A 72089-nucleotide genomic window follows, 5' to 3' on the forward strand; every position below is an offset into this window, starting at 1 on the left:
ACATGTGAAGTGTGGGATTGCAAATTCAGAGTGTGGGCCTCATCACGAGCTGGGCGGTATCCCAAATGGAATACCGCCCAACTGTATTTGTGTTACCGCCCAACCCTCTGTCTGTAATACTCCCGGATCACGGGTTGGGCGGTAACTGTAATTCCCAATTTTCCGCGCAAATAGCGCAGCGCTAAATGTGCCTGAAATAGGAATTTTTTGGGCGCATTTACCCCCAGCTTATAGCTGGGGGTAAAAGCTGCCAGACTCATGTTTGGGCGGACCCTTAAATGCAGCGGTAATAGCATTACTGCAGCATTTAAGGGCTACCCCCAACTCATGATGTTTATGCCTAGTTATTTATTTATCATTTCACCACTGGATTGGATTACAACTTTAATGCTGCTGCTGGGAGATGATTATCTCTGAAAAGAAGCAAAAAGATCAATTTCTTTTGCGTACCATAATATATGTTATGTGAAATGTGGTTTTGTTTTGAATACTTTAAATACTGTACTTGACTTTTAATTAAATCATTGTTTTTAAACTCATGCCGTACATCGCAATCGTTTTACATCCTTTTCATGAAGTTCATTCATGGCGCTTTCTGGCTTGCAGAATCAGGAGAAGCTGAGGGTGGGTGATGGGGCCGTGATATGCGCAAAGCTCAAAGCCTTTGTCATGTAGAACTTGACCAGCTACCATTCGCACCTCTCTGCCTGGTAACCATGACAATTTGAGTTTGTCTGCTGCCAAGGAGGCACACCCAGCAGATCAATCAAGGGCAGGAAGGGTCACTCTGAAGTGGCCTGCCAGTTTCAGTACTTGCAGATTTTACTAGACGTGATGCATCTTGCTTTTGTTTGAAAACGGCTGATGTTTTCATTAGGTTTTCCGAAGTTTCAGAAGAGCATTTCTGAAATCTGACCTGCTTCAAAGGAAAAGCGCTGAATCGTAATGACACGCTTTAAGTTGCAGGGAGTAATCACACACAACTCTTTAGTTGTCATTTTTGTTTGTCTATTTGAAAACATTATACAAATGTATCTGGCATAGACTCCTTTCAGCATGCGTGGGATATCAGGAAGGGGAACACTGTATGACGAGCAGCGTGCGTTGTTAGAGCTGTGTTTGTGTGTGCTCTCAGTGTCAAAATGTACAGATGCTGTAGGTAACATACAGGACAAGTAGAAAAGATATGTTTTCAGAGAATTAGATGGCAAAGCTTTTCAAGGTTGAGGTGCATTGAAAGAGATGTGTGTGGTCCAAGCAATGGAATACATGAGTGCTGCCTGTCAGAACAGAGCTACATTGTTACATTGGTGTGTGCATTTGTTGACTGCTTTGGTTACTTTGCCTTGTGACCATTGGACACATAGGGGGCCTCATTACGACCCAGGCGGTAAGTTACCGCCTGGGCCGTGACTTTACCACCATGGCGTAAACTACGTTTACGCCATGGTGGTTGGCGGACTTACCACCCCATTCCGACCTTGGCGGGGCGGTAAATCCCCAATCCCCATTTACCCTTCCCCATTCCCATTTTTGCCCCATAGGGCATAATGGGAGTGGGGAAGGCGTTAATTACGCCACCGTAAATTACGGTGGCGTAATTAACTCCATGGTCCCTTAGCGCCATGGATTTTAACACCTGCTAAAAGCAGGTGTTAAGTCCGCCATGGCGCTAAGGGACCTCGTACTCAGGCGGTAAGGGGCGGCGCTGTTTACGCCGCCGTAAAACCCTTACCGCCTGAGTCGTAATGAGGCCCAGGGCCTCATTACGACCCCGGCGCTAAACCATGGTGCTATTAGCACCATGGTCCATGCCGGGGTCCGCCATGATGAATGGCGGAATTACCGCCTCATTCCAAGGTTGGCGGGGCGGTAATTCCCCATTCACCATGGGCCCTTCCCCATTCCCATTTTTGCCCCATAGGGCTCAATGGGAATGGGGAAGGCGCTAAGTACGGTGCCGCAAATTGCGGCACCATACTTAGCACCAAGGTCCCTTTGCGGCACCCTACTTTAACGGCTGGTAAAACCAGCCGTTAAGGTCGGGTCCCGCAAAGGGACCTCGTAATTAGGCGCTAAGTGTTTAACGGCGCTGCAGCCTTTTACGGCGCCGTTAAACACTTAGCGTCTGGGTCATAATGAGGCCCATAGTGCAAGGGTAAGGCTCATGCCGGGTGCTGAGCGGCACCACAACGAGGCTGAACCTCGTTTTGATCCGAAAACATCCGCCGGCAGGCGGAGTCGCAGGCGGCCAGCCCGAAGGCCATACAAAGGCCCTGTTTGCGCCGCAGGTCCCCCACTTCAGCCATCCTCATAGAGGGTTGAGGGCAGGAGCCCCCCCAGCCCAGAAGAGGATCCGTGCACCGAGCGTGCTGCAAGGCAAGTTGCTGCCTCGACGAGTAGGGCCTGCCTGACGCTGTCCCCATACTGTGCCTGACTTGCTCATGCCGGGCGCTGAGCGGCACCACAACGAGGCTGAACCTCGTTTTTATCCGAAAACATCCGCCGGCAGGTGCAGTCGCCGGCGGCCAGCCCGAAGGCCATACAAAGGCCCTGTTTAGCGCCCTGTTCGGCGCATGGGAGGCGCAGCGTGGCCTGCTCCCTTGATCCTGCTCCCTGAAGTTTGCTGCAAGGTCCCTGCCCGCTGCCATGATGGACTCACATAACCATGCTCCGGCCCGTCGACCAATATCACTGGCAAAAAATCTGTGAGTACACTACCGTGTTCCGAACCCTTCCTCCTGAAGCTACGATTACGCATTTAGGGCTGTACGCGCACCCTCATACTGCACCGGCCCTCACCCGCTGCAAAAAAAATATAACACTCACTAATCTTCTCCCCCTGTTCCAACCCATCACTAATCACTCTAGCCAGTCCTCTTACCCTAACGATCTAGTCGACCTGTACAACAACACCATCAACTCGGCGATCGACGCCATTGCGCCGCTGAAACCCACTAAATCAAAACCTATTGCCCATCTGAACACCTGGTTCACCCCAGCCCTAAAAGCCTTACGCAAAGAGAAACGACATGCAGAAGCCTGTTGGAGAAAAAAACCCTCTCCCCATAACAAAGACCTTCTCACTGGGCTCACTAACAGCTACAAAAAACAAATCATTCAGGCTAAAAAAGAGACCTTTAATGACAGAATCAAAAAAAGCGAATTTGAATACCAGAGAAATCTTCTCCAATCTGAGAGTAGTTGGGATCAAGGTCAGGTTTCTTAAGGATGTGGATGACAGTTGCAGACTTGTACGAGTCTGGAAAGCTGGCATGGTTTAGAGAGGTGTTGTAGTGGGTAGGAAATAGTGGAGTAACATTTGGTGCTATGATTTTGACCAGATGGAGATGCAGGATGGATTAGACCTGAAGAGGAGGGTAGGAATTTCTTCTGCATTTGTGGGGGTGAAGAACAACATGATGGCGGGAGAGGAGGGTAGGGGAGTAGAAGAGAAGTACATGTGGGGGAGGAGGCCAGATACGTAGTTAGGTAGTTTGAATGGTGGAAATTGTCTAGGCAAAGTAGGTCGCAAGATCCGTAGCAAATAGAGTAGATAGGATGAAGCAGGGCTTGGGAGGAGAGAGAATAGATGTTAGCGATCTCTGGGGCAGCTTAGGTTGAGCAGATTGGGATGAAATCAAGTTTGACCGTGATGAGAGTAGAGGTGAAGCTTTGGAGAGAGATGAGATAGAGTTGGAGATCAAATGGCATGCTAGTCTTTTGCCAAGTGTAAGGGTTTTTTTCTCATTGTTGTTTTCAAGATGCAAATGAAAGGTGTAATGCAAGGACGAGGAAGGGAGGCTTTAGGAGTAATTGTTGATAGAGGGAAGTGAGAGGAGAAGGGAGCATGGAGGGCCACGTTAAAATGATTGAAGGCTTTGTCAGTGGTCGGTGTCCTTAAAAGAGGAGAGAGAGTGTTGTAGGCCGGATAGGTATGATGAGAGTTTGGAGGAGGGAAACCTGTGCTTGGTAATCATAACAGTGGGTTGGGAGAGAGAGGAGAAGGTGGTAGTGAAGACAGAGGCAAAGACGATAGTGGTCAGAGATATTGGAGGCAGAGAGTTGGGAGGAGATGAGAATAAGGTTGAGGGAGTTGCCACTAGTGCAGGAAAGCTGTGGGGAGACACTAGTGCATGGCTGGAGAGGCCAAGGCTGAATTTCATGGACAGAGTAGTGGAGAGAGAGGATAGGTTGAAGTCAATAATGTTTGAGGTGGTGGTTAGGCAGAGGGAATCAATTAGCTAGGAGATGTGATCAAAGAATAGACCAGGTGGGCCAGGTGGCCAAAAAAGGGAGATAACATGAATTCCATAGGGGTAGTGGATAATGTGAATTCAAGAGAGGGAGAGACAGCAGACAATGGAGGAGTGGTGGAGATGGGTAGTTTGTAGGAAGAGAAAAGTCCTATGCCACCACCCTACCAGTAAGGCGAGGAGAATTGGTGACGGTGTATGCAGCGTCATGAAGGGCAGAAAGTGTAGCAGAGTCAGAGGGAGAGATCCAGGTTTCAATGATGGGTAATAAGGTCAAGAGAGTGGGATTGAGAACGAAGGAAATCAGCGCTAAAGGAGGTTTTGTTGCAGACACATTGAGCATATCAGAGAGGAATAGAAAGAGAGTGAGACATAGAACCATAGAGATGTTGAGATTGGGAGGTGAAGAGATGATGCCGATAGATGGGGAAGGGGAGGGTACTTGGGATTAGGGAGGAGATGAGTGGTGGATAGGGAGAGCAGAGGAGAGAGAGGAGGGGGTGATGTCGAGCAAATGTGGCGATGGGAATCCGGAGGGAGGTAAACTGGTAATGGGCAGAGGAGAGAAGTAGGAAGCAGAGGAATGGGTAGGAAGAGCAGAACATGGTGATGGTAGGGTTAGGGGAGAGGTGCAGGTATAACCTATAGAACAGTTGGAGGGTACAGTATAGCAATAGCTCGTAAGCAAAGAGGCTGCAGGAAGACTGGAATAATGTCCCTTAGATGTTGGACCTTTGCTGGAACACCCCAGGGCTAGGGTTGCCCCAAAGGTAGGAGGTAAAATGGTAGGAGTGATGGGGAGCCGCCAATGGGGATCTGGGTTTCCAGCAATAATGCGACCCTGGCGGTGCTGGAAGGCAGAAGCATCAGTCTGGAGTGACAGTGCAGGTGAGACTGGGAGATGGGGTCCTATGGAGTCCTATGGCGGCTCCCCTGCTCAAACTAATTGTGTTGCAGTCGGTGGTGGGAGTGGGTTGCTCTATGTGCAGTGCCAGCGGGGGATGGAGGTTGAGCGAGGTCACAGAGGGGTAGAATGGGGAGAGCCTCACCACAGGGCTGGTTGTAGTTGGGGGGGGGTCAGAGCAACAATGCAGCCAACAGGGAGCTGGGTTTGCCGGTGACAATGTAGCAGTCTGGTGTGATAGAGCAGGGGAGGCAGGGAGATGGATTGTTGTGGTGGCCGCCCTGCTCAAAGCTCACAAGGTTGCTGTCGGTGGTGGTTGCGGGCTACTGGATGGAAGATGCAGTACCCATGTGCTGGCAGGTGCCAGTGGGGGATGGAGGTCGAGTGAGGCCACTGAGGGGCAGAAAGGGGAGAGCCTCATGTCGGGGCTGGGGTAGTTGGTGGGGTCACAGCAACAATGTGGCCACTGGGAAGCTGGTTTTACGTCGATGATGCGGCCAACGGCAATACTGGGAGGCAGAAGCAGCTTTCTGGAACATTCCAGCAGGGGAGGCTTGGCGATGCAGTCCTGTGGCGGCCACCCTGATCAAAACTTAGTGTTGTGGTCGGTGGTGGGAGCGGGTTGCTGGATGGTAGATGCAGCGCTCGAATGCTGGTAGGTGCCAGTGGGGGATGGAGGTCGAGTGAGGCCACGGAGGGGCATAATGTGGAGAGACACCTATTTAAATAGTGCACACAACATGATTTGTATCTTGATTCGACTTTGTCAAAGTGAAAGATCTACTTCACACGTTCCCATCGTCTTTTCCTTGCCCGCTCTAATTTCCATTCCTCCAGGAGAATAAGGTCTGGATACCCCTGGTGAGGGCTCATTATGCCACTGCACGGTCAAGCCTATAGGCCTCATTACGAGGAAGGCGGTAGGGGGTTAACGGTGCCAGTAGAGCTGCCAGCGCTGTGAAAGATTTACCCATGGCACCTGGAGATGTGGAAAACTACCTGTTTATCAGGTAAAAACTACAGACCTTTTTATAAAGATTTTTGTGTCCTGATCGCCAGGCATCTTATGTCCTCCTATTTACTAGTAATTTCACACATAAAATCTATAGATGCATGACAAACGTATTGCTTCATAATATCTTTTCTATTCTCCAATTGCCTCTCCCTGTTTTGTTCTCCCAGAATCTCTTGTGCACTTTCGCTATTATTGCCACACTTTACTTGTCTTTGGTCCCAGGATTTTGTACCCTTCCCCCCAATCTACTTAGATACTTGGAATGTACAAATGACTGCAAATTGTTACATAGGACTTAATTACAATATTAGCAGTAATTATGGTGTTAATTCTTCCAAATGTAATTATTGTTACCACCCACCTAAGTGTCCAATGGAATTACCATTGTTTTACAGGCCCATGGGCATGCAACAATCGGCCTGGCAGTAACTTTAATTACTTCTTGAGGAATAAGTATCAATTGGAAGATTTACCGTTACCACTAGCTGTACATGGAGGAATTACTGAGTGGTAATTCCTCCAAGAACTTTCAACATTAACCCTTGGTATTCCTCCATTGGAAACGGGAAGCTGAGCAGCAAACATCTTTAAAAATAGAATCCATTGAATAACCACCCATTTTCTGATGCCATCTATGGGAGAAATCCACAGCAAACATGTCAGGGGACAAGACCAAATCCAAAATCTCAGAAATTGGGCTGAGGAAGCCAAAGTTTACTGAATGAGAGCTCACTGTAATGACTTAGGAAGATGTGGCTCATGTGCTAGAGGTATTTGTGGCACAAGGTGGAAAAGCACACACCAGAGGAAGTCTGCCATCTGAATATGGCTGCATGAAAAGGTGGTGGCAGTTGGGACGGTGCCAAGGGGTGCAGAGTGTTAGGCAGAATCATATGCAGTACCCTTTGGGAACACCACACACAATTAAGACTACAAGTGACAGTACAAATTCACCTTTGGTACAAGCCTGTACTACACAGTAAAGTGGTAGCGATGGCTGAGCAGCCAGACTTATCTCAAGAGGAAAGTGAGCAGTATCAGAAGTTACACAAAGGACAGCAGTTACTATGGTTCAAGCAAATACTGACTCAAGGTTTCTGAGTAAAAGAATATACATTTATGTACACCTCATTTGTAAAACAGCTCACTAAAGTAAAGAAGTAGAAAATCACAATCTTAATACACTACACCACACTCAATGAATGCTGGACAAGTTAAGCTCAAAACGAAGTGTGAGCAAAATGGCACTCCAGTAATTTAAAAAGGGAGGGAAAGACAAGGTTATTCACAATTAAGCAGCACCAACAAGTGAGTAGGCAGGGCAATCTAGAAAAGGCTTACTACAATGAGGATTCAAATCAATAGGCCTGGGCCAATGTCTGTGGTTCAGGGTCTTTGCAGAGGATCACACAGTTCAGAGTAGTTTGCGGTTAAGTCTTTGCCAAAAGTTCGAAACGAAGTTGGTCAGAAGAAAAGTTACTTGAAAGAGTAGAGAAGGACAAGCCCTCGAATTGGCAAAAGATTTTAGACACTTTCACCGCGGTCGGATGAAACGTTGTAGCTGAGGCAGAAGTTCCTGGCAGATCCTGCAGGCTCACGGTTCCTGAAGCGACTGTCGGACTGACACGAAGAAGGAAGAATGGAGGGTCCTGCACTGCCCAGGGAAGAAACCAGTAGCAGGGCAAAGCAACAAATAAAAGGTTCGCTCTTTAAAACCCAAGCAGGGTCCGGTCCTCCTGGCTATCCGGTTCACTGTAGCTGTGCACAGAAAATTCGACCTGAGGAAGGAGGCCTGGCTTGGAGTTTGGTGGACTGGTTGGTCCCACCAGCTCAAGGGAAGAAGACAAGAGAAGAAGATTCATTGCAGATCTTCTCTGTCGTCGAAGTTTGACGATTCGGAACCGCAGCAGGGCTTCACCTGGAGGTTCAGTCATGGTAGTGGTCCTCTTCCTTCAGCTTCTCTTCGGTTCTCTCGATCCAGTGGCGACTCTGCCTTTCAGTCCCAGAGACCTGGTTTTTATGCAGTTTTCCCCCATTCACACAGCCTGGCTGTCAATCACACAGCACGGTTGGTTTCCTGGTGGGACAGTCACCACAGCCAATCATACAGAGTGCGACATGGGTTTCCAAGGAGACCCTGTGCAGGGAGTCGCAAACCCCTCCCTCACATCCTGTCCCCCTCAGACATTCAGAAGCCTAAGGAGGGCTTCTGTGCTGAAGCCCACCAAAGGACTGCGAACAAAGGAACCAAACCTGGTTTGGCGCGCAGAGTAAATGACCTTTACAAAAAGAAATGGTGAATAAACCCAGCTGGAACCAAAATAAAATAAAAGGGGTCCAGCGGATTTAAGTTTGAGGCTACTAACTTAGCCTAAAACAGTACCAAGGCTATTTACATAGAAAAATAGGGTAGATTCCACTGCCACCAGCCAAATCTTAAAGAAAGGGGAACGAAATAACGTTCCCTGAGAAACAGACAAAAAGGGATAACTATTAACCCTTTCCAGTACTCTATGTAAGATAGTTTGTACTGGGTCTGTGAATATAAAAAGACTAATAAGGTCAATGGCAACTTTACATGTTCTGGGAGACAGTAGTCAGTCCCATAAAATGGAGTTTAGAGTGGGAAGTCTGAAAAAGACAACCCTGTGTCACTGCACTAAAGGTGCTGTGTGACACACAGTAAAAAGATGATGCCTTTGGAGTAGGGGAGACTCCAGAGTCTATGAACACAAAAAACAAAAATGTAAAACACACAGCAAAACAAATGTATGAGTGGGAAAAAGGCTCACACTCTGACCAGGTGAAAAAATGTATCCTAGAAATCCAGCAAAGCTGCTGAGGCAGTCAACAGGTAAAGGAAATTAGCCGTTCTGGAGAATTCTCCCTAACACAGAGGAGATCAAGAAACAGTGAATTTATCTTAAGGCCATGGTCTGTGATCTCTTGGCACTCCACCACAAGGAGACCACTAAAGTGACTTACTGGGAGGAGACGTTCAACAGTATCCTTAATACGGCTTACATGCGGGGTGAAGAATCTGACTACTGTAGGTTGGCAGCAACGTTCATGCTTATGAGTACATGATTGTTCATTTGCAGGTTGGACATCCCACAATGAATGTTACACTGCCTGTTTTCCTGTAGAATATGGCTGGCAATCACAAACACAATGGAAAAATCCAACTATCAAGGCCCACAGACCACGGTAGGTCATATTCAGGAAAGGAGTCAAGTGTAAAAAACACATCTACAAAGAACCTAATCTGTCACATTAAGGGTGTGTCATGTATCCCGCATTGCTCACATTAAATCAGCTCCTTCATCTCTGCTTCAGACATCAGCTACAAATTCCAGGCCCTAGTGCTCACCAACCTGGATGGTTGCCATGCCCCACCCCCACCCATGTCCCAACCGCTATTCTGGCTTCAGAAAGCCGTCCAGCATGCTGCTGCTTGACTCATTGCAGGACTGAAGAAATTCAGCCACATTTACCCCACTCTAAAGGAACTACACTGGTCTACCCTGAAGCCTGCATCATCTGCAAGACAGCCTACATCACTTACAAAGCTATAACCTCCAAAACAACATTATACTTCGCTACAAAGATCCCCCTCTCAGGGTGTCAATGTTAAACCAGAAGCCAAGATATCAGCAGACTGGAATACAAGAGGTGTAGGAATGAGAAGGCCAGATAAGAAGAATTCTCGTGCAATGCTACCACAGTCTGGAACAACTTTCTTGCTAACATAAGTCTGGCTCCCTCTCTCCTGCATTCCTGGATAAATCTAAAAATCCTATTCTTCAAGGAACACTTAACCAACCAATGAGTGCCATAGACTGACAAGATGATCCTACTCCACTATGCTCCACTCCCTAAAATAGGTACACACTATATTAATGACCTACATACATACATACAGGTCCAGATAAGGAAAGAATGACAGTTTATCATTTTTCTAAGGCTAATAAAAAAAAGTACCCTTGACTTGGTATAACCTTCTAAAAAAACAGTTTAGTTCCTACTGACTGTGCGAGCTACAGACCTATCTTCAACTATTAATTTCTTGTGGAAATGATGAACAAGATTGCCTCCCTTCAGTTAAGAAAGCATTTAGCGCAGTTAAACTAGCCTGGAGATTGCCAGACAGGTTTACGTCCAGGACGAAGCACAGAAACAGCTCTCATCGATGTCACCTACAGCCTTACTAAATTGATAGCTACTTCGTATAAGCAAGACTCTTCTATCTTTTGGAAGGAACTCAATATACTCAGCTCACAAAATGACATTCATCCTCTTTCAGTGTAGACCTCTAACTATGATAAGAGCTCTCATTATTTACTTTTCATCTTCCCCTCTTTGATTCTTTCTGAGGTATTTGGTACTTAGTGCTTTATAAACATCAATAATGCATATATTCAATGACTCTTAATGATAAATAGAGTAGCAGGTAAGTCTGAAGCAATAGCCAAAAGGACTGAATTAGGAAGCAAGCATTTAAATGTACTAAATTAAGCGGTCAAAATAAGACAATTGTCAGTTTATTACAAAGGACATCTTTTTTTCCAGAAAGGTCCATTTGGGAATGGACACATGTGAAAAAAATGGGTTTATGAGAAACCTCCTAAAACCACTTCACAAAGAACATTGGGGTAATAGATATACGTGAGCAACTGTATTCAAAGAACAAAGGTCATTGATATGTATATCCAAATCCTAGTCTCATTCTGCTGCTAAAAACACTTCTTAGAAGCCTCCATATTATATTCACAAACTTTGATTTATTATGTAAACTGGGAATAAAGCTCAGTCAATTAAGCACTCGTCTTTGAAATCTGTTTAAAATGTGCAGTCACTGGCTTGAATCCCACCAGGACAGATTTAACCTTTCATATTACTGCTGTTGATAAATTGAGCCCAATGGGATTGGGGTAAAATAATATCATCTGTTGGGCAGCACTCAGATGCTGGATTAACATGGTTGGAGGTGCTATTTCAAAATTAAATTATTGAAACATAGGGACAGAAAATGTGATCACTTTCTTTGGATCAAACCTCCCATGCTCTGATATTATCATCTTTCAGAATATGTTAAATAAGTACCTGGCACAAGAATAGTTACTATTTCTATGTTGTGAGAGATGTTTTAAATTTGGACTTAAGTATCTGCCAATATCTGTGGATAAATGTGAGAAACCAATCCCATTGATTGATTCTAATATCTAGATATAGAGATTTGAATCAGCATGCCAATCAGTACCGTCACAAACCATCTTTGGAGATACTTTTGTAATACATTTTACCCCATGTGATGCTAGCTGCACAAGGAACAAGGAGGCAGTGTGTTGCACAGTCCACAAGAGGTTATTTCTGTCACTCACAACCCTGAATATTACCAACAAACAATGTTTGATCTTATTCCAGCATTAGTACCTTCTCTTGTGTTTCAGGGTGGACACGGGACACGCAGGAAATATCACGGTATGCACACAATTCTCCCATCATTATACATATGTATATAAATAATTATGGACATCTTCGAGAAAGAAGTCATACAAAAGTATGTGAGTAATGGTATATTTAATTTAAATGCTTTTTAAAAAATTCTCTCTCTCTCTGGAACTACAAGTGCACAAATACTATAGGAGTTAAAAGTTATTAGCAATATTATTTTTGCAAAGTGGATGGATCTTAGGGTTCACCATAACTGTATATAATTTTTACAGCAATGTTTATCACCCTAAGATAAGGGTGAACCCTAAGATCCATCGGCTTAGATTGCTAATAACGCTTGTCTCTTTTGATGTATCTGTGTGAAATTTTCCAAATATGTTTCCTACCACCATCCCCCTAAAGTTGTTTACAAATTCATCTAACGGTTTAAAAGATGTAAAGCATTGAAGAAAGGGGTGCTTTTCCTCTTTTGCATTAAACAGTCTCAGAACCCAAAGAGCTCCATGGATTTGCTTAAAATACAAAACAGGTTGGGCAGGAAGCAATGCAGTTGTACCTCGTGGTAGTTTGGTACAAATCCATCCAGTATTTTGTTTAAATATGGATATTGGGGTGCTCCTGTATCTGTACATATCTGTATAGAGCGCCTGAGTGTACAGAGCGCCTGAGTGTACAGAGCGGATGGGTGTACAGAGCGGATGGATGTACAGAGCGCATGGGTGTACAGAGCGGATGAGTGTACAGAGCGGATGGCTGTACAGAGCAGATGAGTATAAAAAACAAATGAAGGTATAGAGCGGATGAGTGTAGAGGGCAGACAAATAGATAGAACAGGATTACTGCCTACTAGCGAATGACTTTATAAGGCCGATGAGTGCATGTTGCTATTGAATGCGCGGGGAGCGGATGAGCGCCGGGGAGCGGATGAGCGCCGGGGAGCAGATGAGCGACGGGGAGCGGATGAGTGCTGGGGGGGGTGAGTGCCGGGGAGTGGATGAGTGCCGGGGAGTGGATGAGTGCGGGGAGCGGATAGCGGATGAGTGTTACAGAGCGGATGAGTGTGCAGAGTGGATGAGTGTACAGAGCTAATGAATGTACAGAGCGGATGAGTGCACAGAGCGGATGAAGTATAGAGCAGATGAGTGTAGAGGGCAAACGAATAGATAGAACAGGATTACTGCGTACTAGCGAATGACTGTATAAGGCAGATGGGTGCATATTGCTATTGAATGCGTGGAGACCGGATGAGTGCGGGGAGCGGATGAGTGCAGGGAGCGGATGACCGCGGGGAGCGGATGACCGCGGGGAGCGGATGAGTGCGGGGAGCGGATGAGTGTCGAGGGCGGACGCGCGTGGAGCGCAAATGTGCGTGGAGAGCTGGTGAGTTCCGGGAGCGAGCGAGTGCGAGGAGAACGTGATTGCGTCGGGTGGATGAATGCATAGAGCAGATGAAGGTATGGTGCATACGAGGGGATAAAGCGAACAAATGCCTAGAGCGGAGGAGTTACATAGCCATGTGAGTGCGCAGAACGGATAAGCATGTAGAACCGATGAGTGCGGAATGCATGCATAGTAGATGAGTATATAGAACAGATGAGTGCCGGGAACTGATGGATGAGCGTAGTGGGATGGATGAGCTGAGCGGAAGAACGTATAGAGTGGAGGACTCCATAGAACAGACTAGTATGTAGGGCTGACAAGTATATAGAACAGACGAGTGCATATGATCGAAAGAGTGCATATGAAAAAGGGGTGCGTAGAAGGAGATGAGTGCGTAGAGCAGATGAATGCGCAGAGGGGCGGAGTGCGCAGAGGGGCAGAGTGCACAGAGGGGCAGAGTGCACAGAGTGCGCAGAGGGGCAGAGTGCGCAGAGGGGCAGAGTGCGCAGAGGGGCAGAGTGCGCAGAGGGGCAGAGTGCACAGAGGGGCAGAGTGCGTAGAGAGGGCTGAGAGCGTAGAGAGGGCTGAGAGCATAGAGAGGGCTGAGAGCGTAGAGAGGGCTGAGAGTGTAGAGGGGGCTGAGTGCGTAGAGGGGGCGAGTGCGTAGAAGGGACAAGTACGTAGAGAGGACGAGTGCGTAGAGCGGGTGAGTGAGCAAAACAGATGAAAGCATAGTGCGTGTGACGGCATAAAGAGGACCAGTGCCTGGAGCGAACGGATGCCTAGAGCGAACGAGTGACTAGAGTGGAACGGACGTGTCGGATAGTGCGGAAGAGTTGCATTGAGCGGATGAGTACATAGAGCAGCCGAATGCGTGTGAGGGCATAAAGAGGACGAGTGCCTGGAGCGTACGGATGCCTAGAGGGAACGAGTGACTAGAGTGGAACGGACGTGTCGGATAGTGCGGAAGAGTTGCGTTGAGCGGATGAGTACATAGAGCAGCCGAATGCATAGAGCGGATGGAACGAGTGAAGTGGAGTGCATGTGGCAGACAAGAATGCATGCGTGGGGCAGACAGGAGTGCATGCGTGGAGCAGACAAGAGTGAATGCATGGGGCGGACTGGAGTGCGCGGGGCGGACTGGAGCGCGCGGGCGGACTGGAGTGCATGAGTGCGTCGAGCAAACCAGAGTTCCTGGAGCAGATTAGGATGCATGGAGTGGATAGGAGTGCATGGAACAGACTGGAGCGCATAGAATTGCGTGACGTATATAGTATGGTTTGGAATGCAGAGATCGTTTTGAAAAAGCATATAACCCATCATATCTCACCACCATGCTTACTCTCTTCTTTACACCACCACTCAACTAGAACACAGAGATACTATGACACCATTTGGTATAACTGTTCTCATACCAACATCCGCCGCTTACTACACATCATTCTAAGCAAACACTGCTGGTTACGCACCCCCCAGCCAGGCGTTCTCCTCAGGCCTAACGCAGCCACACTCGGTCTGGATAAATCCTGCCAGAACTATCACATATTCCTGATCTCTCAACCACCGCACCTACCGCTAAGAAGCAGCTACTACACGAATACCGCACCAGCTGCACACATACCCGGTGCTCACACGCACCGTTGACTCTCTCTCTCTCTACTGATCTGAACTTCGGTTCCCAAGGGCGTTCAACCTACCAGTGCCTTCAGCCCATATCAATGGTATATAAGGCGCTATATAAATGCAAAATAACATAACATAACAGAATATCTCCCGTGGTGCGTTGAAGCAAGAAAGACTTTTCAGAAATGAAAAGTCACACATTTGTTCCTTCAGTGTGAGAAATTTTCGCAAGAATTCCTGCAAAGACAGAAAAAGAAATGTGCTTACAATGTTACTAGGAATGAAGTAAAGGAATGTATTCTTTCAGGGTGGATGAGGAGAGGGTGAAACCGGTCTAATTGGTGAGTTAGGAAATTAAGGAGGATTATGAAATATGTTTAGTTCCTAACTTTTTTGTTGCTTTGTATGTACTGTTTCCACTGCCACTTCACAAAAACTGCAGGGTTCTCACAGGAATTGGATGTGCATCACAAGATTAAACATTCTTAAAATGATATTGGCAGATAGCCTGGTGGCACTTTGCCTTCAGGATGGATCTGGGTAGACAATAAAAGAGGATGTGTGCACATGTAAAGTTTGAGGAGTCTTGTAAAAAAGTATAATTAAGCCAGGTTGTGGCAATTCTCATAGCAATCGGAAAACACAATTATAATCTTGAGATATTTACTTGTGGTTAAATTCCATGAGTAAATCTTGTCAGAATAAAAAAGCGGGACACAAGGAACTCTTTTCTAAATGTCTGCTAGAACACAGCCAGAGGAGCATACACATTAGTCCCAATCACTAATTGCTGCAAAGTGGCCACATTCCATGGCCAATGGACCATGGTGTCTTAATACCACAGGCCGAGTGAGATGTAGCATAACAACACCATTGGAATATAGACGAACAACTTAACTGTCTCATAACTATAACATTTTAAACAGCAAGATCTGATTGAGGATGAAGCAAACACTTGCTCTTGGTCTGAAGTATGTTGTAATGAATCATGCCCCACACCCATCATGGCAAAATAAAAGGGGTGATGGCTGGAAGGTTTAGAACTAACCTTCACCTCTGGCATTGCTCTGAGCAACCCCCCAGACCATCTTTCTTCGCCTGCCAAGCCATTACAGAAGGGGAAAGACCATATGCAAAATCGGGGTTGGTGCCACCCCAAAGGGGGCAGTCCAGCCTTAACGGCTTGGTCACATCCCTTCTGCACGAGACCACGAGCATCTGCAAACATGTTTCAGCCGTGTTGGGTCTCATCAGCGAGGAGTTGTTTGGGTCTCTAGGCCCAACAGGCACGAGACCCATGTCTGGGCGTACCTGTCCCACTCACGGTAACTATAGCAGAACAAAAGGGGTGATGGAAGGTTTAGAGTTAATCTTAACATCTGGCATTTCTCTGGGCAACCCTCCAGAACATCGTTCTTCGCCTGCCAAGCCATTACAAAAAGGGAAAGCCAAATGCAAAATCAGGCTTGGCCCCACACCAAAAGGGTCAGTCCAGCCTGAACTGCTTGGTCACAACCCTTCTGCATGAGACAAGCATCCTTCTATTCAAGGAAACGACCTCATGCCATTAATAACGGACAATGGCATCCCTTTTCCAGAGAGGAACTTCTTTCATGTTCATGTGTGGTGATATCCAGATCGGAAAGGGCTCTTAGATGTTTGCCTCAAGCGCCAGAGTACTTTGTAGGCTCTGACATAGTGGGACAGGAAATAACACATGAAGGACCACAAGGTCTTGACACTATGCACTCAGTTCACAGACCAATAATGTAAACATTACAATATTGCAGTTCTCATTGACATCTGTCCAGAAAGCTTGTTCACTCAAGAGGCTCCACACATGGTTTCCTGCAACACAAAGTTGCCACAAGCTGACAGGAAACCAGTGCCATGCTCCAATGTTTTTTTTAGTCATTGTTTGCCATTGATATGCCTGTTCACTGCTCATAAACCTGGTCTCTGGAGAACAGCCACATCCAGGATGTCTGCAGTGTGGCACACAAAGTGAAAGGGTTTTGAAGATGGGTATTGTGTAATATTCAAACTTTACCCAATCTCCCAGGTCCCCATTTGACTCAGGTCAATCATTTAACACCCAATCACAGGACTTCAGCCAATTACCCATTGGATAGTGTTTGGAAAAATTGGAGGAGGGAGTGCCACTAGAGGAGGAGAAATAACAGCATGTGTGGTTTGAGGTGAACAGCAGGAGTTGGCTGGAGGTGTACGGCATGAGATGGCTGGAGATGAACAAAAGAAAGCGGTTGAAGATGAAGAGCAAGAAGTGGTTGGAGGTGTACAACAGGAGATGGAGGAAGAAGTTGGTGATCAGGAGGAGGCAGAAGTGAAACATTGGAGGAGGTAACAAAGGGCATAGTTATACAGCCTATGAAGGACAGAGTGGGAGATCTTGGCCCAAGGCAGGAGGTAGGGGCAAATCCCAGTCTGAAGGGGTTAAACCCATGGTGAAAGGGGGAATGAGACCATTGCACAGTAATCAGGAGGTAATGGTTAAGCAGAGGAGTAACGATGAGGGGCAGGAGAATAAGGCTTGCCATCCGAGAGGTGCTCCAACCCCGTGTTTCTTGACCACATCTGATCTGAGACACTCCACATGTACCTGTTTACTTGGGCAACAATTACAGACAGAAGATCAGAGAACAAAATTGCCTACTGGCAGAATGTGGGAACCCCATTAAAGCCAGATGAATAAACCTTGGCATTGACCCTGTGGTAGGTGAAGAAGTGTGCTTGGAAACTCTTAAGCCCGAGACTGTGATTCAAGAGACTTAACTTATATGTTGTTATTTTCCTTATATTTTGGCTGTGTAAATAAACTTAGTTTAACTCAAGGTGTTGGTGCTTTCTCTTTGTGCATAATCCTTTCACATCACTAATATGACATAGTATATCTATTTTGAAATGTAACTAACATCAAACAAGTGCTACAAATATGTGGTCTACTTTCTGTAGTAGATATGGTTTATTTGCTCATTTGATGATAGTGGATCACTGAATCTTGACTTATACTACATTGTTCTCTTCTTTCCTGTTATTACGCTCCATACCTCTTGTGACACAGAACTCCTCAACTCGCTCAAAATCTCTGTTGAAAGTTTAACATTAAGATAATCACAAGCTATCAATGCAGAGAAATCAAAACTTAAAACACCATGTTTGCAATGATTTTGACATTACCATTATCACACACTATTCATTTGAGGACCTGATCACCATTACTATCACACACCATCTCAGAGGGAATTTTAACAATATTATTATCACATTCAAGGTATCTGGGGGGATATCAACATTGCCATTTTCAATCACACTGGCTCTGTGAGGGCTGATACACCCTCTCTGTGGGTTCCTTCACATCATCATAACCACATACCATCCCAACGTGGACTGTAACACCATTTTCATCACAAAGAATTACTGTGGGGATTTCAACATCCTTATTAACAAACACATTCTCGGTTGGGACTGCAACATAACCAAGAGAAAACATTTTTTGTCTAGGCTGTAACATCATCAATGTCATCATCACCCCTTTTCCAAACCCACACAATTCTATGGAGACTTGTATGTCCTATTTTTAACACACTACCTTTAAGGGAGACTTTAGAATCACCATTATCACACACCATCTCTGTGGGGACCTGAATATCAGTATAAGGACACAGAATCTCTATTGGGACTTTAACATCCCCAACTTCACACAATGTCTATGGGAACCTTAACATCATGAAAATAACACACCGTCTATGTGAGGAAACTAACATCATTATCACACACACCTTTGTGGGAACTTTAACATAAACCTCACACACCATCTATGTGAGGACCTGGACATCAGTATCATGACATACAATATATATTGGTACTTCAACATCACCAACATCAAACACCACATCTATGGAGACTTTAACATCAAGAAAATCAGACATCATTTGAGTGGGGACTTTAATATCATTATTACTACATACCATCACTGTGGGGACTTTAAAGTTATTATAAACACACACCTGCTCTGTGGGGACTTTAACGTAAATAACACACCATCTCTGTGAGCACCTGGAGATCAGAATCATGGCATACAATATATATTGATACTTTAACATCACCAACATCAAACACAACATATCTGGAGACTTTAACATCAAGATAATCACACACCATCTCTGTGGGGACTTTAATATCATTATTATCACATTCCATCTCTGTGGGGACTTTAGCATCAAGATAATCACACACCATCTCTGTGGGGACGTTAATGTAAATATCACACACCATCTCTGTGAGCACCTGGAGATCAGTATCATGACATACAATATATATTGGTTCTTCAACATCACCAACATCAAACACAACATATCTGGAGACTTTAACATCAAGATAATCACACACCATCTCTGTGGGGACTTAGCATCAAGATAATCACACACCATCTCTGTGGGGACTTTAATATCATTATTATCACATACCATCACTGTGGGGACTTTAAAGTTATTATAAACACACACCAGTTCTGTGGGGACTTTAACATAAATATCACAAACTGTCTTTGTGAGGACCTGGTTATCAGTATCATGACATACAATATATATTGGGACTTCAACATCACCAACATCAAATACCACATCCATAGAGACTTTAACATCAAGATAATCAGACACCATCCTTGTGGGGACTTTAACATCAAGATAATCACACACCATCTCTGTGGGGACTTTAGCATCAAGCTCATCACACACCATCTCTGTGGGGACTTTAATATCATTATTATCACATACCATCACTGTGGGGCCTTTAAAGTTATTATAAACACACACCAGTTCTGTGGGGACTTTAACATAAATATCACATACCATCTTTGTGAGGACCTGGATATCAGTATCACAAAATACAATCTCTGCTGGGACTTCACCATCACCAACATCACCATGCGTATTAGTACTTTATCATCATGTTAATCACACACCAACTCTGTGTGGTCTTTAACAACAGTATTATAAAACAACATAGGAATGCTGTCTTAAACACGATTATTCGTACAAACCATCTCTGTGAGGATCTGAAATCAGTATCATGACAGACAATCTGTATTCAGACTTCAACATCACCAACATCAAACACCATTTTAATGGGGACTGTAACATATTCGTCATCAGACAATCATAGAGAGATGTTTCAGTGGACAAGATGGTGACTGTGAAACAATGAAACCTGTATTCAAATCTCTGCTTCTCCACCTGACCACATTGTGTGATGCTGAGCCATTCACCTAATATTTCAGTTCCCCAGTTCTCCTTTCTGACACACTGAGTTTTTTGTAATATGGTCGCATGCCAGATTTAGGAAACGTTTAGTGAGGTTCTTATGGAAAATACACCACCATTACAATCCATCTATTGTGTATACCTACGGTGTGGGTAGGTACACATATGTAGAAATAGAATTGTGCAATTTGCAAAGATGCCTATGAAACAAACATTTAGCTTTTGCATAGGGATACATTCAATTCCAAATAAGAATAATTAAGTCCTCACAAGGATGGTAACACGCGTTCAGGTCCCCACAGAGATGGTACCGGACACGCGATTAAAAATTAGCATTTTTGCACATTTGAAGCTGGATCCTATATTAGCATTTTTTTCTGAATATATTTCTGCTGTTAGCATATTTTTAAAACATTGGGAAAGGTTAGTCCCCACAAGGCTGGTTTCCACACATAGTCCCCACAAGGTAGGTAAAATATGTGTGTGTGTGTGTGTGTGTGTGTGTGTGTGTGTGTGTGTGTGTGTGTGTGTGTGTGTGTGTGTGTGTGTGTGTGTGTGTGTGTGTGTGTGTGTGTGTGTGTGTGTGTGTGTGTGTGTGTGTGTGTGTGTGTGTGTGTGTGTGTGTGTGTGTGTGTGTGTGTGTGTGTGTGTGTGTGTGTGTGTGTGTGTGTGTGTGTGTGTGTGTGTGTGTGTGTGTGTGTGTGTGTGTGTGTGTGTGTGTGTGTGTGTGTGTGTGTGTGTGTGTGTGTGTGTGTGTGTGTGTGTGTGTGTGTGTGTGTGTGTCCCCCCCCCCCCCCCCGCAGGACTTTTTATAAAAGTACCACACAAACTGTAGACATAATGTACAAAATAGGAGACAATGAAGATTCCAAATGGTTCCAATTAGCTCTCTACCTTATAGCAGAACACAAATACGAAATTACTGACCCCTTAATACTTTTCAATTACTGCACTGCAAAACTTGACAACAACCAAACACCTTCATGTGCTATCACAAATACATTATTCCCACTACCAAAACCCCTGCAACAACTAAATTTATATGAGAGCATCATATTTCAAACAGTGCACCCATTCCAAATAATAATACACCTTCAACCAAAAACAGCTAAATGACCGTCTTCTGAATTAGTGAAAGGCATTTGTGGCAAAGTAGTTTATTAGATCTCAAATAAAATGTATACACTCTGGGAGTGCAACATCCAATAGATCAATCTTTAATTGTTTTAGTAAATGACGTACCTACAAAAGAATATGGCAACACGTGGCCTTACATAAAGTGAGACAAGCCCTACAATATCTAAAAGACAACAATGAATACTACAAAGAAATTAATATTGAAGAAAACCTGAGAGAAACCATTGAAATAATTCAAGAGTCACCAGAAACTGGTCAATTTCAATTTCTAGATCCTGCTACAGAATCCAATATTTTAGACCATTATACAATTCATCCATTACACTCTATAGACACCATAGATGATGCACTGAAACGTACCAAATGTGACAAGCCAAAGGATCTCCAATCAGCATATGGGAAAAAAGTATAGAAGCATGTGCCTTTCCTCTACTCTTTCCTACTGGGAAAGGAGGAAGGTATGATGATAGACCCACACAAATAACAGCATCAGAATATTGTTCTTTACAAATGTATTCTGACGACCCCAGATTTAGACAAAATATGGCATACGTATTCCACCCTCTCTTTGAAAGTGAACTAGCAACTCTATGCTACGTAGTTGCACACACATTAAAATCATGTAGCCATTTTCAAAATACATCAGCTATTGAATTACTACAAAAAGTGAAAGAAAAATATGAGGTTTTACAGTCAAGTATTACAAATCTTTTTGCAAACATGCGTGGGACAAAATAATACTGGTTCCGACGTCACGGAGATGTACGCTGTATGATAAGAAACCTTGGCCCACACACTTGGTTTGTTACATTAAGTTGTGCAGAATATGCATGGGAAGATTTACACGATTTCCTATGCATAGCAAACAAAGACAAAACAAACATAGATATAAAAACACGAGGAGAAATGTCAAGATATTTCCATCATCGCTTATTTGCTATGCTACACTTTATTTGTAATAAAACTGTTCCTCCCCTCAGAGAAGTACAACACTTCTTTTGGCGAAAAGAATACCAAGCCAGAGGAGCACCACACATCCACATGCTTTTATGGATTAAAGATGCTCCTAAATTTGGTCAGGACAGTGATACCATTGTTTTGCAGTTTATCCAAAAATATGTCACTTGTGAAAATCCTACACAAACAACACTTAGTGACCTTCATGCACACATTTTACAATTTCAAAGACACAAATGTGGGAAATATTGTCATTGCAAATATATAAACAAAGGAAAGTACTATACCAAATTCTGCTTTGGTTTCCCTAGACCAGTTACAACAGGTCAAGTAAACCAACTTCATGTCTTCAGTTAGACATAGTGTCGAAGATAAATGACTTAAGAACACATATTACATAAAAAGAACAGAAGAATCAACATATATCAATGATTACAATGCAATCATTGCCCCCCTATGCAATGCAAACATACATGTGCAGTACATCGCAGACAATTCCATTGCAGTTGCACGATATGTCAGAGCCTAATTAACCAAAGCAGAAAAAACAGAGCTTCAAGACCTCTGGGATGACATATCATCTGACAAAACACTTTCACAGAAATTGTACAGTTTAGGCATAAAAATGCTCTCTCATAGAGAATGTGGCTGCTATGAATCTGCAGAACGTTTAACCAGTACTGCCTTGTATGGAAAATATGAAAACATAGGGCCTCATTATAAGGCTGGTGCTCCCGTAATGAAGGGGGCCGGTACAGGACCGGCCCCCTTCATTCCGGGAGTGCCGATTATGAGCTTCCCATCGCGGGACCCAGATCGCACGCCTAGTAAAACCAGGCGTGCTTTCCAGGTCCCACGAGGGGAAGAGGGAGTCAATAGCGGGCCAGATGTAATCTGCCAGTTATTACCTCCCTCCCCATTCCCATTGAGCCCTATGGGGGCTCAAATGGGAATGGTGATGGGTTCCTGCAAGGAGGAATTACCGGGTCCTCCTATGTCGGAGTAACCCGGTAAGTCCACATTGCAGGAACCCGGAAATGGCGCTCGGAGCGGAGGCAGCCATGGAGCTAACAGCTCCATGGCTACCTCCATTACCGTAATGACGCCCATAGTATGGCTAAGTCTTGGTCCTGCTAAATGTAGAAAAAGAGTTCTCAAATCATATGAGGACCTAGAAACAATAGCCAAAAATGATCCCTACAGCCAAGACATTTTCAAAAACAATTTACTAGATACATACTACCCAAACAGGAGTACCACTTTGGAAACCATGTGTCTCTACCACATAAACCAAATCTAAACAAACAAAAATAATATAAAACCAGATGAAAAAAAAGGTAGATACAGAGTGGAAAATTGTGAAGGCAGCTTAGCGAAACTTGCCAAATAAAGCTTAATAAATCATATCAAATTGTCATTAAAAACTCCTCAACATAAAGAACTGTAAAGAACTGTATTGCATGTCTATGCTACGACTTTTTAAACCATGGAGAAAAGAAGAAGAGTAAAACAAATGAAAGTGCCATAACAGATGTAAACTTTACACACTACAAAACAATGTTGCACAATGAACAGCAACACAAGAACTCCAGGCCCAACTAGATGTGTACACTCCCAACAATAGTCAACCTTCTCTAACAGGAAGCTAAGAACCACTTGGACAGCCACTAATAGCAAATGAGGCAGAATTAGCCATGACAGAAGTAGAAAACACCATGTATCACAGTATGAACAATCTACAGAAGACTTCGCTGTACTAAAATCGCAACTCAACAATGAGCAGCATAGTATTTTCCAAGAAATAACAAAACAAATTGAACATGGTCTGCAACATGAAAATAAAAACTGTACCTGCCAAGACTACAAACCCATACTGCTATACGTCAGTGGTCAAGCTCGTTCAGGCAAAACATTCTTAATCAAAATCATCAGCAAGTTCCTCCAACAATTGACAAACAACAAACTGTCAACTGTTGTAACTGCCCCCACAGGTTTAGCTGCCTACAACATAGGCGGTGTCACTTTACACAGATCACTACTCCTTCCAGTAGAACACCAAAACAAATTAGACTATTACAAACTTTCTACAGAAGCTGCAATGGAACTACGCAGAGTTTTCAAACAAATGAAAATGCTACTAATAGATGAGGTGAGCATGGTGTACAACCTAAAGTTGGCTTTGATTCATCTCAGATTACAAGAGGTCCTCAAAACTGACTACGAAGAGTTCTTTAGAGGAAAACACATTATTGTTTTCGGTGATCTTCTTCAATTAACACCAGTGAAAGCTGAACCTATTTTTAAAAAACCTTGGGGTACAAACTGTGCCAGAAAACTCTTGGGCAGCATAGGAAATGTCAACCTTTGGCAACATTTCCAATGCAGAGAACTGAAAACACGCGCCAGTCTGCAGACCTCACATATGCCAACATTTTAAAAAGTATTAGCGTTGGTGTACTATCTAAAGAAGCATAATAATTATTAAAAACTAGGCACATCAATGCACTCTATGGCCACAACTCATATGCCACTGATGTCATGGAGCAATTAGCACACAAAAATGTCAATTGTATGTCCTTGATGCCAACTCTTGCAAGCTGTTCAAAATTCAATTAAACAATGTTGAAAAAAGAAATGCAACCAATAATTGAAATTTGCTCCACAGACAAACTGGACATACATGGTATGACACTATCCATGTGCCAACAAGCCACAGCAAGACTAAATACGTTAGAAAACTCTATATCTCCAACACAGCTGGTTTGGAGAAAATATTAATATCTTTAAACTGTAGAGTAAGGACTAGTTAATGGAGCACGTGGTACAGTTGTTGGCTTTCAAACATAACCACGTGACAACAACATTCAGTTTTTCAATATTCTCTTTGACAAACTATCAGAAGTTAAAAAGATAGGACGCTCAACAGCCTGCTTCCTTCTTTTCAAAGACATGTATGTACGCAGAGAACAATTTTCACTAACTGTAGCATACACCGTCACCATTCACAAATTACATGGTCTTACCCTTGATAAAGTATCGATAGATATTGGTAGCACAGTCTTTAAAGAAGGCATGAGCTATGTAGCACTATCACGCTTATGTGCACTTGACGGACTATTTCTAATCAACTTTGATGCAAGTAAAGTAAATGCTGATATTCCTTGAATTCTAGAATACAATAGACTGCGTTCACTCTACACCCCATCTAAAAACCTATCCTCTTCTGCAAAAAGCAAAACGTTGTAAAAGAAAACTACTTCAGAATGAAATTATACAAGATCTCACTGCAATTCCTCCGAAGAAAGTAAAAGAAGCTAATACTTCATCAAGTACCACAACCAAAGAAGAATCTACTGCTCAAAGTAACTCAACTACTTCTTCAAAGAAGCAACACACACTCCGAACAAATGACTTCAACATAGAACTGTCAGGTCCATTCAAATTTTCAAATACAACTGGTGTAAATTGCTACGCAAATATAGCAATAAATATTCTATTCCAATTGCCACCAATTATTGACAACATTTACTTACACAGTACAGACCAATTGTGTTTGAAAATGTTAGTCTTTCATAGAAATGCAACCAACAATCCTGACAACAGTTACAGTGTTTCTGGAATAAGGCAGGAATTGGAATACTGTGCTGGAATGGTCAAATTCATTATAAAATCACAAGAAGATCCACAAGAATTTCTAATGTATTTACTACAAGTATTGGAAAACAAAAACATACATATAAATGAAATCTTCCAGATTTCATACATGTGGAAACATACATGGACTCTCGGTGGCACAGGAACAAGTCCCTAATGAACACTTTGTGTATGTATCCCAACCTAACTGTGAATCCATTCCATTTCAGCAACTTGTACAAAATGCAAACCATAGCAGATTATGCACTACCTGAAATTCAGATAATAGCTCCACCTTACAAATACAGACACATAGTAAATACGTAATAGTAATGCTTTTAATTTACAATGCAGATGGTACCAAAAACAACTGGAAGATGACTGGATTCACACATGGTCAAGTATCACTTGGTAAGAAAACCTTCAAAACAATAGGAATAATCTACCATGCAGGAGCCATAACCAATGCAGGTCACTACACTGCATATGTACAAAAGAAATGTTGATGGTTTAAATGTAATGATACTACCATTACTGTAAAACAAAGATTACCAGCCAATCTTGTTAACACCTATTTAATATTCTTAAAACCAACATTTAATAGCTAATCTGTGTATAAACATTAACAAAACTTCAATTTCAAAACTATAAACAGTTAGAATACGCCAACAGGTATCTAACTGCCCCATAATTCAGCAACAAGCAAAATGATAAATAAATACCACTAAAATCAACCAAGAAATATACAATTAGAATACACCAACAGGTATCTAACTGCCCCAAAAATCTGCAACAACCCAACAGATAGATGAATAGCATGAAACTAGAACTAAACAATTAGAATATGCCAACAGGTATCTAACTGCCCCAAATATCTGCAACAAGCCAACATGAAAGAAATATATTTTACCACAACATAGAAAGGTTTTTTTAATCCAGCATGGATTTTTTTTCTCATAGACCCAGTGATTTAATAAACAAACACAGGAACTGAGCAAATTGCACAGTACACTGGTTTGGACTACAGTACTTCTAAAGTACTAACTATGAGAGTCGGAAAAATACAGAAAGGTCTATTATGCAATGCAATAACTCATTATGAACTACCTACACTAACATATGATGTTTTCTTTTATCACAGAGATTCAAAAAGATTATCTGCTCCAATTACCCATGACATGAAAAAACTGCATACAACCACAAAAAGTCAAAGTAAGTATACAATAAATGGACTCACAAACACTGCTGCATAATACACCCATTCAAGCAAACATCTAACCGTAGACCACAATCCAAAATGTGTACTTCCAAGGGTATCTTATGCTGCAGTGCTTGTTACCAAACTCTACAATCTTAATTACATGGCCTAGCCAAAACTTTACATACAGACTCTACAAATGGAACAGTACACAAACGTTTGAAAACATATATCCCATATAAGCAGCCCACATACCACAGTCAAAATGTTTGATAGCATGGGTGTGTTATGCTGCGGTGGTTGTGGCCAGGGCCTAGAGTCTTGGGTGCAGGGCCATGCACCCAAACTCTAGGCCATGGCCACAACCACCACAGCATAACACTCCCATGCTAACAAACATTTTGACTGTGGTATTTGGGCTGCTTATAGGGGATATATGTTCTATTGGACTATACAGTATATTAAGAGATAAGATGCTCTGCCGGTTTCCCTGGGTTCCTGAGGGGGTACTTAGCCTCACTCCTTCAATCTAGATTAATAAAGTCACTTTAGAGGGATATTTCAGTTTGAATAAGACCGCATTGAAAGAGCTTTCGATGAATTTCACATGCGTGGTGCTGCTGAAAGCATCTCCAAACTGACTGCTTTACAAATCAAATACATCGTCTTCAGAGGCCAATTTACTCCACCAAGATGATAATTCAACTCAGCCACACACTAATATGCAAAGAAAGCTAGCTCTGGGAACTTTCGTGTGAATCCACTCTCCTATCTCTGAAAGGCAAAGCATGGGCCCTGCTGCGGGCATCATTTAACAGTCAAGTACGGTTTGCAGTCCAGTGCTGTTAGTGTACTGAATTTGTACTTCTGATTAGATGGAAGGTCACATTTACAAATTTGTGTCCTGGCCACAACCACCACAGCATAACACACCCATGCTCCAAAAAGTTTGACTGTGGTATGTGGGCCGCTTATATGTGATATTAATTACAATCAATGCTCTACTAACAACCCAAAACCAACATTATACTAAAGGAAAATAGCTAGTAGAGCGCCCAGTAATTAGTATGTCCACTGACACCGCAAACACATCCAGGGCTCCTACCACCTAAACAAATACAGCATTTCACCCATCTCTTACCCCCCCACCCTCCCCAAGCAATCCTACACACCAACACACTCTCCAAAATTGCATTTTTGCTCAGTTCAACGCTGCACTGTCCGCGGACATCCGCGGATACAATATGGCAGATGCATCGAAACAATGTGACACACCTCACGCACCTCACTCCAGTAAATCAAAGAACACGTCGCATGTCCTCGGACATGACGCACATCGATCAGCCAATCAGTGTCCTGTCCACGGAGCAAACAGGGAAGTGTGCATCACTCATTTTTTTAGACCTACTTTTTGGTTGTTTTAAAAAGAACTACTAGACGGATTTCCACCAAAATTACAAAAGCACGCTTTCGGGATCAAGCCGTCGCTCCTGCCGCAAATTTGGTGGAAATCCATCCAGCAGTTTGAGCTGTAGACGTGAGCAAAGTTTTTTTCTCGATTCAGTCTATGGGGAAAAAAAGACATTTTGGGACCCCCCTATAACTTTGCACCTCCCCAGACCAAACCTCACCAAATTTTGCAAAAAAATTAAGAGTGTGCCATATACTTTTTTTGCAAAGTTTGGTGAGGATTTGTCCAGGGGCCGAGCAAAGTTATAAGCCGCCCAAAATGAGCAACTTAACCATAACTACCGCAGGCCATGTATATATAGATTCAGTGTAAAAACTTTGTGAAAGAGATGTTATGGTTAAGTTGCGCTACTAAAGATCTATCAAATTTAGTGCAAAAACTTTTTTAAAGGGACGTTATAGATACTTTGCACTAATAACCTATACATAGCCTATACATATTATGGATATTACAAGTAAAACCGAAACCCCAGATATTTGCCAGTTATGATAAGCTAAGCAACCATAACTCGCGCCACATCAGTGATGTCATCAATGATATTTGTGATGTCATCTTTGATGTCATGGTTATTAGTCTTAGCCGTGAACGGTGGTGGCGCAAATTAAGGTTGCTTAGCTTACCATAACTGGCGAATTTCTGGGGGTTTTCGGTTTTACTTGTAATAACCATAATATGGATACGTTGTTATTAGTGCAAAGTAACTATAAAGTCACTTTAACAAACCTTTTTCACTGAATTTTATAGGTTTTTATTAGCGCAACTTAACCATAACTTCGCTTTAACAGAATTTTTTCACTGAATTTCATAGATTTTTACCAGGATACCCTTAATTTGTATAGAAGTACCATACAACATATGGAACCCCTGACCCATGCGGATAGCCCCTGGGTCCGTGGACATGCAACTGTTTGCGGGCCCCGGGTAGCATCCAAACAGCAACACATAAGTGAATTAGAAGGAAAAATGAAATAGATGTACAAACTCTGTACTTATAAAAGCAACATAGCAATTGCATAGGGTATGCAACATAATGGAATGCACCAACAAGAAAAATAACCTGTGCTTCCAACAATATTACCTCAGTGCTGCTTTACATACAAACTAAGAAGTAACTCTTAGCGGTAGAATTGCAAAGTACTGAGAGCAGAACTGCACTACTACGTGGTAAGTAAACTAAATCTTTTCCTATAACTGCACAATTTGTTCACAATACAATAGTAGAAAAAATGACTTGTTTTTTTACTGCATCAACCCCCAAACCCCCGCCCCCAGTGTCCTGCAAACATCCGGCCTGTCTGGCACATCCGCAAAACAGTGAAATGCTTTGATTGGTTCAGGGACCCCACCCAGGTCCGGTGGACACCTGGGCACATGCACATCTCATTCCCCATGTCCTACAGACAATGGGCCTGTCTGGCATGTCCGCAAAGTTGTGACATACTTTTAATTATTTGGGGATCCCGACCCTGTCGGGCGGACATCTGGACGCATGCACATCTCATCCCCTGGGTCCTGCAAACACTGCACGTGTTTGAAACTGTCTGCTGCAAGTGTGTCGCACTTTTAATTAGTTTGGGGAGCCCAACACTGTCTGTAGGACACCAATGCGCATGCGCACAATGGATCCCGCGAAATAGGATCCCACGAAATAGGTGTCCTGCGGACAGCCGTCCCATTCGCAGATGTTCGGGACGTCACCATGTGATCGCACCCATGCTGAGCATAGGCCCTTATTCGCAGACAGGCCCCGGTCCCCCGAACAGCATAAAAATGAATATTTTAGCAATACAAGGTGTTTCACTATGAAACTTCACCCTTGCAGAGGGTAATCTGGACAATCTGGAAATTTTCTGGAACTTTTTGAGCCCAGCTTGGGGTTTGAAGTGTCCCCTATGATCCCTATAAAAGGCCACACCCCAGTGCTGCTCCTCATTCTGTTTTGGCTGACCAGGACAGAACACTGCTCCAGATTTGTGCTTTTGGCTCTTTGCTGAATTGCTTTTGGCTCCTTCCTGGAATTGCTTTTGCTCCTGGCTTAATTGCTTTTGGCTCCTAGCAGGAATTGCTTTTGGCACCTTTCTGATTACCGGACTACTGAACACTGTTGCAGGTTACTGCTTGTCTGCTTGGCAGATTCCTTCTACTTGGATAATGACATCCATATCTGCCTCTCCTGCAGCATCCCCACCGCCACACACCACCACCTCCCCAAGAGCCTGGGGAGCGGAACGGGCATAATGATGCAGAGGAGGAAGAAGAGGATGAGTAAGTGGAAGTCCTCACTACCAGCTCGCAGCGTGAGTCTTGGGTGTGGAAGCTTTTTACCACCATTGGAAAAAAGCCCAAGGCTAGTGCAGCCAAAGTTCGCTGCACTGAGTGTGGCTTCATTCTCAGTCACAGCAAACCTGGGCTGTACAGCTTTGGGACTACTTCCATGCAGAGACACCTAAGAACCAATCAAAAAGAAGCAGTTTACAGGGTCGTCCCCTTCTAACTGGGTAGTAGGTTGAGTTCCAGTGCAGCATCCTCGACATCCGCTCCTGTCACCACAAGGGACACTCCTGTGGGACAGAGGATTCCTCAATCAGCCTAACAGGCCATATGCACTGCAGTGGATCCTTACCTTTCAAAGGTCACTGTATTGTGTATCTACTGTGATGCAGTACTCTGCAGGGGTGAGCAGTCCCGGAGTTGTTTCGAGGCTGCGGTCCGGGACCATGAAGGAAAGTGCCCCCTACCTCCATGAGGTGCACCCAACATCTTCCTCTCTCCATCTGCCCTTTCTTATCCCTGTGGTTGGTGCCCCTTCCCTACCCTTCCTACCCTTCCCTCTCTTGTGTGTCATGTTTAAAGAATAAAAATAAATGCGCAAAACTAAAGATATCAAAAATAAAATGCTCTTTTCAGAGCCACCTTTCCCAGTTTAAAAAAAGAAGTGCCAATGAAATGGTGCAGGGCCCTGGGCATTCCGAAAAGTCAGCGGACAAAGCTGTAGTCCACAGACTTATCAGAAATGTAGGGGGTTATGCCATTAAAAACATTGCATTCTTTTCTGGGAGAAATTGGTGGCTCTAAAAAGAGCCTTTTTGGGGGTTTCTTTATTCTTTGTGAAAGGTTTCAAGTGGACAACACCAACTGCAAAAACGCTAGCTACAGTTACAAAAAGGGCTGAAATGCATTTTGGATATTTTTGCAAAAAAAGCTGATTTCCAGCATCAGTAAAAGGGACTCCATCTCTGTAAAAAACGTTGTTGCTACAAAATGTAATATTTTGATTGTGGAAGGAGGGCATGCCAACATCTCTCAAAAAGGCACAAACAGCTTGTTCACATTGCGCCTCACTTTCTCCATTTGCAAATCAAATGAAGAAGAGTGCAGCCACATCTTTCTCTGGACAATGCTAGAGAAAATTACTTGGGAGTTTTGAAATGTGTCCATGTTTTTCTCAAGTGCCTCCTTCATCACAAACTGCAATGAGATTCCAGTAACATGTCCTAAACTGTTCCCTCCACAATTAACAATAATACCGTCTGGATGATGCTGTGCCACCAAAGTGGCACAAAGAGGAAGCAAATGCAGCCACCTCATTCCACGCAATCCATACCCGTGCACATCCACATGAGAGAATCCAAGATGTGCAGCCACTTCACAGTGCTCTGCATGCACCTCCAACCAATGTATCCACGAATCCCCCAAAATCCATACACTCTGCCTCCTGAAAGACACAGCCATAGACATAGCCATCTTCACTCCTCTCAGCAAACAGACCTTCTGCCACACTCTCCCCGGCACACCACACACAGGAAACCTTATTGACCAATCCACTGGCCTCCACAGTCCCATTTCCATGCCTGCCATCCTCAAAAGCCCCAGATGTGGCACGTGCGATCCGCGAACTACTGCAGTGTCCGGGGACATATCATGCAAAGCACAGGGGTGGGGGAAGACTTTTCAATCCGAGGCGGGGTTTCCCCCTTTAGTGGTGGCTTTCAAAAGACCCTTTTAAAATTATTTTTAAAGGTGCTTTAAAAAAAGACAATTTTTTCTAAAAAAATGTTTATCTTCCTTTCCTCCTTATATCAGCCTCTTGACAGCATCCCTCAGATTCCGGAAAAAACTAGCATTCCCCAGAATGGACAAGGAAACTCCATCAACATTAAAAAACTGCACATTAAGGGAGTCAATTTTTGTCATTGGGAAAAACCAACATATTTGTATGCTGCATAACTACACCCATGCCTTTATTCACATAGCACCTTCAAACATTTTGCTGGGGATTGAGCACATTTGGTTCATTCCATTGTGCTCTTGGTAGCATTTTAGAGAACACCACCTTTGCACATGGGAACATTTGCATTACTCTGTCCACAAAGGACTTCAACACAGTAATCAAACTTGGGGCAAACATATACCTGTTTCTACAAAGAGAAACCAGTTCCTCCAAATTGCATCCACACTCACTCAACCACAAAACCTCCATGCCTGGAAACACAAAATCTGTATCAACACCTCTAGATTTTGCATATCTCTCCAGAACAGCAACAACCCTATCTCCAAATACCCAAACACAAATTCCTGCCATCTTCACCAAACAACCAACCCAGCACTGACAAAATGTATAACCCTCCCTTCCTGTAAAGCACACCCTTAACACCGGATTGGATAATCCCCATAGTACACTCCCATTGCCATGCCAAGCATGCTGACAACCCCCCGGATGTGGCACGTGCGATCCGCGAACTACTGCGGTGTCCGCGGACCCGGGGCAGCCCTTCTTCCCTTTCCACTTCACTCTTTGCAGTACTCCCTCATTGGCTACTGTTAACCAGTCACACACTCATCAACATCCAAGAACTCTACATCTAACTTGGTCATCTCAGTTCAACAATGCAGATGTACTGTTGAACACTCTGAGTACGGGTCTCCTGTGATTCCCAAGCATCTGCATCCAAAACTGTCCAAGATTTCTGATTCCAGATTCATCCACATCTACATCCATCAACACAAATTACAGGTATGCATATATTTTGTAATGCACACAGAAAACGAAAACTGCATGTATGTTAACAAAGCATAGCAAGTATGCAGATGGTATTCATATTAACAGGGTGTTTGCCACTTACCATGCATAACCTAATCAATAATCATACTATTATGTGTCCCATCTCCTGACATCAAGTACCAGTTACTTACAATGCTGTGTGCTTTCAAAGTTTTCTTTTAATGCCCACTTGCATAACAGCTGCAAACCACATATATTTAGTAGCAAAAAACCACATTGGGAACGTTTGCACAGCAAGTTCAAGTGCCACATCCTATGTAAAACTTCAGTATATCACCACAACATACATGCTTCCCATATCACCCATTGTAATGTGCAAACTGTTTTTTCTTCTTTTCTTCGGTCACTTTTACAATCACTTCTCCCATTAACACACCTGCTGTAAAATAGCCAGACTGCACATAGAAAATGAAAACTGCAAGTATGTTACCAAAGCATAGCAAGTGCATATAATGCATGCATTTAAACATGATGCCTGTCACTTGCCCTGCATAACCTACCAAATAGTCATACTATCTTTTTTAGTGTATATAGTTGTTAAGCTTTTACACAAATTCACAAATATCTAATTGCAGTTAAGCACAATTCACATTCACAATTCCCAGTTCTACAACAGATTACATAACAAATTCAAATTTATATATATATAAGGTTAAATATAATTCCTTTAAGTGATAGAATATATGAATCATATATATAATATATCCCAAATCTAAATTAGATATACAAAAGCAATCTAAACATAATAATATATATATATATACACACATCGTAAACATAATCATCCTACAGATATTATTGTTATTAGCAACCATTGTGTGCAGGAAACAGGGATATATTGGCCATAATAGACAGATAGATGGATGACTGTTGACATTAAACCATATAGGTAGCACTATGGCCGGGTCACAATAATAGAGGAGAAAAGAAAATCATATTAGCATTAGCTAGAGGTTACTTGTCAAGATCAGTCAACAGTTTAACCTTATCCTCAAATGCACGTAAATAATCATCAACCTTCTTCCAAATCTGTGTTATAGCAATGATTAGACTTTTATTGAATCCCATTAAGCATCTGAGCCAGAAAGTTTCACTCTTGATATATTCTTGCTCAAACCCAAATTTGGAGAAGTACTTGTCATATGTCAGACCCATCTTCGGGCAACAGGTGAGTACGTGTCTCGCAGATTCAGGGATATTATCCTCAAGACATAATCTACATGTCCTCTTATCAACAAAAATACCCGTCCAAGCACCTCTGATGGATAGTACATTGAGTCGGTTGAATCTTATATCCATGAATATTCTACATGTGGATTGGGATGGCAGTAATTTTAGGTAATTTTGAGGTTGTTTAAATCCACAGGGCATTTTAGCATATGTGCATAATGATTTCATGCTTGCCACTTTCTCATTACTAATAACCCAATCCCACTTCCCAATGGATTTTTGAAGAGATTTCTTAACTACGCCTTCACCGTATACCCATTTAGCTGACCAACCAATTTTATCAAACAGTTGGCAAGTTCTTTCATGGAAGGTATTCAGGGCTTTACTTTTACCCCCTTCTAAACTCTCTCGAAGAATAGATTGCAGATTATCAGGACGTGCATATTTAATCCTGATATTGAGCATCGCTCTATTTAGTTCTATACGGGAGAGTTTCGAAATATGGATTGCCTTACTGCCACAGGTTCTACAGGCTAAATATAATGGAACAACAAAAATGAGGTTTGGACTAATAATAACAAAACTAACCTTATGGTAAAACAACTAAAGTTCTATCTACTTTAACGGCAGTCATGACCTTTTCAAAGAAAACGGCAGGTTATAGCCTTGTGGGTATTATGAATGTATATAAGCAGAAGCCTGCTGCAATATTCTAATACTCGTTGGAAGCTTCATATTATGATTGGTCAGACTGGGCTGATATAACTGAAGGGCTGATTTGGAGGAGACTATTGGGGCTTACATCATATACCCCAGTCCAGACACTACGACTTGAACTGGGACTTATCTCAATGATGGAATGAATGGTGGTGTTTAAATGTGGAGAACAATACATATTTGTGTAAATTGCTTATAAATAAATGTATATTTTTTTTTGACAAGACTTGGTATTGTTTAAATGTGTACAGATGTTCTGATCTCATTTCACCCAGGTTCATTTTTGTTGTTCCATTCTATACGGGAGGACATTGAGATAAGTCCCAGTTCAAGTCGTAGTGTCTGGACTGGGGTATATGATGTAAGCCCCAATATTATCAATTTATCCTTCTAAGTTTAATAAGGAGTTGTTATTATCAAATTCTGCTGATGTACATGCCACCTCATTCGGGGAGCATCAATTATTTCCGGTTCCACGTGTATCATAGTCATCACTCTTTGTACCCCAAAAAAGTCAGTCATCTTTTTTTCTTTAGATGTAGTTGTTTGAGTGCTTATTTCCACCGTATCCACCTCACTCAGACCACTTTTGGCTCTTTTACCCCCTTTGAGTTTACTCCTTAGTTTCATACTCAGGTAGAGCTTATTTGTTAGATGAGAGGTCCACTGAGCAAGTTCTTCCTAGATATAGGGCCTCATTACACGGATGGCGGTGGACCAAGGTGCTATTAGCACCTTGGTCCATGCCGGTAAAATACCGGCACCGCCTTGGTGGAAAGGGGAATTACCGCCCTATTCCAAGGTTGGTGGGGCGGTAATTCCCCCTTCCCCCATTGCCCTTCCCCATTCCCATTTTTGCCCCATAGGGCTCTATGGGAATGGGGAAGGCGCTAATTACGGTACGGCAAATTGCGGTACCGTAATTAGCTCCCTGGTCCCTTTGCGAGTTGGTTTTTAACGCCTGCAAAAAGCAGGTGTTAAATTCCCCAACCCGCAAAGGGACCTCGTAGTAAGGCGTAAGGGTTTACCGGTACCGGTTAACCCTTACCGCCTACCGTGTAATGAGGCCCATAGTCATATACGGCCAAGTCAGCTGGTACAAAGATAGTTAAATCCACAGTCTCCTGCTGAACTTATATAGCAGCACTCAGTTATAGAATACAGGTTGGTTCAAAGACAGTATGATCCGCAGTCACCAACTTGTAGACACAGCACCTTAGACGATATGAAAAGCCCAGGCTGGCTCAAAGATAATATCCGCAGGCACCAGCTCAGGCAAATCAACACCATTCTAATTAATTAGTGTGCACCAGAACACGTCTTACGGTCCTTCTACGGTAAAGTCATAGTTGTTATTACTTCCTCGAGCATATGACTGATTTCCAGAACATAGAGGCAATATGTCTAGAGGGAGCAAAAGAGTGAATCAAAATACTTTATTTTCATGGGAAGACCCATCACTCCGTACTTCTTACCTCAGCTCTATAAAATGGCAATGAGATTCGCATAAACATATACAGTGTTCTGTGACCGGCGCCCTGCACCCGAACACCGAACACACACACTGTCAGCACACTGCACAGTGCTCTGCGCATTCGTGGTGTGTATATGCAAAATGTCACCGCAATGGAAAGCGGACTTAGAAGCTGCTTGGCAATGAATAGAAAAGAAAGAGCTTCTCCACGAATGTTCGTCTCCCTCAGTAACCGAACACACACCGTCAGCACACCGCGCTATAATAATGCTATCATTTATACCATCTCCTCACATCAACTGACAGTTACTTACAATGCTGTTTGCTTTCAGAGCTTTCTTGTACTGCCCACTAGCATAACAGCTGCAAACCACATATTTCAATTTCACCACCACTGCCTGTGATGTTTTTATAAAACATCACATTGAGAACTGTTCCACACCACATGCAAGAGCCAGATCCTATGTCAAATGCCAAGAATGCACACAAAAAAGAAAAACTGTATGTACATTAGAAAGTATGCCAAGCACATGCATTGCACAATTTACAAAATGTACCATTGGAAACAAAGCAATTCCACACACAGTAACATTCTCCTTTCCAATCTCTACATCGTTCTGCCCTTTTTCTCACTCTACTGTGACTTCCACTAATGCATTTCCAAAACAAATCGTCAAAAACATCTCACACACTTCAAAAATGCAGCCCCATTGGCCACAGTTATCACTGCAGCACTGGCCCCCATACCAACAATGCTAATGCTCCCAAGTCGCCACTCATATGCAGTGCTGTACAATTGCACACACACACTAACTGTTCCTGCCAACAAATCCTTCTACAATCTAAAACAATGTGTTCTACTACAGCTATTAGTGTACCATTAACACACATACCCACTAACTTCCTTCTTTTGCAATTGCAGTTAAGAACCACCTGCTGAAAGCCAGTGACGTCTCTGTTGGAAGACAAAACCCAGATGAAACCTACTCTTCACATCCAAAAAAGTGAGTGCAGTATGGTTGTAGTGTTCTGCCTGTTACGCAAAGAGTGCAGTTTTGTTATATTGTAGCCTAGACAATGTTACATAAGCCCACAGCAGTTGTTTAACCCTTACTCATTGCACCTTGCCAGGTGCACGGTTTCTATTGTCATCAGAATACCATGCACACTGAAGCAAACCTTTCCTACAAGAAAACACACACATAGCACTACAACCTTCCCAACCAAAGCTAACAACCCTATGCACAATTATACTCTTCTATATAGGGCTATCCTCATATTCAAACACTCATCAATAGTACACACAAATACATGGCACAGCTTCCAAACCCTCACTTTCCTTTTTTCTCCAACAGACACAAGACAATGCCTACCAAAAAGCAACTACATAGAAAACAACACAGAACAGAGTAGATAAAACTCAAGCCATGCAAAATGCCCATCCACCTTGAGCAGACGTTGTACAAAAAGTTCATACAAAACCGCTAATTCAGTCACTAAGCAAAATGGAACCAGGTAGCAGGAAAGAAACTGACTTCTCTTTCAAAATGTAAAACTAAAACTAAACGTATTAACAAGAATGTAACTACCAGTAGTGCAAACACTACATCTACCAACAGTAACTTAGTCACAAGTAAGCCTTCCAAAAAATTAATTTTACAAAAACATTTCCACCATAAAATCCTTCAGAACCTTATAAAAACGGGCGAAATCAGAGACTTTTTTATGGGAGGGCAAAGGGGGCACTTGTCCCGGGCCCCCAAATTGGAGGTGCCCCACAAGGCTGCCTGATCTAAATAAGTAAGATTTCCATTTGTCACCAAACTTAAACAGCACACATCAGGATATTTGATGGCGTGCTGTTGAGGCTCTAAACCTATTGCCTGTCGGTTGCTCTGCCTTTATCAATTCAACATGCAATGCTGTTTGTGTTCACTGTGGAAACATAGTCATTGTGCTCACCACTGCACAACTCCTGTAGAATTCCTTCCTTGCTGTGGGAATTATGTTGATCATGTGCAATAGCCAAAGGTTCAATACATATATTGATAGTTCAGAAGTTAGCTCAGTGTGTTGAACACTCATTGCAGAGATATGTGTTTATTAGCAAGATTAGAAGAGCACATTCTAGCAGAACTAGATGAGCCTTTCCTATGACTGAGGTTTATAAAATGTCTGCATATGTACTTGGTTTTGCAGCACAAAAGGTGCTATTATCAGTAATGTACCTGAACCAGCTAGGTGTTGCTATACAAACTAACATGTCATCGTATGATGATGTTCTAGAAATCGGCTTGTTCAAATGGGGTGTTGTAAAACCTAGGCAATCCCCTCCAATGATGAGCATAAACTGTTAGTCCAAATGGTGAATAAGAATCCAAATTCAAGACTGGGGGGGAAGGGTGCGACCAGTTATTCTTGATCACTTAATTCCTTTGGTTTGGTGAAGGGGTGCCCCAAAGATGTCCGTGCCCAGGGCCCCAAAAGTACTTAAACTGACCCTGGGAGAAATCACGTTCCACCCTTAAAACTTACTGCAGAAAACTGATCCTGGAAGCTCTCATAGACAGTGCAATGCTCCTCAAAAGGAAATTATTTATATTTGTTTTAAACAGAATGAAACCACTAATAAAATTAATTAGTAAGCTACAAGAAGTACTTTGCAACAGATGCAATTTCACCATAGATACCTTTGCAAACGTCTGTGCAGGTGAGTGGATTCACACCACCAGCACAGAGCCATATTTCAATGAAGAGGCATACAAACAAGAGCAAACAAACCCAATTACCATACATAGCAGTGGCCGAGGGTTGAAAAGGTAGACAATACCATAATGGGAGAAGAAACATTGATTGCAAGAATATCCCCAACAAACTTACAATCAACTCTCCATTCTACCGAACCAATCCGTACCGTCTACAAATTGCAGTGCACCTCAGTGTGTAACGTGCGAAAACCATCTTTCAAATCTTTGCAGCAGTTCCTCAATCAGTATGTGAAAGCCAAAGACGAATTAAAAATTTAAATATTACAAACTATGGACTCCTGTCCAGTGCACAAATACACAGGACTACAAGGACAATCATTAGCCTGCATGTCCAGACCTGCTTGCAAAAGCACCTTCCACCACATCAAAATGTTAGCAACACATTCTGCGAAATCTCGTTCAGAGACTGTATTATGCAAAAGGTCCTGCTTTAGCACTGGAGCATTTAAATTACATTCTCTTATATGGTACAGCCAAAGAACTGCTCGAAGAAATAGACCACATCCAAAACAAATATTTTGGAACTGAAGAGCACTTACAAAATCAAGTAACTGTAGAAAAGAGTACCGACAAACTTGCAGATGTCAAACTTTTATTACACACGTACAAAAAAGAAATAGAAAAGTTTAAAAGCACATCTGCTGAAGTACCAAACCAAGTATATGTTTGTTGCCGCAGGACTGTTTATACAAAGAGCATAAAAACTGTAGATATAACATGCAAAATAGAAGACAATGAGCAATCCCAATGGTTCCAATTAGCTCTCTATCTTATAGCAGAAAACAAATACGAAATTACTTACCCCTCAATACTTTGCACATACTGCACTACACCTCTTGACAATAACCAAATGTCTTCACAGGCTATCACTTATAACTTGGACATATTCCCACTGCCAAAACCACTCCAACAAGTTAACTTGTATGAGAGCATTATAATCCAAACAGTGCACCCATTTCGAGCAATAATACGCCTTTAACAAAAAACTGCAAAACTGCATCCCTCTGAATTACTGAAAGGCATTTGTTTTTATTTGGCATAAAATCTCAAAGAAAATGTAGACACTATAGGAGTGCAACAGCCAATAGCTCAATCTTTAATTATCCTAGTGGATGGTGTACCTACAAAAGACGAAAAAAAGAGGCAGCAACTAGTAGACTTAAACATAGTTATAGAAGCCCTGCAATATCTTAAAGACAACAATGAATACTACAGAGAAATAAACATTGAAGAAAACCTGAGAGAAACCACCAAAATTATTCAAGATGCCTCATCAACTGGACAATTTGAACTTCTAGATCCTACAACAGCTTCCAATATTTTAGACCAGTATACAATTCAGCCACTACACATTAAAGACACCATAGACGATGCACTAGAAACATATCAAATGCAGCAAGCCAAAGGATCTCCAATCAGCATGTGGGAAAAGAGTGTAGAAGCATGCGCCTTTCCTCTACTGTTTCCTACTGGAAAAGGTGGAAGATATGATGAAAGATGCACATAAATAACAGCATCAGAATACTGCTCTTTATGAATGTATTCTGAAGACCCCAGATTCAGACAAAACATGGAATACATATTTTACCTCCTCTTTGAAAGTGAACTACCAACTATATGTTACGGAGTTGCACACACATTAAAAACAGGTTCCAATTTTCTAAACATGTCTGCTACACAGCTACTTCAAAAGGTGCAAGAGAAAAACGAAGTTTTACAGTCAAGTATTACAAATCACTTGGCAAGCATGCATGGTACGAAAGAATATTGGTTCCGTTGTCATGCAGACGTACAGTGTATGAGACGCAACCTTGGCCCACCCACATGGTTTGTCACTTTAAGTTGTGCATAGTATGCATGGGAAGACTTGCACGATTTCCTACGCATAGCAAACAAAAACAAAGCAGGGATAGACATGAAAACACCAGGAGAACTCTGCTCTCTTGACCCGGTAAATGTGTCAAAGTACTTCCATCATCGCTTTATTGCCATGCTGCACTTCATTTGTAACAAAAACAATTCCTCCCCTCGGAGAAGTGAAACACTTCTTTTGGAGAAAAAAATATCAAGCCAGAGGATCACCACTCATCCACATGCTTTTGTGGATTAAAAATGCTCCTAAATTTGGCCAGGACAGTGATGCAACTGTTTTGCAGTTCATTCATAAATATGTCACTTGCGAAATCCCTTCAGAAAGTACACATAGTGAGCTACATGCAAACATTTTGCAGTTTCAAAGACACAAGTGTGGCAAGTATTGTCGGCGCAAATATAAAAAGCAAGGCAAATACTACACCAAATGCCGCTTTGGTTTCCCTAGACCTGTTTCATAAAAAGGACAAGTAAACAATTTCATGTCTTCTGTTACACACAGTGTGAAAGGCAAATCGCCTAAGAACACATACTACATAAAAAAGCCAAAGCATCAAAGTACATCAGTGGTGTTACTTTACACAGATTGCTACTCCTTCCAGTAGAACACCAAAACAAATTAGACTACTACAAACTTTCAGCAGAAGCTGCTATGGAGCTATGCAGAGTTTTGAAACAAATGAAAATGCTCCTTATCGATGAGGTGTGCATGGTCTCCAACCTAATGTTGGCTTTAATTCACCTCAGATTGCAAGAGGTCCTTAAAACAGACTAAGAACTCTTTGCAGGAAAACACATTATTGTTTTCAGAGATCTTCAATTAACACCAGTAAAAGATGTACCTATACTTAAAACCATAGGACATAAACTGTGCCGTAAGACACTTGGCAGCATAGGAAATGTAAATCTCTGGCAACATTTCCAATACAGAGAATTAACTGAAAACATGCATCAGTCTGCAGACCTGACCTATGACAACATTTTGAAAAGCATTTGCATTGTTGTGCTTTCTAAGGAAGCACAGTCTATCTTCAATAGCAGATGCATCCATGAGCTATATGGGCACAACACATGTGATACTGATGTCATGGAACAATTAGCACACAAAAATGTAAACTGTATGTCATTAATCCCCAACCCTAGTAAGCTGTGCACAATTCAATGAAACAATGTTGAAAAAAGAAATGCAACCACTAGTGCAAATTTACTCCAGAGACAAACTGGAAGTGCACAGTATGACAGTACCTATGTGTCAACAAGCCACAGCACAACTAAATACCTTAGAGAACTCTATCTCTAATATAGCTGGTTTAGAGAAAATGTTAACATTGTGTTCAAACTGTAGAGTAATGCTAAAGCGTAACCTTGACTTCGAACAAGGTTTAGTTAATGGAGCACTTGGTACAGTTGTTGGCTTCCCGACATACCCACGCGACAACAGCATTCAGTTTGTCAATATTCAGTTTGACAAATTTTCAGAAGTTAAAAGGATAGGATGCTCAACAGCCCAATTCCTTCTGTTCAAAGACATGTATGAACACAGAGAATAGTTTTCTCTGTCTCTAGCATACACAGTCACTATTCATAAATCACAAGGTCTAACCCTAGATCAAGCACTGATTTGACATTGGCAGCACAGTCTTTAAAGAAGGCATGAGTTATCTAGTCACGCCTACATATACTAAAAGGGCTATTTATAGTCAATTTAGATGCAAGTAAAGTCAAAGCTGACATTTCTTGCATCGTGGAGTACAACAGACTACGTGCACTCTACACACCTACACACCCCATCTCAAAATGTACCATTTTCCTCAAAAAGGCAAACTTTGTAAAAGAAAACTAGAGCAAACGCAATTTATAGATGGTCTCCCAACAGTACCACCTAAGAAATTGAAAACAGCTGGTACTCCATCAATTACCAAAACCACAGAAGATGTACTGAAAAGTCAAATGCATACACAACTGTGCAATGTGCTCAGTGTGTTTGTTCTCATTGGGTCTGTGGGGTAAAATACATGAAGGATTAAAAAAAAAGCTTCTACATTAATTTGATGTTATGTGGAACACTCTGTTTCACTGACGTGTGCACTGCTTACAGTTAAGTTTAAGATGCATATCTATGTGGTATTGTGGTTATAGGCACTGTTGCAGTAGGAGGAATTGAAATGGTGTATGATTTTTCTTTTGGAAGTGGTGGTACTATGGTTGCCCTAAACCGCCTGCAGCCCTCTACACTTCTCTACACATACTATTACAGTACTTCAACCAATGGGCAAACTATTGGGTCCATGGCCGGCCATGCATCCAAGTGTCTAGTAGCTAGCCACAAACACCACAACATATTATAGCCTATACAAACATCCTCATATTATCTATGTTCCACTCACCTACCCTAATGAAGCCTGCCTGTAGTCACTACATAAGCTGCTTACCTGAAAACCTATGCTACCCTAATGAAGCCTACCTGCAGTCACCACATAAGCTGCTCACCTGAGGATCTATCCGCAAACTGAACAGTCTTCTTCCACCTAAACAAACATCATATGAACCATCTTTCACTCCCCCACCCTTTCAGCCCCTCTTCCCAACACTAGATGCCCCAAAACATGTTTTCCAGCCCTGTTCGACACCACACTATCTGCGAATATCCGTGGATACAATATGGCAGGCATTTCAGAAAAAAATGATGCTCATCACGCTTCCATCCCAGCCAATCAGTGGGCACGTTGTATGTCTGCGAACATCACGCATCTCTCCGGGCCAATTGGAGTCCTGTCCGAGGAGCGAACAGGGAAATGGGTCAGCGGAGCGGAGCCAGATAGACATTTTTTGCCACCTACATTTTGCCTGTTTTTTAAAAAAACTACTGGATGTATGTTCACCAAATTTACAAAAGCACGCTTTCGGGACCAAGCCACCGCTCCTGCCGCAAATTTTGTAAAAATCCGTCCAGCGGTTTGGGCTGTAGGCGTGAGGAAAGTTTTTTTCCATTCAGTCAATGGAGAAAAATAAATGTGGTCCCCCCTGTAACTTTGCCCCCCCTTCACGAAACCTCACTTTCCAAAAGGATTCAGAGCGGGCCATGTACTGTTTTTGCACAGTTTGGTGAGGATTCGTCCAGGGGGAGCGAAGTTATAAGCCGCCCAAAAAGTGGTCTTCCTATGGATTTAGCAACTTAACCATATCTACACGGACGCTACCGCAGGCCTAGTAATTTGGACTCCAGCTCTTACCAATGTATTTAAAACTGTTAGAAATTCCTCTCCATTATAGCCTGCACGATGTTAGTTCCGATATACAAAAAAAGGAGACCCTTTGGTATTTAGGATTTACCATACATTCCCCCTTCTGGACTCTGCATTCAAGTTATTTGGAAACATCATCATCCAAAAACTAGAGGACTGGTTCTTAATGAATGGCATATTAAATATAACATCAGACTCTTGCATTCATTTCTGCCTCTATCATCAGTGCATTCTTAGTGGTATAGGACCCAGCACAATGTGTTGTAATATGATATTCCAAGCTTTTAGTAAATATAGATACAGTAGAGGTTTTACAATTACATTTGGATCATTTGGCAGTTGAACACGCAACAGAGTTAAGAGACAATTTTCCCAACAGCACTCAGTGCCGAAACAACCCAGCAACGTGGGGACATATACCCTAAATAAAAAGGATGGAACAGATGGAATAAATAAAACGGATGGAACAGATGAAATGAATAAAAAGGATGGAACACACTAAACGGATGGGAAGGATGGAATACATAAAAAGGATAGAACAGATGGAACACACTAAATGGATGAGAAGGATGAAATGGATCAACAGATTGGATGGAGTAGTTTATGTAGATGAAGGATCGAATGATGGAATGACTGGAACGACTAGTGAACTAATTGAACCAGACAAAATGTATCAACTGACGAAGCCGAATGAAGGGACAGAGTGAAAAAAACAAATAGAATAGATGGTACAGATGAGCGCTCGACCTCAAGCGCCTTACTGAAACCACCATATCACACCACCATGCTTACTCTCTCCTATACACCGCCCCTCAACTAGAACACAGTGATACTATGACACATTCGGTATAGCTGTTCTCATACTAACACTGCCACATACTCATCATCCCAATTAAACACAGCTAGCTGAGCACACACCGCTAGCCTAGTGTCTCCTCAGGCCTAACGCAGCCAGAAGTCAGTCTGGGTATCAACCCACCAGAATAAACACATATTCCTGACCTCCCAACCACCACACCTACCGCTAAGAAGCAGCTATCATACAAGTGCCACACCAGCTGCACACATATCCGGTGCACCCACGCACCTTATGACTCTCTCCCTCTCTCTACTGACTTGAACTGCGGTTCCCGAGGGCGTTCAACCTACCAGCGCTTTGAGATCATACTAATGGTTACTTAAGGCGCTATATAAATGCAAAGTAACATAACATATCTTTCCTAATTTGAAGGACATGTATTCAAACATTGTTGTACTTCACCACATTTAAATTGAGCAGTATCAATATTCCACCACCATAGCTCCAACAATTTTAACACTGCAAAATATTAAGAGAAGCATAACAAAAATGTCATACTGGCATTCCCCAATGTTTGAAACTGTTTTCTAAATTACTTTATTTCTAACACTTATTTGTTAAAGGGTTTCTACAAGAAATAGCTTATATTAGTGCAAAGGAGGTGTCAGAGGAAGGCCTAAGAAGGGCTCCTGCATGTTAGTACAATGATGCTAAGAAATAGTGATCCTACTTATGGAGGTGTGAGCTGAATGTGACATAGGCTAGTGATTAAAACCGGTGACTATCAGTGGGAACTCAAATTGTGAGGCCCAATGGCAGAAGCATACAAGGTAAACTGTACAGATATACTAATATACATGAATGTGCAGCTTTTTGAGGGAGAGGCGAGGGGTAGGGTTAGGGTTGTTCCCTCTAAGACTAGTAGTTGAAGCATAAGCCAAGCTTCGAACCATGCCACAAACTGGATATGATATTGATAGGACGCAGGTTCCCAAGGTGAGAAGCGAGTAGGGAGAAGCAAGAGTAGGCACACGGTGGAAGAACAGTAAGTGTAAGCACAGAGTAGGAGCAAAGATAGAGACAGTGAAAATACCATGATGCAGTCCACTAGGAGCAAGGACATTGATAGCTTTGTAAATTAGGAGAAGGTATTTCAAGAGGAAGTGATTGTGTATGGACAGGTGTCTTGCATGTGAGTACATTGAAGTGGGGAGGACCTGGGTAAGTTATGGAGAATGTATGCAGCAAAGTTGGGAAGTTTGTCAGCAGGAAGGAAGGTATAGAGAGCAAGACCAAGAAGACAAATCAAGTAGTAGTACAGTTTGCTGAGCATGATGGGAGTTTTTGCACACTGGTAATTAAGGGGCGGGCACATTTTGTGGATATTTAGTAGGTTAATGCAGGAAGCACAGGCAGTGATGGTCATGAAGTGGCACAGTCATCTCCAGCCTTGGGTGAGGAAGCAAGACGGTCAGGTGGAAAGGAGATGGCTGAAGGTAGAGTAGGGATGACTTTGGATGCTAGTAGAAAGATGCCTCATCTTTGATGATTTCAGCATTAGGCAGTTGTCCCTCAGCAGCTTTGCTGGATTTCTTTTTTTCACCTGGTAAGAGTGTGAGCCTTTTCTTCCCATTCTAACATGTGTTTTGCTGTGTGTGTTTAACATTTTCTTATGTTCATAGACTGTGGAACCTCACCTACTCCGTATGCATCATCTTTTTACTGTGTTACACAGCACCTTCAGTGCAGTGACACAGGGTTGCCTTTTTAGACTTCCCAACTCAACTCAATTTTGTGGGACTGACTAATGTCGCCCAGAACATGTAAAGTTGCCATTGACTTTATTAGTCTTTTTAAACTCACAGACCCAGTACAAACTATCTTACATAGAGTTCTGGAAAGGGTTAGTATTTATCCCTTTTTTGTCTGTTTCTCATGGAACATTGTTTCATTCCCTTTTCATTAGGATTTGGCTGGTGGCAGTGGCAACTACCCTATTTTTCCTACCACGGTTATTCTAAATAACCTTGATATTGTTTTAGGATATCTTGGTAGCCTCAAACTTAAACCCGCTGGACCATATACATTTTTATACGGTTCCGTGCTGGATTTATTCGCCATTTCTTTTTGTAAAAGTCTTTCTCGTGTTTTACTCTGCGCGCCAAACCAGGTTTGGTTCCTTTGTTCACCGGCTTTTCGCATCCTTCTGCACAGAAGCCCTCCTTAGGCGCCTGAATGTCTGAGGGGGACAGGATGTGAGGGAGGGGTTTGAGACTCCCTGCACAGTGTCTCCTTGGAGACCCATGTCGCACTCTGATATGATTGGCTGTGGTGACTGTCCTGGCGGGACAGCCACCCTGCTTTGTGATTGACAGCCAGGCTGGGTGAAAGAGGGAAAACTGCTTAAAAGGCAGGTCTCTGGGACTGAGAAGGCAGAGTCACCACTGGATCGAGAGAACCGGAGAGAAGCTAACAGAAGAGGACCTCTACCATGACTGAACTTCCTGGTGAAGCCCTGCTCCGGGTCCGAATCTCCAAACTTCGATGACAGGAAATATCTCAAGGAATCTTCTCCCCTTGAGCTGGTGGGAACAACCATTTTGCCAAACTGCAAGCCATGCCTCCCTCCTCTGGTCGAATTTGCTGTTCACAGCTACAGTGAACCGAATAGCCAGGAAGGGCAGACTCTGCTGGGTTTTAAGGAGCGTACCTTTCATTTGTCGCTTTGCTCCGCTGCTGGTTTCTTCCCTTGACAGTGCAGGACCCTCCAGTCTTCCTCCTTCTTGTCAGTCCGACAGTCACTTCAGGAACCGTGAGCCTGCAGGACTTGCCAGGAACGTCTGTCTCAGCTACAGCATTCTTCTGCTCTAAAGGTACTGTGCTAACCCGATTGTTTCTTCCAGCCACAGTGAAAGTCTGTGAAATCTTTCGCCAATCCGAGGGCTTGTCCTTCTCTATTCTTTAAAGTAACTTTTCATCTGGTCAACGTCGTTCTGAACTCTTGGCAAAGACTTAACTGCAAACTACCCTGAACTGTGTGATCCTCTGCAAAGACTTTGGTCCATTGACTTTGGCCCTGGCTTCTTGATTTGATTTCCTCACTGTAGTTCCTTTTTCTAGATTGCCCTGCTTACTTACTTGTTGGTACTGCTCAACTTCTGTCTAACTTTGTCTTCCCCTCCCTTTTGAATTACTGGAGTGCCATTTTGCTCACACTTCATTTTGAGCCTAACTTGCCCAGAATGTATTGGGTGCGGTGTAGTGTATTAGAATCGTGATTTTTCAACTGCTTGATAATAGTGAAATGCTTAATGACTGATGTGTAGATAAATGTATATTCTTTTACTCATAAACCTTGAGTCAGTGTGTGTTTGAATCATAGTAATTGCTGTCCTTTGTGTAACTATTGATACTGCTCACTTTTCTCTTGAGATAAGTCTGGCTGCTCAGCCATCAGTACCACTTTAGTGTGTAGTACAGGCTTATACCAAAGGTGAATTTGTACTGTCACTTGTAGTCCTAATTGTGTGTGGTGTTCCCAAAGGGTTCTGCATATCATTCTGCCTAACAGCAGTATAGTGTCATCGGAGATGGCAGGGGTAAACGATGGAAAGTAGAAAAAGATGCGACTGTCATTGGCAAAGAAGTGATAGTGAAGGTTACAGTATGAGATAAAGTTAACTAGGTCAGAGGTATACAGAGTACATAGCAAAGGATCAAGTACAGAACCTTGTGGGACACTGTCTGGGAGATTGTTGTGGTCAGAGTCTTGAAAGTACCAAGAGATATTAAATGAGTGACATTCCAAATAAGAGGCAATCTAGGCTAAGGCAGATCTATGAAATTCAAGGTTGTGGAGAAGGAGAGAGGAGTGGTCCTTCATGAGTGCAGTCTCTTTTGAGTGGTTACTCTAAAGGTCAGAATGAAAAATATTACCAAAAACATTTTCCTCAAGGTACTTAGTGATCAGATTGAAAGCCACTTGCTGAAGGCCCTTAGAGTAGTGTCAAAGCGGTGAAACTGGGGGATTGATAGCTGGGGTGTTATGGTCAACAGAAGGTTTCTTAGGAATAGGTGCCACGGTTGCAGATTTGAAGGAAACCAGGAATAGTACAGTAGACAAAGGTTAAAAAGCTATGCAAGATGAGAAGGCGAGTGGCAATGCAGACGGTGGGTGCTGGTCCATAGGGGGGTGGCAGGTGAGTAGTGTTTCAGAATAGAGATGGCAGACAGGAGGAGAGCGGAGGAGGCAGAGAAAGGACTACTGGCAGACTTATGAATTTTAGACATTTTCAAAGAGAGGTGTTGTGCAAAGTAACTGGCAGTGAGGGAGTAGAAAATGGATATGGGCTTAGGGAGGTGTGCATGTTTGCTTAGAGTGTCTGGATCCTGGGGATATCCAGGCCTGAGGACAGAGGCAGGAATAGTGAATGTTCAGGAAAATGAGTGTTGGTCCAAATGCATCAGAAGTACTTTGTGAAAATCAGAAAAAGCATGAAAAATAGTGGAGCGATGAACAGAGGAAATGGATTGTAGAATTAAGTGGCATGGCAATCCCTCTTGAATTTCCCTTCAGTCAATGAGTAAGGGGAGTGAGAGTGGAGGAATCTGGATTTTAAAGTGAACAATGAAGTGATCAGATAAGAAGGGGGTTGATGGACAGATCTGATGAGAATGAGGTTGAAAAAAAGAAAAGGTGAAGTTCAACAAGGCTGAGTAGACTGTTCATGGAAGGAGTGATCAGACAGAAGAGAGTTTAGTTCAAGGCGAGTGGCTTCAAAGGCCTTGGAGGGTTGCCCGTTAATACAATAGAGATGTCAGTGGGGTGTGACTCAAGAAGGAAGGTCCACGTTGAGGAAGTAGTAGTTTAGAGTGGGAGGGGCCTGTGGAGAGGTAGAACTTTGTCAGATGGAGCAGTTAGATCAGGGGTCTGCAACCTTTGGCTCTTCAGATGTGTTGCACTACAACACCCATCAGCCCTAACCAGCATAGACAATGGTGAGTGCATCATGGGAGTCATACTGCAAATCATCTGGAGAGTTGCAGACTCCCATGTTAGATAGTGACATGTTCTAATGAGGGTGTAGTGTGAAACCAGATGAGGGCAGGTGGCAGTGGCAAGAACCTTATTCATAAGGAACCCTACAACATTGCCATTCCCAACTGATCGGGGAGGAATGGAGTGGGAGATGGTCTCAGAGTCAGTATGGAGAGCCGCTAATGTGGCAGAATCGTAGTAGAAAATCCAGGAGGTGATGGGAACAAGTGAAAGTAGCAAAACCTGTTGCAGAAACTGTTCAATCCACAAGCCAAGTGAAAGAGAGATACTAGATGAGTAAGGGAAGCAAGTATGGTACAGTTGGCAAGGATGATGGAAAAGGTTGATCCTTGAAGAGCATCAGATTTGAAAGGTGCAAATGCAGGGGGAAAGGAGAGGATAGGCATTAGGGAGAGCAAGGTAAATGACAGGCCAAGCTGTAACTGAAGATTACAGGTACTGAAGCTGTGAGCTTTCCTGTAACCACTGCGCCCCGATACCCTCGAGTCTGGCACACAATATAAATAAACAAACATGAGAGGAGAAGAGTAAGTAGGAGGAGGAGGAGGGGAGTAAAGTTAATGTTCATGATGGCAGGAGAATCAGTAGGCAGAATACAGTAAAGTAAGAGGGAGTGCAAAAGGACAAGGGGTAGGTGGGATAGCAGGAGAAGGAGGTTGAGATGTCTTTATCAGAGGGCAAAAGGGGCACTTGACCCGGACTCCAGGCTTGGAGAGGGGCCTCACAAGGCTGCCTACTCTAAAGAATTCAGTTTCGATTGTTGACCAAACATGCATAGCACACATCAGGATATTTTATGGCATGCTGCTGAGACTAAATATATTGCCTGTCTGTTGTTGACAAGATGATTTTACTATGATAAATTAATTCTATATTAATCATGTGCAATAACCAAAGTTTAAATGCATATTCACAAATTTGAGTGCCGCAATGTTTCAAAAGATATTTCTGTGTGTTAAGCACTCATTGCAGAGATTTGTATTTATATGCAAGATTAAAAAAATCAAATTCCAGCAAGTCCCACTAAGCCTTTCCTAGGTCCAAAGTTGATGAACTTGTATGTATATGTACTTTATTTTGAGGTACAACAGGTGCTATTATTAGCAATGTACCGCACCAGATAGCGGTTGCTATAAAAACAAACATAGCATCAGTAAGGTGAAGGTCTATAAATCAGTTTCTTCAATTGGGTGGTTGTAAAACCTAGGCAGCCACCTCTAATGAAGAGTATAAAGTGTTAATCTTGAGAGGCGATTAAGTCGCCAAATTCAAGACTGCGGAATCAAAGCATTTATCGTCGTGTCCATGCAGTGATTCTGGAAAAAATCATATTTGATTGCTGACAGAACTGTGCTTTGTTCTGTGAAAAGGTTTGCATTCTCACATGCTGGTGGCATTGTCTAGCCGTGTCTTTCTTTTTAAATAGGCCATTTGAGTCGAAGGGGTTCTAGACAGAAGAAAGCGGACTAGATATTGTAGGCCTCTGGCAAGCCTATATTTAAAGGGGTAGTTCACTCAGAAATGTTAAAGTGCCAATTGATCGGGCATGTGCATTTGATCATACATTGATCCACCTTAAAATAAATCCTATGCACCTTACCTTAGTATTCCTCACCTTTATACTGGCGAAAATGCCTGCCTGGGCACTACAATCTTGTGGAAATCTTATCCGTTGATCCATGTTCCTAAGTTTAAAGTGCCCTCGCAGCCCCAAGCTGACGTCACTATATGCTTATGCCCCTGTTCACAACGTCAATGCACGTCTCATGTTAACATCCTCTGCGCCATCTATTGACTTGTCTCCATGGAAATGCAAAGAAGCCTCTTTCCTCACAAGTGTAAACAAAACACTTCTGGGTTTGGCATATTTTCATTTCTACTCCTTTTCCTTTGTCACCAAGTGGACCCTTGAATATGATGAGACCATACTCTACTATTCCCCTGGCCCCTGGTGGATACTGAGATGACTCTGTAGGACAGGGGGTAGAGGGGGCAGAGCGATATCATTGTCCCCTGTTGTATTTGAATCTGTACCTGGCACGCTGGTGACTTATTACCTACCAGGTCATCCCTCTGTTGGGAAGCCACCGTTTTCATGATCGGCTTCTGTGTTTGTCCCCATTGATGGCATGTTCTTGTATGTTAAGTTTTTATTTTTATTAAAACAATAAAAATGTTCTATCAAAAACAAATGTAAACAAAGCCTTTTTGATCCCACATCGTTGGAGTTTCTTTCGTGCCTGTGCACTTCTTTTCGAATCTCCCTGATTTTTTGGAGCTCTGTTCAGCAATCTGCCAAGTACTCCACACATTTACAGCAGATACTTATGCTGCCATAAAATAATTAACTCATTAGTCACTTTTTATTTAGTCACCTTATATTATGTACAAATGTCTTTACCAAACCATATTTTAATTACACTTTAACATGGCATGAACTTTACATGTGTCCTTGCAACTTTTGAAATGTTTTCCTGATTAATCTTGTCTTTGCACAATAGATTTTTCTAACATGGCTGTTTTTTCACTTGTTTTTCGTTAACATTGAATTTTCATGTGAAACCTCAGTATGTTAATGAATATAAACCAAAACTATTTATCTCACTGTTTATTCTGTACTTTTTCAATATTCAGGAACTATGGCCAATACTCAGCCCTTGTAGTGAAAAAAATGCAACCTGCTTGCAATCTTATACACAAGCTCCTAATTTGAAGCTTTCAATTTATACTGGGTGCTCTCTGTGGCTGCAAGGTAATAGGTTCATTGAGGTTGCCCAATGATTGGAAAATTGAGAGTACATATAAATTACATTTGGGTTGCACCTTCAGATTCTAAGTAGTCTATATATCAAACAGATAGACAAGGTATCATTAATCATCTTTTAATGTTTACATCACATTATTGACATGCATAGCGGATTCAAATGGTCTTCACAATATTAAGTTCAATATGGATTATTCAATTGCTGATCCTTAATATTACTCCATATTACGAGAATTGCATAAATGATTGTCCAAAAAGTTGATTTTTGAGTTCTTAATGTTGCTTCACATTAAGAGGGTATTTCATAGAAATCGGTGCACAAGTGGAGCATGCGGCTGGCACACAGAGTGCGCGTGCGGCAGTCTGCGCCAGCCGCGTGCACCAAAACCCATTTCAGCGCACAGTGTATTCATGGATTTTAACATCCAGAACCAGGAGAGTGGAGCAGCGACCCTGCAGCAGTGCCAGTTACGCCCCCAAACCCGCCCTGTGCGCCATGAACAGCGCACAAATCCAGCACATGACACAAAGGCCAGTGGACCACCATACAGCCCCCAACCATGAAACCGCATGTAAATCTCCCCGTGCACCCCTCAGAATACACGTACCCCTCTCGCGCTTGCGAAATAGTGTGTTAAACTCCCCGCGCACCCCTCAGAATACTCGTACCCCTCTCGCACTAGCGAAATCGCATGTAAAACTCCCCATGCACCCCTGAGAATACACGTAGCCCTCTTGCGCTAGCAAAATCGCATGTAAAACTCCACGCGCACCCCTCAGAATACACGCACCTCGCTCGCACCATTAAATTGCGTGGAAAAAGTCCCCCCCTGTGGTGTGGCTGCCTGTGGGGCATGGCCAGGGTCGATGGGCTGCCTGTGGGGTATGGGGAGAGTGGATGGGCAGCCTGCGTGAATTTTGTGGGTGCGTGGGAAGTTTCACACGCAATAGGGCCTGTGCGAGCGTGGTACGTGTATTTGTGGGGTACGCAGGGATTTTTACACGCGATAGGCCCTGTGTGAGTGGGGCATGTGTATTTCGGGGGTGCGCAGGGAGTTTCACACGCGATAGGCCCTGTGTGAGTGGGGTACGTGTATTTGTGGGCTACGCTGGGATTTTCACACACGATAGGCCCTGTGCGATCGGGGTACATGTATTTCGGGGGTGCACAGGAAGTTTCACACGCAATAGGCTCTGTGCGAGTGGAGTACATGTATTTCGGAGTGCTTGGGGAGTTTCACACACGATAGGCCCTGTGCGAGTGGGGTACGTGTATTTGTGGGCTATGCAGGGATTTTCAAACGCGATAGGCCCTGTGCGAGCGGGGCATGTGTATTTGTGGGCTACGCTGGGATTTTCGCACGCGATAGGCCCTCTGCGAGCGGGGTACGTGTATTTCAGGGGTGCGGGGGAAATTTCACACGCGATACCCCATGCGAGAGCGTGGTACGTGTATTTGTGGGCTACGCAGGGATTTTCACATGCGATAGGCCCTGTGCGAGTGGGGTACATGTATTTCGGTGGTGCACAGGGAGTTTCACACGTGATAGGCCCTGTGCGAGTGGGGTACGTGTATTTGTGGGCTACACAGGGATTTTCACACGCAATGCGCTGTGCGAGTGGGGTACGTGTATTTCGGGGGTGCACGGGGAGTTTCACACACGATTTGGCATTGTGGGACCTCCCGGGTGTGTGGTTACCCCCTCCCCATGCCCTGCAGGCAGCCCACACCACAGGGGAATACCCTACAACCCTCAACATGCCCTGCAGGCAGCCCACATGGCACCATGCACTTGTGAGCACACGTGTGAGCCCCGACTCATGTCCCCCACCCATCCACCCACCCCCAGTGACGGGCACCTGCCAGCAGGCCCCGACTCATGTCCCCTCACCCACTCACCCACCCACCCAGCCAGCAGTGACGGGCACCTGCCAGCAGGCCCCGACTCATGTCCCCCCCACCCACCCACCCACCCAGCAGTGACGGACACCTGCCAGCAGGCCCCGACTCATGTCCCTCCCAACACGTCATCACGATCCACACTCATGGCCCTTATGGCCACCCAAATCCCACCCCACGCAACCCCAAACACCCCAACCAAGTATTCCATCCACCCCACATTGAAATCCCCATGTCATGATAGATCCCAAATGACAAGTATGCTCATCAATATATGTCCGTCACACACACAATGGGTGCAAGTGACTGAGAAAACCCACATCGTGACATGCATGAAACCAATGAGAGAATACCACACAAATGAAGTATGAAACAAATGTATTAAATACAAAAGCAAGGGAATTAAAGAAAATCACACAATAAAAGAATAAACAAAAGGCTGCATGTCCAAAATGAATGAAAAATATATGAATGCAGAATCCAAATAAATCCAAATGAAAAAGGCTCCAAAGCGTTCGTCCATCAAACCAAACAAACATAAACAAAAAAGAAATACATTGCTCCATGGGGAAAAAAAAAATTAATCAAGTCAAATCAAGTCCAGAACTATATACAATGTAAAAATACATGGTCCAGCCGCACTGCATCTATTTGCTGGCCCAATCGCTGCCACATGGAAGACATTCCCAAACCAGGGTCCTCCTGCCCTCTGGCCGATGCCTGCCCCTCTGATGTTGATGGCCCCGAGCCATCATCGCTCCCACCTTGTGCCTGCTGCTGCCATGCGTCTGCCCTGCCTGTTGATGCCTGCACATCCTCCTCCTGCTGGGGTCCAGTTGTTGGGGTGGACTCCCCGGCTGGACCTCCGACTCCCGACTGTGGCAGGGATGTGTCCTCCACCAGCCTGGCTGCTGGGTCAGAGGCAGCTCCACAGGGTGCCCAGGTGATACTTGGGCCAGAAGATGGCACGGAGGACGACTGGTGCATAGGGGGTTCAGTTGACGAGGGGTCGGTACAAGGTCCAGCAGACGGAGGAACCCAGCACTGGTGACCCATCCTAATAGGTCGACGCTGTCAATGAGGCATTCCATAATAAAGTGCAGAGTCCTCACGAAAACCCTGCACGTCATCCCATATGCCCCGTTGACGCAACGCCACCCCAGCCCAGCCAGGACAGGCTCAACACAGTCCCGGATTGCCACGTCCACAGGGAGAGGAAGGCCAGTTGTTTGTGCATCCCCTCCCTGAGAAAAGGTCTGGACGAAGGCATCCCTGCTGGTGCGGGATGATGCAGTCACAGGATTGGGGACGGGATTACACACAGGCACCTCTGCGGCCGCCTGTGCTGCCTCCTGTCCCTGCCCCTGGACTGCACCACTAGCATCAGTGGAATCCCCCCTCCAGACCCCGTGTGTGGCCCTTCCATGGCCTTCTCCTCAACCAAACCCCCCCCCACCAACCTGGATGACTCCATGCCATCTTCCTCCATAAGTCCCTGTGGGGTCTCAGCTGCCCCTTCTGCTGCCGAGGAGTCCACCTCTGACCTCTGCCTCTTGGACCTACCCTCGGCAGCTGCAGCCACGGACGTGGCACCAGACTCCTCACTCCCCGACGAGATGACAACCTGGGAGGGGAGCTGGGCCTTGCGTCTCCAGCTAGCGGTGCGATCCCTACCGCTGTGCTCCACAGCACCGTCTCCACCCTCTTCATCAGTTGATGCTGCAGACAGGGAGAGACAGAACACAGGCATAAGTGCACCGTACAATGGTCTGATACACACATGAAAGATGCACATGAGTGGCAGTGTCAAACTTCACACATGGCATCACACTCCCCAACACACATATCATTTGAACCCACACACATGCGCAAATTAACAGGAATGTTGCAGCAGGCAGCACCATCCATACACATACAACAGTATGAGCATCCGAAGGTTAGCCTGACGTCACATGCAACACAGGGAGTACAGAACACATGCACACACGCCACCAGACATACATGCACCTGTACATCTCCACCACCTGCGGATTCATCGCCATCCATGTCTTAATTCTTTATTTTAATTTCAGTAATTAGAACAGGACTGAACAATAAATCACAAATTATCATAACACAGCATAAAGGATATAAACATGTAGGAATAGAAAAAGAAAGAATTTAACGATGAACTAGTACCTACTCAAAAAAGCTCCCCAGACCTTCGTATATAAACTCAATTTTCCCATTTTTCTGTATATAAATTTCTCAATATTCGCTAAGCAGTTCATTTCTGTAATCCAATCCTCCAATATTGGTGAGACACACAATTTCCAGCTCCTCAAAATCATTTTTTTGCAAATAGAAGCACCTCTGAACAAAAATGTATTTTCCGATAGTGAAAGGTTGTCAAGTAAATCATTGCAGCCTAGCACCATAGTCTTAAAATCCAAGTCAACATTTTGGTTCAGAACCCCGAGACAAATGATACAAACCTCATGCCAAAAACCACAAACCCTCAGACAGTCACACAGCAAATGTTCCATACTGCCTTTCGCACTCCAGCAACACCAACAAACATCAGAATCAGACAAACCTCTATTTTTAAGCCTTTCCGGGCTCCAAAAAACTCTATTGAGAATTTTAATTTGTCTCGAACGTTCAGTCAAACTTATCGAACAAAGCTTCACATTCGCACACATCACAAGCCACAGGTCAGAAGTGATTTCACAACCCACTCTTCTGCTCCATTCATTAAGTAATTCAGTATTCTCCTTATAATTCGATACAATTCGATGATAAACCCTACTCGCAAGTGACTGAACGCCAGTAGTGAAAAGTTCAACATTCGCATCCCCGTCACAATGCACTTCACCAATACATCTCTTCAATTTCCTAAAGTCCGAGATAGAAAAATTCTCAACAGTAAAAGTAGCACTTAACTCAGCAAAGTCAATCCATTTTCCATCTTTAAAAACATCACTAATCCATTGAATTCTGCCAAGAAAACACTCCGGCCAAAACAACAACTTGCCATTGTCCGTTATAGCTTTATTCAACCACAGAGATGCATCAGGCGATTTCAGAGCAACCGAGCCACACATATCATAGATATTCTTCCAAACGTCTCTTAGAAACTCTGTCAAGGGGCATCTACTACCATGTTTGCTAACAGTCGTGAATATCGCTCTTGGGGCGAGTGGGCCCATCACATTTGCCTCTGCCATCGCCCACACACTAGGAGAATCCTTCAAAAAAGGAAGAAAAAATTGGTACGAGAAGGCCAAATGATATGCCTTAAAATTTGGGACACCTAGTCCCCCATCACCATCCATGTCACATCTGCCAATCAGCCTCCTACATGTCAGTGTCACATGCATCCATGGTGTATTACCTTGGCACACATGTCAAATACACACACATGCACATGTACATTGTGCACATACATGAAGGTGGAACCAGCATCCATGTGTCACACCACAACCATACCACAGTACATACACATAATTATACACATGTGTGCACCGACACATGCATTTGGGCACCATTCATTTGAACACATGCACCATTGATGTGCCTCACACATGACTGGACTCACATGCGGCAGGCACATGTCCCTGTACATACACATCCATACATGGGCCTTCCAAGACATATGTGCAACCTGCACACTCCTGCCACACCTCAACATGCACAGCGTCCAATCAGTATGCATGGACACTTACCGCTCGACTACAGATGGGTCTGCCTCTGAAGGATCTAGAGGTGGAACGCTGGGTGTATGCGTTCCAGGACCCTCATCTGGATGTTCGTAAGGCAGACCCGGCACCCCTCTACATGCTTTGCCTTCAAGGGGCACCGGGACTTGCCGAGGGTCCTGGACCTGAAGTCCTCCCAGCGCTTCCGGACGTGTTGCATGTTGCGGGATGCCACCCCCTCCACGTTGATGGCAGCCACGATGTACTTCCCGATCCTCTTTCGTCCTTCATTGTCGGCGCGTGAACTTCCAAAGAGGGCATCATAATGCCCCAGGACTTGCTCCACCAGGATGCCAACTTCATTGCCACTGAAGCTGGCAGCCCTCTGCCTCTCTGCTGGGGGTTGCCACTGGTGCCAAATGGTGTTGTGTCGGACATGGCAACCCCCGAGGCAGGTGTGGGTGGCCAACTGGGTCCTGGGGCTGGGCTGTAGAGCGATGGAATGCCAGTCGGGAGTCTTCTGCTCCAGCAGGGGTGGTCACAGCAACTGGACCCCTGCAGATGGCTGATGTGCAGGCACCAAACAGCAGGGCACGTGGCCAGCAGGCAGGCAGCAGATGGCAGGTGGGAGCGTGCTCGGGACTCTGGGGGGCAGGACAATGGCCATCAGGGCAGGAGCATTGTCTTCCGTGTGTTGTCGCGTGGCCAGCTTGATACGGAGGGATTTGGCACATGAAAAAACTGCACGTCAGCGTATAATCCGAGGAAAGGGCCTATCGTGTAAGAGAAGTGACACGCACAGGCCTTTCTCTCAGCACGGGTCAAAGGTGAGCAGGGCCAGCAGTTTGCTGTACGTGCCTTTCGTGGAGACCGACGTGTGTGTTGCTACTTCGTGTTGTTTCATGCGCCATCACAACTTCACAGCGGATCAAGGACGTATCTCTTCTTTTGTTGGGGGTATTGGTTACACGTGTTTTTCATTATCATGCTAGTCTGACGGTGAGTCGCGCATGCTATTTCTCCCACTGCGGGTGCCCCTGTGTATCGCATACCCATTTTCGAGGTCATAGTAGCCTGTGTGTCCCACGCGTACATGTTTTTCGTGTCCCTGGGTGCCACCGCATACTGCGGGAGGTTAATTCCACACACGTGGGTTACCGGGGGTTGCGTGCACGGTTGTACTGCAGTTTTGGGGTGCCCGAGCATTGCGTGACACTTCACTTTATCACCGGGGTCACATACAGTCTTGCAGGTGCAGGGGTGCTGTTAACATTTTGTATCCCACCCCCTTCACCCCAATTGCCCAGGACAATTGTCGTGTACACCCCCCATTGGCATTACTACATCTGTGCCGGCACTACTCCATCTGTGCCATGGCTGGGAGGCCACGAAAGGTGAGAGGTGCCTCAGCTGGGTGTACTACACGTGGCGGGCATGGTCAGGGACGTGGCCGGGGTGACCCGGGAGTAGGGGACTCCAGTGTGTCCAGGGTGGCTGCAGAGGGGGAAGAGGCAGCGGTGCACCACTTCGGCACGATGTTGTGCCACGTGTTAGTGCAGTCCTGCCACCACCCCCTGCGGCTCCGGTAGATGCAGTTCTTGCATCTGGCACTGGCGCCCCTGTGACCCGGCAGTCCGTTTCATCGACTGCCATGGGCCCAAGGGTAGTGGTAGCTGCAGGGGCAGCTGTTGACACCACCACCCAGGCTCCGGCTCTGCCAGCGCAGGCTCCGTTGGCACTTGAAGAGTCCCTGGAAGATTTCCAGGCGGTCAGGAGACACACCGTAGGTACACGCAGGGCTGCCCTGACCGAGGCACCTGTCCCTGGGGCAGTAATGTCATCTGCTGCCCCGATCAGCCGGGTGTTGGCAAGTGCATGGGCAGATGCAGCCGACACCACGACGGTTGTGAGCCTAACATCCGGGACAGTCCCGGTCAATGACCCTGGCACAGCGGATGTTGCTGCGCAGGGTCCATTCCAGGGCACCCAGCAGCCACTGACGCAAGTCAGGGCTTCCGTCCTTGTTCCACCTTCCACTCCCTCGGTTCATTCCACCAGCGCCATTGCCCATACTGATCAGGGCGGCATTTGCCAGCCAGGGTCCGGACCAGTGTCCAAGAGGAGGAAGGTTGCACCTGCAGTAGAGGCTGGGACCCCAGACACAGCTCCGGCCTCCAGCACGTCGAGGAAGAAGCCTTTCTGCATGCAGGAACTGGACTTCCTTGTGGACTATGTGCGGGTCCACAACCGTGATATGCTAGTGGGGCCGAATGGTCAAACTATGGCTGCCCATCATATGTCCCACTGGAAGCAAGTTGCGGATTGTGTGAGTGCATTCGGCCATGAGGTGCGCACAGCCCAAGAGTGCAAAAAGCATTGGGATGACCTCAAATGCAGTACTAAGGCGAAGCGTGCCTCTAAATACAACATGACTCTGGTGACTGGCAGTGGCCCACCACCTGAGGAGGAAGACCTCACTCCGCACGAGTCAGTCATAGCGGGGTTCTTACTGATAGGATTTGTCAAAGGAGTGGGAAAGATGCTGGACTTTGATGCCACGTCCAGTGAGTGCTGTTGCGTGTTTGTCGAGGCCATGTGTGGTTTGCTTGTGTGATGTGTGGTGCTTGACTGGATGATCATCGTAGTATATGTCCAGGATGATCTGCATTTCATGGCATTTGACCATCCATTCCATGCCCACTCTGGCTCAGTCCTGCATCACACACATGTTTAAGGTGTCACATTCTGTGTGGGGCACAGACCTCCCCCTGTTTCAGGCCCACTGACTATGTTCAACTGGTGTTGTGGCTGCTGCACACATGAGGTTACTACTGAGGGTTCATCATGTCTCCTGCTTACTGTCCCATTATCATATGCTGTGTTGTCAGTTGACTCAGTGTTGACTAGCGTCAATTGCATCATCTGTCTGCCAATACACAGGTCACCCTTTCGCTGCTATGCAATGTCTCCCTGCATTTCCACTTAGGGGACAGGGTGTTGCATGTAGCCCTGCAACCCATTGCATGCACATTGAACATGATGCCAGAATTTGCCCTTGCACTGCCTTCACGTTTATTGATGGACATCATTATGTACTTGTTCATGTAGATAGTGGGTAACGTACACATGGTCTGCACTGCATCAACCCACTTCTGAGCAGTGTCACACCGTTCTACATGCCTACTCACTGATGCAATGTCAAAGTGACCTTGCATGTATGGTCAGTTTTTCATCCCTTCTTTGTCATAAATGCGACGGGCACAGGTGCATCTTGTGACACATGTACTCCCTAGTGGTTGTTTTGATGATTTCATTGTAAAGCATGAAAAAGAAAGAGAGTGTCGCTATGCCAAAAAAAAAAGAGAGCTAAAATGGGGGTCAGTTAAATCCTGGATCTCCCCTGAATAGCTCTATATACGAGCAATAAATGCTAGGTTCAATTATTGGAAAGAAGAAAAATATATATAAATACTTTTAATGCAATGTACAATCGTGAGACATTTTTCACATAACAGACATTTTTTTAAAAATATATAGTATAATGTGTATCAAGCATTTAGACAAGTGAACAATCAACAATGAACTAGCAAAAAAGCAACAACACAATACTTTTTCGTAATTTTTTGAACATAAAAAGCAAATTTGTGCGGGTTGACATACACCGAACTTCCATCTGTTATCTAATCACAGAACGAAATGCACTAGGGTCAAGAACCGGTGGAGTCAAAAAGAGTAACAATTATGTAAACCAATGAGAATTTGAAAGGCTGAAAAGATATAACCGGAAACCCGGATGAGTTGGGCAGCAAAGTGGTAGGGCTTGGATATGTCTGTCTGTCCTACCAGGGTCTCGGGAAAAATTCTATCCGAGATACACACCCTTTAGTTATGCTGCTCTAATCAAGGAGTCTATCCTTAATATTCCCAGTGTGCGAACCTGAAAAAATAAGATCTGGACAAAAATGGCCTGGGGTTATTGTACAGATATGTAGTCTGTTTTCAAGATTTAGCCAACGCAGTGGGGGAAACTGTTCCAATGAGGCGAAAGGATGTGTTGGTAGAAAGGAAAAAAGTCCCAACACTCCCCTCACGTTCTAGCGTTTCGGCGGAGGCTGGTCCCAAAAGGATAAAGGATCAGTTTTAATGTTCCGCCTTCTTCAGGGCTGATGAGTTCTGTAGGAAGAATGAAGAAAAAGAAAGAATTTTGAGTTTAAAACTAAAAAGGACAGACTATAGACAGGTGAGGTGAGAATTCCTTATCATGAGTGTCCTAATGACTAAGTATGAAGATTATTTAAAAAGATATTTAAAGTGCAGTCATGAAGGTTGCACTTGGCATAAAATCTCCACAGTCAAAGAAATAAAATGATAATACAACTATTAGAAAATCACCAAACACTTCCACCTGTGTCTGCCTAAGACAGGGAAGTTGTGGAAAAGAAGTAATGTGATTCTAATCCAGCATGCTCCCAAATAATGGTGCCCCACAAACCAGGAATTCCCTGCTAGTGCCAAACATGTAATAAAATAAACTGAATACCTGGACGGTAGAAAGAAAAAAACATCCAATATAAACGGCGGAGCCATGGAGCTTCCGAGAGGGAGCGTGAACAGCTGCGCTGTCCGGTTCCAGGCGGGTCTGTTTCAGTAAGCCGCAGTCAGCCGCGGGCGAGACAGCCGTCAGCTGGGAAAAAGCAAGGGGAAAGAAGCAAAAGGTAAGGAAGGGTAAGGGGGGAAGGGTGGGGTGGTGAGGGGGGGGAGAAAGGAGGGGGGCAGAGATTTCATTGGTCAATCTGTGGCCTATACCAACTAGCACAGGGCGCTGATTGATTGTAGCCTGCCAATCGGGTTGTAATGACTGTGGAGCTTCCTCCTAGTGTGTATGTGTGCACTTCCACATACATCAAAGCAAGCATTGTTGTAGCTGCTTGCTTTGGTGTATTGGATGCTGGTCATGTTGACAATACAGGTGTATGGGGGAATGGGTGTTTTTGAACACTTTCACATGTATATATGCAAGCAGCTTGAATGTTGTGTACTGCAACACATGTCTCTTCCGCAGCTTTTTTGTTGACTGACTGATATGTAGTAGTTTGACGTTTATGCTGGTGAGATTTCTGAATTGCACACGTTATGTGGAACTGGCATGATCCGGAAGGTTCACTGTTGTGCAGTATGTGTATGCCCAGGCCCACTTAGCAAATATGGTGGGTCGTGGGCGTGGACATTTTACACAAGGAATGATGGAATAGTGCACATTCATAGCCCAATGTGTTCAATCAGGCCCAGAGGGGTGTTGTGGAGGCCTCATGTCCTGAAGCTCGGACAGTACTGGGTGTTATGGTCCCTCATGCCTGGTTGCAGGCCCTTGCTTTGCTTGGGACATTCACTATATCTACATGGCCCATGCCACCTGGTACAGGCCGAGCTGCAGATGGATGGAGCTATATTGCTGATGTTGCATTAGTGATGCATGTCTACATGCATGTTACATGTGTCATTGTGTGTTTGGATTCACTTGCAGCAGTGGTCAATTATCAGTTCTGAAATGCTTATGGTGTGTTGCATCTCTTAGTTGCCATCTGTCTTTTATGCCTGTGACATGTGCCTGACAGAGGTGGCGTCTGATGGAGTTCATATACTACATTTTGTACTTGTGTAGGCTTGGCTAGACACATCAATTAATGCTTTTGGGATGTGTTTGCATGTCAAGTCCACTGGATGCATGCCAGGTTCTCATTTGTGTGCGACATGTTTGCTTCATGTGTTGGCTGTCTATGTGTGTGTTATGTGCTTCTGACATGTGTACTAATGCTTATTTTTCTCCACTTTGCAGATGATGTCACAAGGGAGCCAGAGGATAGTGTTGTCATGCCAGACACAGGGTTGCTATCACACCAGCAACTTGGCACAAGTGGGGGTTGTGGGGTGTTAGGCCACGAGAACCCACTTGTGTCACAGACCATCTTGTCTACGGCTGGCAATGAGTCTAGCCCAGATGATCACTCTGACGACAATGTCGAGTTTTATGTGCATTGGGTCCATTCGTCAGGGGTGAGTGATTCTGATGTGGACCCTCCTCTGTCCACGACACCTGCACTGAGGGGCCAGACGGTGGTGGGACCTCTGCCTATGGTGGATCGGGACACCGGGTCACCCTCCACACCAGTTACTGATTTGCCTGGGGCATCACGTCAACGGAGGAATGTAGTCCTGCAGCCGCGGGCAGTGCCAACCCAACAAGGACATCGGCTCCTTGGGCCCCGCAGGTGCCAAGCCCAGCAACGCGGTGGCCGTGAGCCACTAGGGTATACTGAGTGGGAGCAAGCCATGGTTGCCAATTCAGAACACCAGGGGGCAGCAATTGATAACATCGCTGAGAGCATGGAACGTGTGGCCCAATCCGTGCTACCCCCTGCTAGGCAGGTGGAACTCCAGCAGCGGGTGGCACAGTCCATGGCCCGCTCACTCAGGCTGGGCATGGCAGCCTCACAGGGCACACCGGGCTGAAATGGTGTCTTTGCGTCAAGCAATTGCTGCTCACGCTGAGGCACACATGGATGCCATGAGGGTTGAGTATGAATCCCTCAGATCTACTTTGGGTGTGCTCTTGATGTCCTAGAGGAAGCGGTCAGAGAAGAGGTTGGAGCAGCTAGAGAGTACCATCTTGGCTGAGCTACATGCTTCCCGGGAGGTATACCAGTTGTCCAGCCAGGCCATGCAGGAAGAACTCCGTGTTACACGTGTCACCTTGCAAGAGGAAGCATGCGTATCACGCGAGGTTCTACATGCTGACCTACGTGTCATCGCCGCACAGAACCAGGCTCACCCGTCCCACAGACTTGCTGCTGATGAGGGGCAAGCTGCACCTAGGCGTGGTCAGGGTACTGTGCCACATTTCAGCCAGAGGGTGACTCGGACGATGAGATATCTCCCACACAGGTCGAGCTGTGCAGGCGTTGAGCCCATGGAGGGTTTTTTTTGTCTCAACAGCATCGCATGAGGGTGTTGAAGTGCACCCTGTACCTCCCCCCTCCTGGGTGCCTCCTCTCCCTGGGTTGTATTGGGCCATTTTTGTTTTTTCTTGTTAGTTTAGTTAGTTAATATGGTTTTTCATAGTTAGTTTAATTAGGTAATGTAGGTTTTTTATAGTTAGTTTAATTAGTTAATATAGTTTAAAATTGCTCGTCTATTGTGCATTCATGTGACGGTGTGGTGCTTTGTGGCTTTTGAAAGCATCCACTGTCTGTTCCAGCTGGGCCCTTCAGGCTTGTCTCGTGTATGTGTTTGCAGCTTGGGGTCATGATTCACATAGGCCACTCCTGCTTCCCTTATCCATGGGCTCGCAAGGATGGTTCGGTATAACAGCCATTTACACAAGGGCTTTGGACTTTCGTCATATCTGTGCCCTGTCTGCTGCTGTACTACTTGCGTTAACAGCCCTAGTGGGGATTGAGTGGGTTTTATCCACGCCATGTCTGTAATCAATTTGGGTGAGTACATGATTGATATCTCCATTAATTGATGTGGATTGTGATGTATGTTCTTTTCTTGCCTGTATATGTGCTTGATGCACTTCATGCTGTAGACAAAAGCCGGCACCCTTTGCATGTCTAAGTCACACTGATGGTGGGAGGAGTTAGGATGTAGGTCTCTAACATGGCCCAGTGGCAATCAGCATGAAGAGACACACAGGGCACTTTCCAGCCTTAATAATATATTTTATGACCTTTCTGCAGTAAAATGAGTCTTCAGACTACCTTTGCCAGCAGACACATGGCCAAGTACTACTGAGACCTGGCCACGTTCGGTGGTGCAGACGTGTGCACGACCAGAAGCCCAGGGGTTGTGCTCAGACGTCTGACAGAAGCAGACGTGTTTCCAGGAGCTCCAAGGAACGTGAGCAGCACAAGGGGCCACACCGCAGACAACCTTCCACCAGGCCACTTGCACATGCATGCTAAGTAGCGCCAGTTCTGGGGAGCTTGGCCAGGCATTGTTGTAGAAGGGCACAGTACAGCTAAGATGCTTTGAGGGACAAATGGCAAGTAGCTTTACAAGTTGTCAGGGGCACACGCAGGGGCCGAACATATCCTCGAGTCCCCCCTGCTCCATTGACGCAGAGTTATTAGTGCAGTAGCGTTCTTAGCCAGAAAGTGATACTGCGCACAGGGACACCCAGCGAGGCACAGACTCTTGTGCAGTGCATGTCTTTGTGATACACACCTTGCATGTGTTCCTTTTGGTGACACTGGATTGGTTATGTTTAAGTAGCTAGGGATGCACACAATGTAGCACTTCCATGGCAACATTCTCAGGGTGGTAAGGTTGTGACAGTTGACTGTCTTTGTCATCATCGATTGTCACCTGGCATGTGCCAGGCCTGTGTCCACTCCGCAGGGGTACGAGGTTAGGTGAAAAATGTGGCCACAAGCTAGGTCTGGGCTGCCTCACCACATGCCCTTTCCCCTCCCATGGGCAGGGCTGTGCATGTGGTTGGGGATGTGGGGGCACCACCATGTCCACCGGTACTTCCCGCCGTGTTGCAACATTGTGCAGGACACATGCTGCCACAATGATCCTACCCACTACTGGGGGTGCATATAGCAGCTGGCCGCCAGAGCGGTCAAGTGAGCGGAAGCGTGACTTGAGCACTCCGAATGTGCGCTCCACTATGCCCCTGGTTGCAATATGGGCAGCGTTGTATCTTACCTGGGGTGATGTGGTGGGGTTCCGGATTGGCATCATCATGTGGTTGCTCAGAGGGTAGGCACTGTCGCCTGGGGAGGTGATAATGGTTGTGATTAGTTGGGTTTGTGTATTTGTGTGTGACATGCATGTGCACAGGCATTTGTACTCACCTAGGAGCCATGTGTCGCCATGCTTCCCAGTTTCCAGGGCCTGGCTCAGGGTGGACGTTCTGTATATGAAACTGTCATGGGTAGAGCCAGGGTAGTTTACATAGACAGAGGTGATTATTCCCTTGGCATCGCATAAAATTTGCACGTTGATGGAATGCCAGTGCTTGTGGTTTCGATAGATGTGCTCAGTGGCCCTAGGTGGACGTAGGGCCACATGGGTGCAATCTATGGCACCAAGCACTTTGGGAAGTGTGCCACCCTGTAAAGGTCAAAGACCACAGCCTGCCTTTCTGCGGTTGTGTTCTGGGCATGTATATGTGCCTGCGGACTGAGGGGCGCGCAGTCATGATTCCCAACACCTGCTGTAGGCAGCGTCAATGAGTGGCCTGTGAGACCGCCCCACTATGGTAGTTGTCTGCTGAAATGACCCAGTGGCCAAAAAATGATGAATATTGATCACCTTCTCCAAGAGGTTCAATGCTTGGGAGCACAGGGTGGGTGATGTAAGGTCATCTTCCCACTCCCTGACCAGGTCTGGGATGATATGAGGTGGAAACCCATACCTGCCATAGACCTGGTCATCAGGCATCCCAAAAAGGCTGGTCCGGGGCACAAAAATGCGGGGCCTGGCTATTCTCCTCCTCCTGCGGTGTCCCACGATCAGTGCTGCGACAAATGGGGCATTCATTGTAGCTGTATATACGTGTTTGCACGCACCTTTATACTGCGCATGGGGACGCTTCCGCCTGCCTTCGTGTGGCGGACGTGTTGACCTCTGTGCGCGTATTTTAGCGTGTGCAGTTTCCCGTATTCAATTCCATGAATACATGTTGTTCGCGTGCGTGTGGGCGTTCTGTGTATTTCCCTGCAGTACTTCCCCAGTTACTCCTTGTTTTTCACACGTTGTTCCCCATTCCGCATGTTACGCCCCGTGTCCCACCCCCTTTTTGGTGTGTGCGTCGACGTTGTGCACTTTCCCTGTGCACGTCGCACACAAAGTTCTCGATGTTGCTGTGACGTGTGCGCCACGCTCGGATCTGGCGCACATCCCGCAGTGAACACGCGCAGGCCCTTCCATGAATCACACGCGTGTGTTTTCTTTTTCACGCTTGCGCCAGCTTGCGTCAAGATTCTCGGCACACATTTGTTCCATGAATCGGCTCCTAAGTGATTATGTCTCCTTTAAGAGTATTGGTACTTAATGTTGCTTCACATTAATGAATCACTCATTTAATCCTTGATGTTGGCTGGCATCAAAATAGTTCCAGAGTTCAATAGTAGTTGTTGATTTTTGGTAGGCATATTTGTACTTCAAAGATTTCCTCATGTGAGTAAATTGGCATAAATTGATTACAGTTTAATTTCCCTCTGGGTGTGTGCTCAATTGTAAATTCTAAAGGCGTAAGGAGAGTTGCTTACCTTATTTTAGAATGGAGCGAGGATGCCGGTATGATAACCGCAATCGTTTTTTTGGTTCCATGTTGCCATTTTGATTTGAGTCTGTTACGACTTTAGAGGTTAGCAAGCTCCAGACAAGTACGCAACGTATATTAAATTAGATGCTTCTCTGAATTCACCTAGGATTTACGAATTTCAGACGACAACCACGAAAGGCATGGAAGCCAATTAAATATTGAGCCTAACAAACAAATCGACATGAAAAGATCAAGCTAATCACATGCAGAAATTAAGTTAAGTGCTCCTTTTCAAATCTAAACCATTAAAGCCAATCATGCATTTACAATGGAGCACACACCCAGAGGGAAATTAAATTCTAATCAACTTACGCCAATTTACTCACATGAAGAAATCTTTGAAGTACAAATAAACCTACCAAAAATCAACAACTATCGAACTCTGGAACTATTTTGATGCCAACCAATATCAAGGATTAAAACGAGTGATTCACTAATGTGAAGCAACATTAAGTACCAATATTCAGCCCTACATGTACGAGCTGGAATAGTCAGAAGAGGAAATCTGTGAAAGAGAAAAAAGTCAAGACCATGATGAACCAGATGTTAGTTGTGACGACCAATGACCAGAGCCTGAACACAGTCGCATGGATGACGTTTTTCCTGGTGTACCTGCTATCGTAGTGATGTTTTGCCAAGTGTATTGGAGAACTGTTGTTGCTGAATAAACTCTGGCTGCTTGGCCTACATTGCAGAAGAAGATACACCACGACTATGTGTTAACGAGCTGCATGACTTCTGGGCAGCCTGCCTTACGAGATCTGTGTTGCGAATGTTGATGGTCCTTATGCACCATCTACAGTTCACCTAGTAATCCAAGTCACGAGTAGGTTATCTCAATATATGGTGCGTGTTTGATAACCGAGATGGCTAAAATTTCATGTTGATCCCATATATCATTAAAACATCTATGTGTCAGTGACAAAGGAATTTTACTTTACAATAAATACTTTTTTTTCTAATCTCAAACCCTAGCATTCAACATTAGCAACTACATCCAAACAATTAAATTTCTTTAACTCGGAAGTAAAAAAAAATGTGCCACCAACTGTTTATCGAATGGGTGTTCACAATTTCAATTGATCCACACTTGATATCCGAAGCGCTGTTAGTGGTTTCAATGAAAATTTACTTTTTAATGGCTCTCAATGGCTACATTTAAAAAGGTATTTGCAACATAATACATGCAATTAGTGGGTTCATTCAAGTAAACCTTTTCGGTATCTCTTTCACAGGTGGTACAGGCATGTGGCCTACCATGCATTTACATGGTGGATTCATGGAAGACTGGGAATCCATGTTCGACGAGTGATACTTGCAGGTGTGGCTCGCAGCATTCGTGAAAAATTCCCAAATGACTCAGGACAATATTGCATCTATATGCATACAGTGCCCAGACCGCTACAGTGCAATTGGTAGTGTGTCATTGAAACCCACTTTACAAAGCGTATTAGAAAAACAAACGAGTCGATATGAAAAGTGGGTGGACATTATTTGTATGTACACAACACATAAAAATATATAAGATGATTGTGAATGATTGGTGTTCTTCAACAAGTTTACTGGCCTATTGCGCCCCCCTCATCCACATACATCCTCCCACCATTATCAACGGCAGTTCGTAACTTTGGCCGTGCGCTCACAAGGGGGCTTGCTCGGTGGGAAGGCTGAAGGTGCCCAATACCATGTATAGCTCAAAGGGTTCTTTGGCACAGGGACCATTGACCACATGGCTTCCCCAGACCTGGTGTCTCCAGAGTCCCCTTTGAAAACCCTGTCCTGCAATCAACATATCTCTGTGTCCTTTCAATGTGTTCTGAGCCTATTGCGCTCCCATCATCCACAAACATCCACCCTCCAGTATCAATGGCTGTTCGCACCTTTAGCTGTGTGCTCGCAGGGGGCTTCACTTGTGGAATGTGGGGGGTTCAAATTTCTCAAAGATTCCTTTGTGGTTGTGAACGAACATGTCACATTCACATACACATCCACTTCTGGAAGCCTTTATAAAAACTGTGGAAGATACCAAGAAAACATCTGTGAAATCGATTAGGGATATCGCCATCTAGCCACTTTCTTTTTTATTGCTTGCTGAATCGGCTCATCTGCTCTTCCAACTAACGGTTAGTCAACTTATACGATTGTTTTCCTTAGTGCCAAATGTTATCTGCTCTGCCACTTTCTATTGCTTTATACTCAATGTACACCATATTCTCAATTTAATATATGTAAAAAGTCTACACCATTAACCGTCCTATGTACTTTTTTCTTTGCAACTAGGACATGGGCCACTTCATCTATACCTGTACTTCTAACTTTAAGTGTTATGGGGATGCCACTCAGCTCTCTTTCAGGCTATCCCATCAGCCTCCTCTCCTCCCTCTATCATTCCTCAGTGTCTATCCACCATTCAGGATTGTTGCATCTCAAATGATCTCTTCCTTATTGCCAGTAAGACAGAGATCCATTTCATTGGCCCCTGCTCCCGCTTTCCATCTCTCATTCTGGCCACCCTCATTGGGACCTCTACCTTTGCATTCCTGCGAGGCAAAAAACCTAGGTGCCATCTTTGACTCCACTCTTTCCTTTTAACCACACATGACAGATCGTGCCAAGAAGGACCACCTTCAGCTGCAACTTCGCAGAGGTATTCTACCTTTTCTCACTTTCCCATGGAAGCTCACTTTCTAGAGAACCCTGGTTATCTCCAGGCTGGATTACTGCATCAGTCTCTTTCTCAATATGCCTACCTCTACTCTTCGCCCTCTGCATTTAGTCCAGAGCAAGACTGCAAGACTTATGCTTTCCCTCAATCCCAGGCACCATATATCTCTCCAGCCCTGAAATTTCTCCACTGGCTACCGGTGACTGCAAGAAACAATTTTAAGACCCTCTGCATCATCCACAAGCATACCTGGGTCCGGGGCCTGCTCTAC

The sequence above is a fragment of the Ambystoma mexicanum genome, chromosome 6q (assembly GCF_040938575.1).
Source record: "Ambystoma mexicanum isolate Mex_15411 chromosome 6q, UKY_AmexF1_1, whole genome shotgun sequence".
Classification (NCBI taxonomy): domain Eukaryota; kingdom Metazoa; phylum Chordata; class Amphibia; order Caudata; family Ambystomatidae; genus Ambystoma; species Ambystoma mexicanum.